We start from the raw sequence: 72,089 nt of genomic DNA on the forward strand, positions 1-72,089 counted from the left end.
TTTTAGAATGAGTGTGGAAGTGTTCCTCCCTCTGCTTTATTTTGGAAGAGTTTGAGAAGGATAGGTGTTAGCTCTTCTCTAAATGTTTGAATTCGCCTGTGAAGCCATCTGGTCCTGTGCTTTTGTTTGTTGGAAGATTTTAAATCACAGTTTCAATTTCAGTGCTTGTGATTGGTCTGTTTATATTTGCTATTTCTTCCTGGTTCAGTCTCGGAAGGCTGTGCTTTTCTAAGAATTTGTCCATTTCTTCCAGGTTGTCCATTTTATTGGCGTAGAGTTGCTTGTAGTAACTCTCATGATCGTTTGTATTTCTGCAGTGTCAGTTGTTACTTCTCCTTTTTCATTTCTAATTCTATTGATTTGAGTCTTCTCCCTTTTTTTCTTGATGAGTCTGCCTAATGGTTTATGAATTTTGTTTATCTTCTCAAAGAACCAGCTTTTAGTTTTATTGATCTTTGCTATCGTTTCCTTCATTTCTTTTTCATTTATTTCTGATTTGATCTTTATAATTTCTTTCCTTCTGCTAACTTTGGGGTTGTTTTGTTCTTCTTTCTCTAATTGCTTTAGGTGTAAGATTAGGTTGTTTATTTGAGATTTTTCTTGTTTCTTGAGGTAGGATTGTATTGCTATAAAATTCCCTCTTAGAACTAATTTTGCTGCACCCCATAGATTTTGGGCCGTCGTGTTTTCATTGTCATTTGTTTCTAGGTATTTTTTGATTTCTTCTTTGATTTCTTCAGTGATCTCTTGGTTATTTAGTAGTGTATTGTATAGCCTCCACGTGTTCGTATTTTTTACACTTTTTTTCCCGTAGTTGATATCTAGTCTCATAGTGTTGTGGTCGGAAAAGATACTTGATACGATTTCAATTTTCTTAAGTTTACCAAGGCTTGATTTGTGACCCAAGATATGATCTATCCTGGAGAATGTTCCATGAGCACTTGAGAAGAAAGTGTATTCATTCTGTTGTCTTTGGATGGAATGTCCTATAAATATCAATTAAGTACATCTTTTTTAATGTGTCATTTAAAGCTTGTATTTCCTTATTTATCTTCATTTTGGATGATCTGTCCATTGGTGAAAGTGGGGTGTTAAAGTCCCCTGCTATGATGGTGTTACTGTCAATTTGCCCTTCTATGGCTGTTAGCATTTGCCTTATGTATTGAGGTGCTCCTATGTTGGGTGCATAAATATTTACAATTGTTATATCTTCTTCTTGGATTGGTCCCTTGATCATTATGTAGTGTCCTTCTTTGTCTCTGGGAATAGTCTTTATTTTAAAGTCTATTCTGTCTGATATAAGAATTGCTACTCCATCTTTCTTTTGATTTCCATTTGCATGGAATAGCTTTTTCCATCTCCTCACTTTCAGTCTGTACATGTCCCTAGGTCTGAAGTGGGTCTCTTGTAGGCAGCATATACACAGGTCTTGTTTTTATATCCATTTAGCCCGTCTATGTCTTTTGGTTGGAGCATTTAATCCATTTACATTTAAGGTAATTATCGATATGTATGTTCCTATTACGATTTTCTTAATTGTTTTGGGTTTGTTATTGTAGGTCTTTTCCTTCTCTTGTGTTTCCTGCCTAGAGAAGTTCCTTTAACATTTGTTGTGAAGCTGGTTTGGTGGTTCTGAATTCTCTTAGCTTTTGCTTGTCTGTAAAGGTTTTAATTTCTCCATTGAATCTGAATGAGATCCTTGCTGGGTAGAGTAATCTTGTGTGTAGGTTTTTCCCTTTCATCGCTTTAAATATGTCCTGTAACACCCTTCTGGCTTGCAGAGTTTCTGCTGAAAGATCAGCTTTTAACCTTATGGGGATTCCCTTGTATGTTGTTTTTTTTCCCTTGCTGCTTTTAATATTTTTTCTTTGTATTTAATTTTTGATAGTTTGATTAATATGTGTCTTGGCATGTTTCTCCTTGGACTTATCCTGTATGGGACTCTCTGCGCTTCCTGGACTTGATTGACTATTTCCTTTCCCATGTTAGGGAAGTTTTCAACTATAATCTCTTCAAATATTTTCTCAGTCCCTTTCTTTTTCTCTTCTTCTTCTGGGACCCCTATAATTCAAATGTTGGTGCATTTAATGTTGTCCCAGAGGTCTCTAAGACTGTCCTCCATTCTTTTCATTCTTTTTTTCTTTTTTCTGCTCTGCGATAGTTATTTCCACTATTTTATCTTCCAGGTCACTTATCCGTTCTTCTGCCTCAGTTATTCTGCTATTGATTCCTTCTAGAAAATTTTAAATTTCATTTATTGTGTTGTTCATCATTGTTTGTTTGCTCTTTAGTTCTTCTAGGTCCTTGTTAAACATTTCTTATATTTTCTCCATTCTATTTCCAAGATTTTGGATCATCTTTATTATCATTACTCTGAATTTTTTTTCAGGTAGACTGCCTATTTCCTCTTCATTAGTTTGGGTTTTTACCTTGCTCCTTAATCTGCTGTGTATTTCCCTGTCTTCTCATTTTGCTTAACTTACTGTGTTTGGGGTCTCCTTTTCACAGGCTGCAGGTTCGTAGTTCCTGTTGTTTTTGGTGTCTGCCCCCAGTGGGTAAGGTTGGTTCAGTGGGTTGTGTAGGCTTCCTGGTGGAGATGACTGGTGCCTGTGTTCTGATGGATGAGGCTGGATTTTGTCTTTCTGGTGGGCAGGTCCACATCTGGTGGTGTGTTTTGGGGTGTCTGTGACCTTATTATGATTTTAGGCAGCCTCTCTGCTAATGGGTGGGGTTGTGTTCCTGTGTTGCTAGTTGTTTGGCATGGGGTGTCCAGCACTGGAGCTTGCTGGTCATTGAGTGGAGCTGGGTCTTAGCGTTGAGATGGAGATCTCTGGGAGAGCTCTCGCCGATTGGTATTACGAGGGGCCAGGAGGTCTCTGGTGGACCAATGTCCTGACCTCGGCTCTCCCACCTCAGAGGCTCAGGCCTGACAGCTGGCTGGAGCACCAAGACCCTGTCAGCCACACGACTGCTAGTGCTGGAGGGTCTCCTGCAGAGGTGGGGGGCAGCTGTGGCTCACCATGGGGACAAGGACATTGGCAGCAGAAGTTCTGGGAAGCACTCCTTGGCATGAGCCCTCCCGGAGTCCACCATTAGCCCCACTAAAGAGCCTGTAGCCTCCAGTGCTGGGTCGCCTTAGCAATAAAGCATTTTTTAATTAAAGTCTATACGTTGTTTTTTTTTGACTTAATATTATTGCACACTTAATAGACTACAGTATAGTGTAAACGTAACTTTTATATGCATTGGGAAACCAAAAAATTTGTGTGACTTGCTTTATTGCGATATTTGATTTTTTTGCGGTGGTCTGGAACTGAACCCACGATGTCTCCAAGGTATGACTGTTCCTTAAAGATTCAGTGTTGTCTTGAAACATGGAGTCTTTGAAGGGGACATTAGCTCTAACTTCTCCCAAAGTAAAAGAATCCTTTTTTCAATATCTCAGAAAAAAATAGTTGTTCAATATTTCCCCAGGCATCCCCAGTGATGGTAAGCAGGGGGAAATCATCCTAACTTTCTGTAGGCTCTCTGCCTTCCTCATCACCCAGGGCCCTGAGATTCTAGATGATGGAATAACAGTAGCAATCATGGTTTGCTAATAACAATGTTCATTACAGCAACCAATGTTTATTGAGCACTAAAATGCCTCATTTTATCCTCACATCAACCCAATAAAGTGGCATGATTATTTTCTTCACTTTATGGACAGGAAATTTGAGGCCCAGAGAAGTGAAATAATTTGCCCAAGGTCACAGAGCTAGTCAATTGCAGAGCTGGGATCAGAACCCGCATCCTGACTACCACACTCTGCCACCCAGTAGAAATGAGTGAATGACTTTTATGATGCCCAGGGTACCAGGTATTCTATTCGCCCTTTCCCAGACGTTAGCTCACCCACCAACATGGACCATCCTGTGACATACACAAGTGAAGGTCCCCATTTGACAGGTGAAGCGCCATGCCACCCCCTCCATAGGGTAAGTGCCACAAGCACCATAACTTGGCTAGGACCACACTGAAGATGCTGCTTTATACACACGGAGACCGTGGCTCAGAAAGTGCTTCTTTCTCACTATACAGAAATGCCGTTTCAACAAATTCGTTTGGGACCTGTTGATATACACCAAGAATGTCCAAGGAGTCTCTTTTCCTCTCTGGAGACCACAGCAGAACTCTGAGATCGTCTCCTGCTCTAGCAGAGGGTCCTATTTTTAGTTGAGGTTTAAGGAAGAAGAGAAGGGAAGACAGAGAGAGAGAGAGCAGGGAGGGGATGTAGTTGGTAGAATTACAGGAAGCATTTGGCTGCCAAATCCCCATATTTTAGAAATGGGCAGAGGAGAAGACCCTAGAAAGAGCAGTAAAAGAAAAAACAGGAGAAACTTATCAGAATCTCCTAAGTGATTCTAACCTATCAGAATCACCCCCCCAAGATTCTGTTCTTGATTCCAGCAGGCAAAACATGTTATTCAGAACACCCCTTCCCAGACACTCTAACACGAGCAGCTCTAGCTTAACTTCCAGGCAGCGGAGGGAACTGGTGGTGGACGTCAGGATCTCAAAACTTCACAAGTGATGGATGCCGGTCCCCGCCTCCCAGCCTCCCCACTCAGTGCTCCTTTCCAGCTGCCCTCAGAGAAGTTGTCCAAAGAACACCAGGTGGAGGTGAAGGGGGTGAGTCCCACTGACACACGGCCCTGTGGTTAGTGGAGGCTTGAAACTCGCCTGGAGAGCAGGTGGGGTCAGCCTCACCTGGCGCGGGTGCTGAGGTCCAGCCTTCTGCAGCCTCGACACCAACCAGGGGACCTGCTCGGAGTCACTCATGGTTTGGGCAACCTGCACAGCTCACCTCAGCACCACTGCTGGTTCAATGCAAGTTGTCGGGACCCCCTGTGTGCAGCAGCCCCGGGGGGACCAGGGCCAGGAGGCACGTGACATTAAGCCCCTCGGCTTCGGGCAAACTCAAGCTAAAACAAGAGGCAACCCTTACTCATTGCCCATTAGCGGAAGGCATGCACCCTCCCCTACAGGAAGGAGTGAGCAGGGGAGACACTGGGGCCCTCACCTCCCTAAAGAAGGAGGAAGATTACCTTTCAGCCCTTCCCTGGGCCAGCCTGGTCAGCTGGTGCAATCCACCATGTTCCCGAGGGTGACCTTGAACGCTCAAGGTCAGGCCGACCGGCCTGCCACACCCAGAACTGGAGCGCCAGCCATTCTGTGGGTTTGATGGGATGAGGCGACAAAGGGGAAAATGCCACGGCTCAGCTGCTCCCACTCGTCCTCAGGTGGGTCCTGAGGTGTAGACTCAGGGCAGGGGTGTGAGGAGGCCAGACTGCGGCCATAGGGCTAGGTGGTGCTCCACAAGCCCACCTCATCGGTAGGAAGGCCAAGGCTGGAATCTCCATCAGTCCCTCCTGCATCTGCTTCCCAACTGGCCCCAACTCAGGGAAACACAGGTGTGCGGGGACCACCCCTCAAACACGTTTGCTACTATTTCAGCATCGGGAAGAATGACCCGGCCTACATTTACACCCTACCCCCCAAACTCTAGTGCTCTCTCTGCCCAGGAGAGCCCAGGCTTAGGAGGCACGCCCTGCTCCTACATCAGGAGAAGGGACCCAGACAACAGACAGGTCACCCAACCTAGAAAGAGAGGGTTCCACGTCCAGCCTTTCCACTTCCCCTCTCAGCACGTCAGTCTGCTTAGCCGGAAAACAAGGGTGAAAATAGCAGGTTTGATGAAACATTTTGCAAATCATACTGTGAAGGATATTCCCCACCATCGGAGGAGGCCGGACCTGAGAGCACTGGGCCTGGCCCGGCCTTCCTCGGACGCCCCGCTGTGAACCCCAGAGGACGGGGTGGAGGCATTGCCTGACATCTAGGGGGGGCACTCGTGCATATGTGAAGGCCGAGTGCAGAGAGTATTTGATTTCATCTATGAACCAGCGGGTCTCACTGTGGCCACGTACCTCTAACACCTTTCAGCTGGACAAGGCTGGCCGAGATGTCTCAGAATTCAGTAGGTGCCAAGGTACAGGTGAGATGTCTAACCTACAAGGCAGGGGACCCTCATTTCCCATTTAGAAGAGCTGATGTGGAGAACGGAGAAGCCAACCAAGCTTCTTCAAAACTACAACTTCTCCCAGAGGAGAGAGTTCGCTGGGGCTGGAGAGGATGTAATCAGGGGCCAGGTGAGCGAGTATCAGAGCTGCTGCTGAGCCAGGAGAGGTTATAGAACAGAGGGTGGGGCTTGGAGGGGCAGGTGCGGGGCTCTGACTTTCAGAATCCATGATTGTCTGTTGCTCTTCTCCCCAACCCATGTGGCAGGCAGAGATAAATGAACGGCAATCAACAATGAAACTTCAACTTTCTAATGAACTCGGTGGCGTGCGCTTTCTATTTTTAACTGGCCCAATTTCTCGGTCACATCACATGACTCCTATTGTCTTGGCTGAGAATTATGAGAAGCCGAGAGAGAGAGAGAGAGAGAGAGAGAGAGAGAGAGAGAGAAGGGAGGGGAGAGAGAGAAAGAAATCGGGCCATATTTTCTAGATCAGGAATGAACTCTTTAGATGCACGCATATTTTCTATTTCATTTGAAATTGGTTAAGTAGCTTTAGAGAAAAATGACTTCTTACTACCTCATTGCTAAGGAGAAACAAAGAGCTATAAAATGACCTCACTGGGGTCACATAGGAAGTTCTGAGCTAAATAAGAAGTGGCCTTGGAGAACATGTCAGTGTCCTAGGTTCATCTAGCCTCAGGAGCCTCAGAAACTTTTGGTTTGGAGATGGGGTGAGTTCATCTTAATTTTTTACAATTCATATAAGATTTCACCTTATATTGGGCAGCCCTACAAGGCAGTGGAAACAACACTGCTTTAAGCTTGGAGAGAAGCGATGCTGGGCCTTTCTCCACCAGCATGGCCTGGCTTGGGCAAGTCTTGTCACATAGCTATGCACCCCTTCCCATATTATGCCATCCCCTCAGTCTCTATAGATGACATTTCCAGGGCAATTGTCAATGTCTTAAATGTAATATGTAACTCATAGCTCACCATCCTTGAGAGAAGGGGAAGAGATTGTTTCTCACCTGTTACACATGAAAGAAAGCCAAAGTGGTTCCCTAAAATTCATCAGTTTGGACAAATCAGCTAAACCACCCAGGACTCAGAACTACCCAAATTCAGTGTATCCTAAAAATCTGAAGTCTGAATGCTCTTGTCAGGAAGTTGAATATCTGCTAAGAAACTACACCTTTGGCCTATTAATCAGGCCCTAATTCTGGATCTACTATGTTGAAGCCCATGATTTCCAAACCATGGACTGAGGTACCCAAAGGCCCACAACAAAGTCTTAGGAGCAGGCTTCCCTGGTGGCGCAGTGGTTGAGAATCTGCCTGCCAATGCAGGGGACACAGGTTCGAGCCCTGGTCTGGGAAGATCCCACATGCCGCGGAGCAACTAGGCCTGTGAGCCACAACTACTGAGCCTGCGCAGCTGGAGCCTGTGCTCCGCAACAAGAGAGGCCGCGATAGTGAGAGGCCCGCGCACCGCAATGAAGAGTGGCTCCCGCTCACCGCAACTGGAGAAAGCCCTCGCACAGAAACGAAGACCCAGCACAGCCAAAAAATAATTAATTAATTAATTAATTAATTAAAAAAAAAGTCTTAGGAGCACGGAAGAGCATTTTACATTTTGGAGCAATTCCTGACATTCATCAGTCAACACACAAACCATGAGTTCGAGGTTGTTTGGTGTTTCTACATTAGATTGTGCTCCATTCCTTTCGAGGATGCCAAATCCTCGCTGGGATTGGGGTGGCTTCAGTGATAACAAGCACATGCAGTGAGAAGATCAATGTGGAACAGGACGTAAAGGTGATGGTGTCCAATCAGAGCCCAAGATCTGAGAAGTTGCATTGGTACCCCCCACATCCTGTTAGCTGTCATTATCTAAGAATGAAATTAACATAGTACTTTTCTTTCACTTGATGGGACTTATTCAAAGGGCAACTAATTTGTGAGGAGATAAATAATTATTAAGTCGTTGGATATAACTACTTCATAAACAGAACTGTTAGGTATTTCTTCTGGCCTAGGGGGTACCATGAACCAAATTGGTTTGGGAAACTTCTGGTTTAATTCTACAACCCTATCAGGTGATCTGTCAGCTTCTTACTAATAAAGTTATATTAGAGCACAGTGGTAATGATTATGAACATTGTGGCCAATGGCATTTCCCTCAAAAAAACCACAGCAATATTTCTGATCCCACGTGTTTTTCTGGAATCTTGCCTCTCTTCTCATCAAAAGGTCGAGTTTAATTTTCCGTCTCTTTGACCATGAATCAGGCTCAGTGACTTCCTTCTAACGAATGCTATGGGATACAGTGTGTACAAGAGATGCTGTGTGACTCTCAAGACCAGGTCAAAAAGGTGATGCAACTTCAGCCTGACTCTTGAAATGCTCATCCTTGGAACCCAGCCACCATGTTGTGAGGGAGCCCAAGCAGCCCACATGGAGAGTCCACATGGGGAAACCCACGTGGAGAGGAACTGAGCCCCCCCAGCCAACAGCCAGTATCAACTGCCCATCATATGATAAAACAAGCCTTCAGATGAGTCCAGCCCCAACCTTTGAGTCTGGCAGCCAAGGCCCCAGACATTGTGGAGCAAAAATAAGTCATCCCTTCTGTGCCCTGTTAGAATTCTTTACCCAGAGAATCAGTGAGCATAATAAACGGTTGTTTTAAACCTCTGACTGATGGGGTATTTTGTTATGCAGCTTTAGATAACCAGAGCAAGTGTGATGGATATTTTTGAGGTGCCTATCCAGCCCAGGAACTACCAGCTTCTCTACCTCTCCTCCTGAACTCCCTCTACATAACCATAGGGAGAAGGTCCCCCACATCTTGCTTGTACAAGGTAACTCCACCCCTCTGGCCACAGATAATGATTGGATTAGGAGTAATAACCTGACCAAGTTGGGCCAATCCAGGTCCTGTCTCAGGAATTTGGAATTGAGGGAGAAAAACAGAGAGAGCTGGATTCTCCTGCTGTGACTGGGTCCTGTGACTGTAAGTTCAGGAGCTTTGGGGCAGCCCTCTTCTACGCCATGGAGACTGGCAAACAGATCTTCCTCCTGAAAGAAGCAGATACCCAGGGGAGAGCAGAGGTAAAGGAATGAGAACACTATCCTGGTTTCACAAGGCCTTGCAGTTCCGGATTCCAATTCTTCCTGAGGCTTAAGAGAGCCCTCTCTTTAAAATAATTTCCCCATTTTGCTTAAGCTAGCTCGAGTTGGCTTTTGCAGCCCTAGGGGAATTGTTCACATCTACCCAGCACTTTACAGCCCACTGAGCCTGTTTACATGTGTGGTCTCATATGATCCTGACCATAACTCTTTAAGATGTATGTTATTACCCCCCTTATAAGGAAGAAAATATGGAGGTCCAGGGAAAGTGATACGGTCAAGGGTTCACAGGAAGAAGCAGAGGTTAAACTAGAACTTGAACTAGAACCGTCCGATGTCTCCAAATGCCAAGCTCTGTTTGGGAGACATTTCCTCCTGCTCTGTAGAAGTGGAGAGGTGATACCCAGTTTGTCCTCAAAAACCAATTACGTGTTCATAGCCTTTGCCTGTTGCTGGGTGGGACTCGGATGTCCAGGATTCAGGCCAGTCCCCAGGGAGACCAGACCTTTGGCCAAGGAAGGAGAGTGGCCAGCACCCAGGGAGCTCAGTCCCCTGGGAGAAACTTGCCCGGTCAGCACTATGGATGCTCCAGACAGGAGGGTCTGCAGGCCTGACATGGCAGAGAGAAGCTGCCCAAAAGAGATGGAGCCGAAAAGTTGAGATTTGGACAAGTACGAGGTGAGGGAGAGGGTGCTCTGAAACTGCTTCCAAGGATCTTCCCCTCAGATTCTTTGGGAACAAGAAATCTGACCTTTTCAATCCTCAAGTTTCACAGTTCTCCTGGAGAAAGTTTGCTGAAGAAAGCATCTGGTCCAGCCTCCATGGATGCATGACTCAACCTCCACGCATGAACCCCCTCTGCAGAATCCCAGCAATGCTCAAGGTGGGGTGGGGGGGAGGGCAGTGGGGGCAGTGGAAAGAGCAAGCATAAAAAATGACCTGGGTTCAAATCCTGATTCCGCCACGTATTCGCTTTGGTCCCCAAATCAGCCACTTAAGATTTCTAACCCTCCGTGTTCTTGTGTCTCACCTTCCATTGAGATGCTGTGGGGCTCAGAGAAATAGTAGATGAAGAGCCCGACGTGGGCCTGAAACCGACTGGATGCTTTATAAAGTCTAACAGATGATCTCATCTGACAGCCCGTCCCTCTCTGCTCAGTTCTAATTGTTAGAAACGCCTTCTTCCATGTGGACGAGCTGAATTCTGCCTGCCCAGAGTGCCCACCACTGACCCAGTCTTTCCCTCCAGAGCCCAGAGAAGGAGGACAGGCTCTCCTGCAGACCCCACTGCTTCCCGCCTCCACCCTCAGACAAGTCCCCTTCCTGCTCCCCACTGCGGGATTTCTGAGGCTGTTCCTCGGGAGACTGCACACATTGAAAGCCTTGTGTGCACGGTAGCTCCTCTTTGAGTCGGTTCAGCTGCTTCCGTCAATACAGCCCTCAGATAAGATGCTGGAACTCAGAATGTCTGGCTCGAGAGCAATCTGCTACAGCTGAATCATACGTCCGGCAGGGAACGTCCTCCAAAAGGCGACATTAAAGCTCCCCAGCCTGCCACACCCCTCCCCCGCCCAGGGCTGGCCTCACCACTGCACAAACAGAAGCCAGAGGGAAAGGTCCAATGATTCCATGGAGATTTAGCTACTGTATTGACAAAACTCAGCGTTAATTCCCAGAAAGCATTCGAGCCCCGAGGTGGGGCGGGGGCGGGGTGGGGGGGGAGGAAGGGAGGGCTCGCTGGATAACTGGGTGAGAATCATAGCCGCTTTTCAGCGGAATCTGACCTAGTTTAATGAAATCAGGTCATCTGTGAGCTCTTCATTACCCTCAGACTAAACAGGACCCAACAGAGCAGCCAATGTCCCTGGCCTTTCTGAATCCTGTTCATTCGTATTATGACATTTTGACGTTGGGTCTTCATACGTGTTGACTTAGTCGCTGGGCCCCTCCAAAGGTAGTAAACAGCCTGGGTGAAGGCAGGAAAGTAAACAAGAGGACTGATTTTAAAAGCACACAAACACAAAGGCCGTGTAAATACCCCAGGTCCCCAGCCTGCGTCCTCAGGGAAACCAGCAGACAAAAGGCGTCGTGAGGGTCTGTGACTATTACCGCTGACTGATGGATGGAACTCACCTATTATCCTGCCGCCTTCTCGGATGGAACTCGTGGTTTCAGCAGATCTTTGGGGCAGGGGGCGGGCTGGGAGGGAAATGAAATTGTCAGTTTAGGGATGGTATGCTGGATTCCAGGGCAAACGTCTCCCCGGCAGCAATTGTAGAGGACAGTTACCCCTCTTGAGACTGTCCTAGGGGCTGGTGATGGCTCTATTTCATCTGCATTTTCCTGAAACCAAAAGCCCGCGGCCTGAGGCTGGAAATGAGCCTTCTTCTTTCGGTGGATATTCATTAATTGAATGACTATTTACAGAAGAAAATGATACGTGGGAGTTCCCCGTCCTTATTAGAAGTGCCGCAGACTGTCAACCTCAGAAAGGGTAGAATGCTTTATCAAGAATAAACATACCAAAGGAGGCCCAAGAACTGAGTGTTTGGGGTGTGGTGGTATTTTTTTTTTTTTTTTAGAATTTTTTTTTTAAATTAATTAATTAATTTATTTATGGCTGTGTTGGGTCTTCGTTTCTGTGCGAGGGCTTTCTCCAGCTGTGGCAAGCGGGGGCCACTCCTCATCGCGGTGCGCGGGCCTCTCACCATCGCGGCCTCTCTTGCTGCAGAGCACAGGCTCCAGACGCGCAGGCTCAGTAATTGTGGCTCACGGGCCCAGTTGCTCCGCGGCATGTGGGATCCTCCCAGACCAGGGCTCGAACCCGTATTCCCTGCACTAGCAGGCAGACTCTCAACCACTGCGCCACTAGGGAAGCCCTGTGGTGGTATTTTTCACCAAGATAAACAACGATAGGCATAGACTGCGGTGGCCTGAGAGCCAGGGGAGACAGGAAGAAATTCCCACATACGTTGGATCCCCTCTGAAGTCCCTGGTCCTGTGTGAGGTCCAGAGTCTCACATGGTGATGAACTTGGCCTGGGTTTGGCTAATGGGGCACTGGCTTCTGCTTACTGGTAATGGCCCACAGTGGAAAAGTCCGGTCCCTTCACCATCCCTCCTCAAGGTCACCCCTCAAGAACACGTTCCTTGTCAGTTACCTCAGTTAAGTGCCTTGTTGCTGTTCAGAGATGCCTGAGGACTTGCAGATGTAGACTGGGAGAGATGAAGTATTGATTTGTGTGTGACCCTGGGCAAGGGGTGTCCCTTCTCTGGGCTTTAGTTTTCCCATGTATCCAATGCGAAGGTTCTATCACGTAATCTTGAAGGGCTATCTAGGAAGGACATTCTGATGTCCCCGAGTCCTAAAACCATTCTCTGGCTCAGCTCCCCAGGTACCCCAGGCTCTTTTGCGGAGCAGGTGTGCCGTGGAGAAGCCGCCCCTCTGGTCCTCTGGGATCCACCACTGACCTTGGCTCCCTTAAGCCCAGGCTATGACACACGTCTGCTCACTCCCAGCCCTGCCATTTGACAGTAGTGTTTGGCCTAGATCTACTGTTTCCTTTCATGGTTAGTAAACATTATTGAAAAGAGCAGAAAATATTTCCTTCCCAAAGGGGAGGGACCGTGACCCTCCAGAGCTGAGGGGATGGAAGGCGTTGGGTGCCTCTGCGCTCGGCCTGACAACCAGAGTTCAACCCTGTGAAGAGAAGCCAGATCCTGCCAGCAGAATGACGGCTGTGGTTCTGGCTTTAACCCGTCTGTACTATCTCATTGGGGAAATGGCAGGATCGAGTTTCCTGTTTTATTGGCATTCGATAATATATATTGAGTGACCATGTCTGCAGTGAGGCAATTGGTTTAAAAGGGGGTTATAAGGATTGACTTGTATTTAAGTGCTTAGAATTCCAGAATGGTAATTATCTCGATGTGCATCCTAATTTATAGGAACTCCAGCGAGCTCGACAGCATATAAATTTGAGCCTGTCTAAGGGAGGCCCTGAGAGAACATCTCTAATCAGAGAGGCAGAAAAGCCACAAGAAAACCTACAGAGGTTTGGCCTTGTGGTTCTCAAACATTTAGCCACAGAATCTTGTTTTTGCAGTAAAAGCTTCCATGAAAACAAATATAGAAAACAAATCCAAGGGGAACTGCTCACGTTGAAGTAGAGTGACGGCCCAGAGTCCTGCCTCGCCTTCCCTGTTTCAGCCCCCTCCCCAAGCCTCCAAGACCCAAGACCCCATGGAACTCCTAGGACTCAGAAGAATATAATCTGAAAAGCAATGAGTGACTCCAAGGTCTTCAGTTTGTAGATGAGGACGCCAAAGTCTAGAAAGATAAAATGACTTGCCAAAATCAGAGTGTAAGTCAGAGACAGAAGAGGAACTAAACTTTCACATCCCTGAGTGATGCTTGCTGACCATTACATTAAGTGCCCAGTTTTTAATGGTGCCCCAGCCAGTCTTCATTGTTCACTTCCATTCAGAAACTGATTTAAAACATTCCCTCTGGTAGAACTGAAACAACGTTTTAGCCATGATCTGAGGAAGCGGTCAGCTGCCTTTCCACATGGCGGTGGAAAGGCAGCTGACCGGAAGTAAGAGGTGGCGCTGCTACATTTTCTTGGACACGCGCTTTTCCTCTCTGGGAACCATCATCTTCCTCCTTAGAATTGGGGGTGGGACTGATGATGGGAGACACTAAACTCCGTGACTTCAGGGTTCATACAATTTGAAAGCTAGGTATTGTGGATTTGGAGGGAGGAATAAATTAGGAGCTAGGGATTAACAGATACACACTACTATAAATAAAATAGATAAACAACAGGGTCCTACTGTGTAACACAGAAAACTATATTCAATATCTTGTAATATACTATAATGGGGAAAAAATTATAATGGAAAAGAATCTGAAAATGAATATATGTATGTATATATATAAATCACTGTGCTGTACACCAGAAACTAACAAACGCAACATTGTAAATAGAAGGAAAAATAATATTGTGGATTTAGATCCCCAAAGTCATCTTCTCTATATTCTCCCATAAAATAGTCCTTTGAATAATTTTAGCTCAGCAAAAATAGAAAATTCAATAGAAAGATGAGAAAATAAAAATAAGGAACCTTCAAAATTTTCTTTAATAGGAAAGAGTTGGAAAATAGAACAGAAAAGGAGAAATGTCAGGCTCAATCCAGGATATTTAACATCTGACTAACACTATTTACAAAAAGAAAAAAGAGAGGGGAGAAAATTATTAAGGGAACTTAAAAATTATTTCCTTTAAAAAAAAAAAATTCCTAGGAGGAAAAGACATAAGCTCCAGGATTCAAAAAAGAAAAAAAAAGAATGAAAAAAGATCCAAAGTAAGTTACATCAGTGTAAAGTTCCAAAACATGGAGATAAGGAAAGATTTAAAGGCTTCCAAGGAAGAAAATTTAAATTGTATCTAAAGGAATGGCATCAGACTTTTCAATAGCAACACAGAATATCAGAAGACAAAGAGACAGTGCTTTCAATTTCAGGAAGAAAGTGATTTTCAACTTAAATCTCTATACCCGGCCAAACTAGATAAATAATGTGGGAATATAATAAAGAAAAAAATTTTTTATGCAAGAACTCAAAAATTTTACATCTTATACACCGTTTCTTAGGAAGCTAGCATGGGTTATGCTCCAACAAAATGAGAGGCTAAACAATTAAAAATAGATAGGTAGATAGAGTGGGTGGGTAGATAGATAGAGCAAACGAACAAGCAAACTAAGAACAGAACAACCAACATAGAAAAGCAGCAATGATAAGTCACATGTCCCAGACAAAATAGGCTAGGTTACATGCTGGGGCTTACAATTACAAAGGTTTACTTCTTGCTACACGACCATTGTGGGTTGGCTATGGCTCTGTCTCGTGTTGTCTTTACTCCAGATCTAACTTGATGGAGCATCTTTTATCTGAAATGTTGACAGCCATCATGGCAGCGGATAAAAGAAATCATGGCAAACCATACTCTGGCTCTAAAATTTCTTCTCAGAAGTGATACAGACACATGCCACTTCTACTCACATTTCATTGGCCAAAGCAAGTTACAAGACTAAGCCTGATATCGATGGGACTCAGAAATATAATCCTCATCCAGGAAGCGACAGGGAATATGTTTTAACATGAAGTTGACTACATCCCGGATGGCAGCTCTGTATCAGGCTTCAAAAGCAGTCCAGATTGAAGCAGAAGACACAGAGCCATGGGAAAGGGTTCTACAGGTGGGAAAATGCAACTGATGGATGAAAGCACTTGCAAAAAAACTCTTGATACAACTTAAAGATTAAAAAAAAATTAATATGTACAGAGTCCTATGTAAAGAATTATGAACTCCAGAAGAAACCAAAATGTTATATTAAAAAAGGAAAGTATTCTTAATACAGCACTTGTAAGTGAACAATATTTTCATAGTAAAAATGTAAATACTATTGATTTAAGTACAAATTGTGAAGTATCAATAATTAAATCGGGAGGATAGGAAGAGAGAATGTGAAGGATGTAGTTATAAGAGATTTAAATCCTTAAGACGACTAAAGTAACCTGAAGGTTAGAGATATTCTTTCCTGGATTCGGATTCTGTGATATCTTGTGCTCCATCTAGACAGTAGCACATGGTAATCAACCAGCGGTGCACCAGCAGTCAATATGCATAACGCCCAGCATTAATAAATTGAAAAATACCAGTACAAGCCACAGAAAATGGAAATAAATCATATAAAAACCAACTTAAAGTGCTGAAACTGGTTGCCTTTAAAGAGCAAACATCAGAAGGTGAATAGGGTAGAACAGGGGATTTTTGTTGTTGTTACCAAAACAATGTACGTTTTACTTTAACAAAAATACAAATAAAATATAAATATATATATATATATATATATATATATATATATATATATATGGCATGCTATTTCTGATTCATGTTTGAAGTAAGCAGGGTATAGATCATAAATAAATAACAGAATTCCTATATTTAAATGATTAATTTTCAAGGCATCCAGACATAATAAATTGAACCTGACATTATAACCATCCTGGTGGTAATGCAATCTTTCTTTGATGATTCAGAAAGCACTTTAAGGACCTGGCAATGACCTGAGGTCATTTCTCTGAACATCCTTCCTCATTCTTTCCTAATTTGTTAGTCTTGTAGAAATTGATTTCATGTTGTCCATTTTAAAATCTCAAAGAATCTTTCTCTTTGGTAAATGCAACCCCCCTTTGGGGGCTCTACTCATGATGCTGGAAATGTCCACGGCTTTCCCTTTGCTCCTCAGCAGACGGAAGTGCTGAGGGCTTCTGGTGCAGTCAGAGAGCCAAGTTGTGCAAACCAAGACGCAGAAATCAAGCTGAGAGGAGACATCCTCGTGTCCTCAGAGGCAGAGAGAATCAAATTAACGGAAGCCACTCTGGGAGTCTGGAAATGAAGGGTCCATCGTGCCCACATATCACCGTGTGGGAAGTATAGCCAAACTCTCTGAGCTAGAAATTTCTCTGAGGTTGTTTTGCCTGCCCTCAAAAGGTTGGGCTAATAAGCATGTCTTTAAACAGATTTTACCTGGAAAAAAAAAAAGCCAATCTTTCAGGTAAGTTCATCATGTGATATATCCATATGATAATTTATACAAATATTAACAATCACATTTACAGAAATATTCCTAGTGTCATGGTAAAATACTTATAATGTTAAAAAAGCAGAAAGAAACTGATATGTAATCTACAAATTGTATACATATATGTGTGTGCGTTTTGTATGTTAACAGTACCTATCTCTGGATGGTGAAACTGACCAATTTTTAGTGAATTTTATGAAAATCAAATGCCATTTAAATAGCAAAGAATTATGAAATTACTGTAGACAAAAAAGCAGGTAAAAGATATGGAATTTAGTCCTGGTTCACCAACCAATCAGCTGAGCAAATGTATTCACCTCTTTGGCCTCAGTGTCCCCATATGTGAAACGAAGCAGTTGAATAAGAAAAGTAGCATACACCCCTCCAGGAAGCCTGACAACAGTACCTGGGGGCTTCACATCCTCCAAACCAACTCTACCCTTTCATCTAAATATATAGTTACATGATCCCTAAAGTCACTACTGATCATGTTTTTATGTGATTTTGACATGGACAATCATGCAATTCGGCCAAGGTTTCTTGCCTTGGAATCAAGATGCTCAAGGCCAAAGGTGTTGCTCGCCTGCAGTTACTACGTTATCCCAATTACCTGTTACGTTTTTCTTTCTCCCCCGTCTAAGAGATTCACCTCTTTCCTTTGCTTTTTTATTTGTTAATGGTTTTGGTTCATTGACATGAATACTATAAGCACTCTCCAATATCTCTGGAAGATGCAGAGTTTTCATGAAAAGGTTTAACTGTCATTTGGGCCCAATTCAGAACTAACTCTCCAACCATCCCATCATGGAAGCTATTAAATGAGCAAAAATCTGGAAATAATCTGTGGAAAACAGGAATCTTTCATTTACTTGGTATCTAAATGTCTTATGAGATAAACAAGCAGAAATCCTTATAACATAGCTACCCCCCACTTAGGTCTATGTCATTTCTTTTTCTCAACCAAGAATAAAAGCAAACTCCTCTTCCAAGATTTAGAGACCATACATACAAGAGGATTTGCTCATTGATTTACTAAAGAATAGAAATAAAACTGGTTACCTGTCTTCACATCAGCAAGAAGGAGACCTCCTGAGTTAAAAGAAATTCTGTTGTATATGATCCTTGGATTCTGGTTCTGCAATGTCTCATGCTGGGTGAATTCCACCTAGAAGCAGCAGCAAACATCATCCACTGGATGTTCATAAATGTATATACCAGTCAGAGTAAAAAGAAAAAACACTGACCAGGGCATAGTGTCACCAGAAAGCAGAAATGGGCCCTATTCTTTCACCAAACTGGCTTGGCTTTAGTCTGGGCTGGAATCACGTGGAAAGGATTTACCATCCCCTGGTCTTCTAGGGCAGCTCTTCAGTGGGTCTCAAGGAGCTAGGACTGCAGACTGCTATCCTCAAGCACACCAATCTTGCTCATCCCAAGGCCAGCCAGAGTTCCTAAGTGGCATGGAAGTTTGCTGCCCAAGGGCTCATCACTCTACTGAATCCTGGCCTCTACCATCCACCATCCCATTGACACCGCCCTCATCCAGCTCACCTACTACCATATTGCCAAACCCAATGGGCTTTCTCAGGCATTTCCTTTCCAGACCTTCCTGCTACATTAGACACCCTGACTATCATCTCCTTCCTGAAAACGATTTTCTCTCATTGAGAGAAATTCCTCTTATCTCTGGATTCTCCTTTGCAGACACCTTCACGCATTGCCCTTCTCACCATCCCTTACGTGTGGATGCTCCTCAGGGTCTGTCCTCAACCCTCTTCTCTCACTGTGCATGCCCCTGGCTGATATTTCTTTCTGCAGCAACAACAATCAACCTAACCTCTGACCCTTCTTCAGCCCTCTCTCTGTATTTGCAGCCCTTCAACCCCAGCTGCCAACTGAACGTTTCTGCTTAGATGGCTTACCTGTCAAATCCACAAGTTCAAACCTGAACTCATCCTCTTTACCCACCAACCTCCCTCATCTCTTGTGTTCCCTCTGCTTGTGAATGGCGTCACCGTCCAGGCGGGCTGAGTCAGGAATCTTGGAGTCAGTCTACATCCTCCCTTTTCCACTCGCCTCCAGCCAATCACCGAGTCATGTCAGTTCTTGTACCAAAGTGTTTCTTACATCTTCCCTCTCTCATTCCCTGGCTACTGTCCCGCTTGTTGAAGCCCATGTCACCTCTCATGTGAATAGATGCATAAGTCTCCTCCTGGCCTCCTGCCCGTCTCTGCCCTGTGATCCTTGCACATTCTGTCAAGTGATCACATAATGGAAGGCTGACCATAGTCTTCTTAGCTGAAATGTATTCTTCCTTTATGATCAAGCTCAATCATCCCTTTTTCTAGGAAGCCTTCCTCAGTTCCTCTGAGGAAGAACTGAGCAAATGTACTCACCTCTTTGGCCTCAGTGTCCCCATATGTGAAATGAAGCAGTTGAATAAGAAAAGTAACATACACCCCTCCACGAAGCCTGACACCAGTACCTGGGGGCTTCACATCCTCCAAACCAACTCTACCCTCCCTCCTCTCTCTTCCCAAAGTACCTTGCATAAGTTTGCCTCTGTCACAGCATGCTCCGTACTCTCCTGAATTGTTTGTTTACTTGTCTCCTGAAAAGACTCTTAGCTCCTCTGGCTCAGGGTCTGGTTTTCTGTCTTTTTATTCCTTAGTGCCTAACACAGCACTTGGCCTGAGTGGTCCTCAGTACATCAATATGAGGGAAGGAGGGAGGCAGGGAGGGCCCATGGGTGCCTCCACCTGCCCTGCCATTAATCTACTATAAGACCTGGAGCGGGTCATTCTAATTCTTTGAGTCTCAGTTTACCTATCTGCCAAAGGAGCTCTTTCATTATTGAAGACGAGTATGGTTTGAGCACCTATTTTGATGCCAAAAACAATGCTCCGTGTGGTGCCTGTCATAAACGTAAATAATTCCTTTCCTTTTCTAGGACCTCGTGGTCAGAATCACATTTTCGTGGGTCTGTTCTGCAGCAGGAACAGATGGTTCACTTCGAATGCATTTGCCATAGCTCGTCCATTATTTATGTACCCCCCGCATACCTCTCCCGGCTCTCCTGAGCTCTGAGGAAAGTGTGTTTCTAATCCCCACTAGGTTCCCTTTCACACAGCATCACCAGGGATAGAAAGCTGGAGAGTGACACACTTTCCCAACACTCAGCTTTTCTAGAGATTCCCAGCCTGGTGGAAGACATCATATAGTTTTGGGGTCTGCAAGCCCCAAGCATCCTTTACCTGGATCCTTTCAGCCCCAAACTCCACATTTGCCACAATAAACTGAGAAATGGTTTCATCTTCCTTTGGCTTGGGGTGTCTGGGCTGCATATTCTGTCTCTTGCACCCTTTTCCTCATCCGTATCCAAAGTTGTGATGTAAGGGAGGAATGCAACGTTTCTGTCAACAGACGTTGGGTAGGGGGACGATCACAAAAGAAGTTAAATGTCCATCTTCTCTCGTGGGAAGCCAATAGAGGATTCCTGAAACTGTCACAGCAAGAAACAATATGTCACTGAAAGACGAGGAGGAAAACAACGTGAGTCAACCAAGAGAGTTAAAAGTCGTCACCTCTGGGGAAAGGAAACAGGGAGAGAGAGGTTGGGGGAAACTTGCTTTTCCTAAGAAACCTTGTGGAATTTCTCAAATTACACACATGTATACCTTTGATAAAAAATTGAAAACTGAATGAAAGAAAATGAAATCCTCACTGAACTCGAGTAACAGCCCATATACTGATGCCAATAATCTGAACCATTGGCCATGGCGGTATCTGAGGATGAAACTGCAGTTTTGATAATCCCTTCCTGTCCCACACCTCTATCGTCCCATTCCAGTGAGCCCACCCCTCCCCCTCTGCTCACACGCCCCTCCAGGATTCTGCAGCACCTACAGTGGGGTTCATCCTGAGAGACCCAGGTAACTTTCATCTTCAGCAACATTGCAGACCACAGGTGGGACCCGGATCAGCCCAGTTCAGACCCCACTCAAACCCTGAGCGCACTCTTGCAATGTTTCTCCGTGGAGTTACTTGCTAACTTTCTCAGTAGATCAGCCCCACCTCCTCATCAGCTTCCAGGAATCCAAACAATAAATGCCCCCACTGTTGGAAGCAGCGAATCTTCATTTATGGGTGAAATTGGCCAGACCCAATAGCAGAGAACAATTTCTCTCATGACACCAACTCCTCAAGCTCTGGCGGGTGGCAGCTGCTGCCCCATTAGGAACACATTTTCCACGGTGCAAACAACCCTGCCACCCGCCGGGCTACAGCCAACTTCGGAGCTGCCGCCGGAACAGCTGGAATGGGTCATTCAAATCCACGGACTGTGGCGCCCCGAGAAACATTCGTCCCCCAGATAGAGTATCTCCTTCTTCCCATGTGAACAGTAGACAGAGAAAGCAGCTCAGGTGATGTCGGTGGTTGTGTTGCAGTGATTGGAATCACTAAGCACACACACGCTCACATTCTCACATACACATGCACTCCCACACAAATACACACAGTCTGCATCCCCGAAGACGACCTGGAGGGCTCAGTGGGCCCCAGGTAGAATTGAAATCACTAGGCACTCACACACACTCACATTCTCACGTACACATGCGCTCACACACAAATACGCACAGCCTGCATCCCCGAAGACGATCTGGAGGGCTCAGTGGGCCCCAGGTAGAGCCCAACCTCTCGTCCTGATACGTCCAAGAAAAGGCAGTGCATTTAGCCACGATAGCCGTGGACCCGAGGGAAAACACACACACTGAGCCTGCCGTAGGTTCGTGCCTCACTTACTCATAAATGGGAAAAAGAATTTTTTTTTTTTTAAATTTCACGTCTAAGGTAAGGACGGAAGTGCGCTTCCTTTGGCTTCAGTGGGAAGATACGGAGGGCAGCATCGTCTTATTTCACAAATGCTCACCGTCTCCCTCCACTCTCACCAGCATCGTTCCTGGAAACCCTGCTGCTCCTAATAGTATCATCACTTGAATTTGGGTCAAAGATAATAAATATTTGATCTGAACACCCCAGTCGACTGATCCTCGCCCCGGCAGACTGCACACCAGACTCGGAGTGCTCAACTGCACTTTTAAAATCCCCCGGAAAGCTCCAGGCATTGTAAGCAGGTCCTGCTGACCAGGCTGATGTTTTACAGCCAAGCTCTCCAACAATGCCATTTACTGCACACGAAAGATCACAGCCAGCAGATGTGGGCGGCCTGGCTCTGGCCTCTTGAAACTGCATCTGTTTTGAAATGTGACTCGACTTCAATCCGAAGCTGACCATAACATCGACAGCACGGACGGGAGGTGTTTACTAGATAAGCTTTTGATATTTGATGTTTGTTAATCATATTAAAGGCTTGAAACAAAATCCCAGCTACAATAAATCCTCACAATTGTCCACATGAGGCAGGAAACGCCAAGGAGCTCTGCCTGGTGGGGGGGCGATCAGAGGCTGGGTGACACAGTGAGGGGAGCACAGGTCTGGAGGTCAAGGAAACAAAGACTTAGGGACTCAGTCTAATTCCTTCTGTGGCTAGCAGTGGACAAGTCACTTCCCCCGTCAGTTTCCCCATCTTAGAATCATGGCTCAGACTCGTGAGAGGGTGACTGGGGAGACAGAGAGATGAGGAGCCTTCATGAATATTCGTGGGGTAATGAATTCGACTTTGCAGCGGTTCCCAATTCTCTTTCCTCTGTCCCTCCTAACTCTGTGACAACCGAGGCTTTGGCATCCACAAGAGATCAGCCTCTCAGAAGCAGCCTCTCCATGGCAGAGGACGAAGCCTGCCTTTGCTGGTGGGCAGGACGGAAGGCTCCGGACCTGGACCACAGCTGTCACTCTCAAGAAGAGTCATCCCTGGATTCCTTCCCGGGAGTTGGACCCTAAGAAGGCAAAGTATTTGGGGCTGAAAGTGGCTCTGGAAGTCATCTCAGCCACACACACACACACACACACACACACACACACACACACACACACACTCACACACACACACACACACACACAAACAGACACCACTTCTTGGATGAACAGCTGGTGCCCTGCCCTCCATGCTTCATGCCTTCGTGCCTTCTATCTCCCTGACCCCATTCCATACCCCCCATCTCTCATTCGAGATGTCTTCCTTGATTCTCTCTCACCTTAACCATAATCTTGCTTTAGGCCTTAACTTACACGAAATTTAAAAGTGGGTGAAACCTAAAGCCCAGGGGATCGGAGAAGGCTGGTCTACAGTGCCTCCACTACTATTCTGCTATGTGGTTCCACTTTTGCCCAGCCCTACTTCTCAGAACCTAGCCAGCACCCTATCCTGATGTGTCCCTATTAACCTGACCTATCAGCAGTAACTAATAATGGCATAGGATCTGACCTCCCCAAGACAGTCTACCTTTGAAAAAGGGAAGCATGAAGACTGAGCATCCTTCTAGGCTCTGAGCAGTGGAGCTGTCGTGATGGAATGGCAGGTATTAATTAGGTTGTTCTTTCTAGACACAGCAGCCTCCCTCATAACCTCACGAATCCTCATCATCTAAGCCTCCAGATTATTGGGTCATCTTGGGGCTGCCAGAGCTTCTCAGAGCCATCTGGTCAGAAAATACGTATCATCGACCATTCTGAAATCCCCATTGGGCAATAATGGGGAGATTTTGCTTATGTCCAAGGAATAGAAAACCATTCACTAAACTGGTACCAGGCAGGTAGAAGACCAGAGCAGAAGGGCACAGAAGTTCGCCTTCCCAGGAGCCTTGCCAGCCTCCGTAAAAGCTGCTTTTGCTTCCAGTCTTCAGATCTCCTGAAACACTTGGCCAGTTGAGTGAAGTGATTGGCCGTCAGCTCTGTCTTGGGGGGAGGGGGACCTTCTCATTGGTGTCAGTGCTGGACATCAGTAAAGCAATTTCCTTTGTGGGACTAATTTAGTGCTTGCTCACACAATGAGGCCTGCCTGCTAGGTGATGTCATTAACCAAACTGGCCAATTTAAAAGCGGGATCATCACAGCAAGAGCTCACCACCAGACACACATTTCTCACCAACAAAGGAGGAAGCAGTGCAAGTCCGCTAAGAAGGAACTTACAAATGCGAGCCACTTTGGGCTGAGTCCCTTCTCTGAGTAGGGCACTTTGCTGATAGTACCTCACTGAAATCTCTCTGCCTACCTCCTTGGGGTCTCTGTTGTAATTCCCTCTTTGATGGATGAAAGCCAAGATCCCAGAAGGAATTAGAAGTAAGTAAAAGCAGGGGACTTCCCGGGTGGTCCAGTGGTTAAGACTCCACATTTCCACTGCAGGGCGCACAGGTTCAATCCCTGGTTGGGGAACTAAGATCCCATATGCCACACAGCGTGGCCAAAAAAGAAAAAAACAAAAAAAGTAGAAGCAGGTTTTGAGCCTGAATCTATGACCCAGAGTCTAGGCTCTGCTGTGAAAACTGTCAGCCTCCGCTGTTTCCCAAGAAGTTTAAAGACAGAAGGTAGGCCGTGTTAACAGTTCACAAAACCCTGGGGAGACAGACTTTCACGACTTTTTTCGGGACTCGCTGTTACCCCCGGGTGCCTCCTTCAGAGCCTCTGAGGAGTTGATTTCACTGAGAAACCTGCTTTTGGGGATGGGATCCAACACCCGCCAACCACCACTGTCTCAAGCACTTCCCCACTACCACCTGGCCCACCACTCTTCTGATGCCTGAAGCTGCCTTCTTCCAAGTCACGGATGCAACTAGTCCGGCCCTGGCACTAGAGTTTTTGTTGTTATTTTTATTGCCATTATTTGTATTTTCATTTTAAAAACGTATTTATAATGTTTATCTTTCCTATTAGAAGAGTGAAATTAATTTTTTAAGCCCCTAGAGTTCCATCAGTCAAAGAAGGCCACCATGAATGCTTCTTTCTAATTTTTTTCTGTGAGTAATTGTGTGTCTGTGGCTCTATGAGATTGTGTTTTCTCATAATCATGGCTAAATGCACAATTGTATTGTCCTCAATGTTATGACATAACCATTCACTCTGTTTTTATAGTCTTCATAAATATCCCTTCAATAACTGTAGAAAAACCTATTGTTTTTAGTATAAAAACAATATAAAATTTTTAAAAAGTATAAAAGAATTGTTTACGTAGTGAATCCCCTATTGTTGGATCTCTAGGTTATTCCCAATTTTTCTCCGTTATAAACAACGCTGTAATGAACATGCTTGTTTGTATGTTGCCTTTAGAAAGATGTCATGAAGTGATATCACTAGACCAAAGGGTATGAAGAAGTTAAGATCCTCAACAGATGTGTCCAAACAGCATTTAAAATATTTAAATATATTTAAACATTGACTCACAAAGTGTCAAAGTAGGAAAGAAACTTCAAAATCACCTGATTCAATCCCTTCCCCTCCCAGGTGAGAGATGGCAGATGGGTCTATGAGATCGTGGTCGGCAGTCACCCCTCACTCAACAAAATGGTGCCTACCCTTTATTTTGCTCACTTCCAGCAGCATTGTGCACTGGCCTTTGCTCTTTCCTTGGAATATCCTCACGTTGCCTCCTGGCCTGTTTCTCCTTGTGGAGAAAACCATGCAGACTTCAAGGCCTGTGGGCCCTCCTCTGTGGAGGTTTCCCTCTCTGTCAGTTGGTCATCATTGTACTGGGAGCAGGATGGGCCAAAGAGGAAAGGAAGGTCCACTGGTGAGACCCCCTTACACTGAGGACCACACCCCTGGTCCCACCCTCCCTGCCAGAGGTGTGACTACCTCTATCCCTACACTTAACCATGTACATTTTCCTCCTTTCCCTTTTTTTTTTTTTTTGGCTGTTCCGCACGGCTTGCAGGATCTTTGTTCCCTGACCAGGGATCAAACCCACACCCCCTGCAGTGGAAGTGTGGAGTCCTAACCACCGGACCGCCAGGGAAGTCCCAATGGCCCTCCTTTCGTGGCCTAGCCCCAGCCCAGCCCTCAACTCCAGCTCATAGCCAGCTGAGCCAGGCCACACTGAAAGCAAGTTCCTCCTGCCCTTCCTGGCCACACTGCCACTCTGTGCGGGGGCCCTCCCAACAGCCAAGTCAACGTCCAACAGTGAGGCCATCCTGGGGAAAAGGGCAAGCTTTCCAAGCAGAGACCCGGCTTCGAATCTCAACTCTAATTCATAGGCAGAGACCCCGAGCAAGTGACATGCCTCCCTGAGTGCTGTACTCTCGCCTGTGGAACCATCTATAACTCCCTTAGAGGGTTACTGTGAGGACCAAACATCTGTAAGCCTCCGCTCTCCACTTCCTATCACCCAGGCACCTAACTCGGTTTACTTGCCTTAAAGGGCCATCCGTCAGGGGCAGGCGACAGGGTGGGAAAGATAGAGAGAACCAGAAATGATCACCACCCCCCCTCCTTCAAATGGCTACAGGCTAACTGGGATGTCTTTGTCAGGAAGTGATGTGTACAAAGACATGAAGCCTAACTGTGTAATTATGCTGGGATTCCTTCTAGTAATTAGCTTTTCCTTATGAGAAAGGCAAATAATTATCTTTCTTCCTCAGATCCAGACAGCACGTGCAGAGGCATCTATCGCACATCCGATGGGCGGTAGGGGAGCGGTGGAGGGTGCCACCCAACAGAATACAGAACAGTTTGAAGCCAGTAAATGTTCTCAGAAATTACCTGTACAAACAACGCAACATTTTGGAAGACGGTGAGGCTTTTGCATGTTGCTCGGGTGTTTTACCAGTGACAGAGGTTAAGTTCTATGTGAAAGCAGCATACGCAGAGGTGGTACCCAGAGCGCGGCAGGCAACCTCTGTCAGGAGGTCGTGGCCAGAGCGGGATCCATCCCCAGGACACAGCGGGAGATTCCAGCAGAGGGACCACACTGATTGGAGTGCATACCTCCTGCGCTCGGGGCCTTTCAGAAACAAGGGCCATAGCCCACTCCGGGCTGCCCTGGGTTCCTGCTCCAAGCTCCTCGCTGTTTCCAGGGTCTTCCTCATTAACCCAACGTCCTTCTGGCCTCAAACGCAATCCTCCATCCCACCCCTTTTCCACACCTGGATATTTCCCTGGCCTTCAAGAGTTGTTCAAGTATAATCTCGTCTAGCAAAGCTTTGCTTGCCTTGAATACTCCCAGATAAGGTTCCCCTAATACACTGTGTTTCCCTCATTACAGCACTTCCTGGGTGGCATTGTAAGAGACCCTCACTAAAAGAATGTTCTTGGGGGCAGACATCACTGTGTATTCATTTTATATCTCCTGAACCTAATACAGGTCCAAGCACATAGTAAAGTACTTGTGGAATGAATAAATGAAAATGACTTGACTGACAAAGAAGAGATTATTGATTGGATAGGAATGAATGAATGGGTGTATTAATGAAAGAACCTAAGTTTACCTTCAGGACAGTTTTAAATCTGGGCTGAAAAGGAGTAGCTGATAGAATAACAACAGACTTCACCCCGCCGTGGAGGAAACTATAGGTAGATTCCTACACGGAGGAAGGGCAGTTGTGGCCGGCTGCCTATGGGCAGGCCCAGATTTCCTGAAGAGGCACAGAGACAAATGTCAGTGAAGGGCATCCGGCTGTCTGGAGGCAGACAGAAAAGGCTGTATTTAACTTGCTCTTTGATGCTTCAGTGTAGTTTCCTCAAAGCCATTAATTGGAATTTGAATTGAGATTCTTCACTTTGGAGGAAACAGATTAATTTTCCCAGGCTGTACAATATCGCCTGATAAATTTATTGTGAACATTTTTCATCTGTCTCAATAGGTTTTACCCTCCCTTTAAAGGTCAGCTCCTCCTGTCTCCACGCAGAATTCAACATGCGTGTGAGCCCACCTGTCATCACACCTCTGGCGGCCCATGCTGTCCTGCCTACCAGGCACCGCCTCATACCTGCTGCCACCGCCAGACTGGGAGCCGATCAAGGACGGGGACCGCGATTGTTTTCCTTTCTGCGTTCCCAGTGCTAACAGCAATTTAATGATTATCCAGAGAAGGTATTCAATTCCTGCTTGTAGGAATAAGTGAGCATATGATTTGATCCTTGTGATGTTTTAAAAAACTCACCAAAACCCTTCTGAAGTACGTTTACCACCTCTCAACCCCCTAGAACCTGATTCAGAAGACTTTGGTCCCTAAGCCATATTTATTCCTGTCTCTTCTATAAAGCTCCTTCTGAAATGATCAGAAGTCACTCCACACCTGGCTTGAAGCGCCTAAACGTTACCGGGTCACGGTCCCAGGCCCCTGCTGGAGGCATGCTGCGGGAAGAGGGATCTAACAAGGAAGAAAACGTGCATCCGCCTTCAAGGAGCTCAGTCATGGGGGGCCCAGTGGAAGGGGAAGGAGCTGCCACTGCCTGCGCTCCAGGGGTGGGAAGGGTTACATTAGTGCAGAGTCTGCAGAGAACTTGTGGAGGGTCCGGGAGGCCAGAACATTCCAGGGGATAGGAAGCAAATAGAGAATTCTGGGGAGTGTGCTGGGACCAAGGGTGGGAGATAGGACAGCCAAGCAGCAGGGATGGGACTGTGGAGGGCTAGAGGCTTTAGATAAAGCTCCTCTCGCCCCTTCCCAGAAGGAAGAAGCCCCCGGGCCCTCAGGCTTTTGCGTTCTGAGAAGAGAGGGCTTTGGTGATGAGAAAGACTGAAGTACCTCCCACGAGAATCCATTCCACGCTGGTGCCCAACTCCCGCCCCCTCTTCCCGTTAGCTAAGTGCCTCCGTGCCCGGGGCCCAGTCACCCGACGGGCACACCCTCTGGGTCGGGGGTCAGGCCCCTGGTGGCAGCTGAGGAGCCGGGCTCTAGGTAGGCAAGATCAAAAGTCCTGAATAACCTCTGGGGTCACAGTGACAAAATGCTTATGGGCTGGAAGAGGATGGAGCCATTAGAGTGCGGAAATGAACGCGGGCTTTTTCCCCCTGAGGACGCACAATGGGAGCCTATGGGGAGGGAACAAAGCTGGCCCACTTGGGTGGGAGGCTGGTGGTGAGGAGCCCTGTTCCCTGGCCCGGGAGTTAATGTCGGCCGGGGGAACAATGGGAGCGGTGACCCGGCTGCAGCTTTAGAGTGAGAACACTGCCGGGGTCAGAGCCGCCTGACCCCCAGCGAGGTTAACCAGATCAAAGCCTCCGCCGATGGCCCAGCCCACTGTGCCCCTAATGACTGTAAAATTGGAGTTTCCACCAGCACTGGCGTAGCCACCTCTTCAGGTAGCCGTAGAGCAGGGGTTAGGAACCACCGAGGTGGGGACCCCCCGCCATCACCTCACCCACTTGGTGACCTCACCCTTTTTCCTGAATTGTTCTGCTGGACCATCCCACCTCCAACCCACCCACCCTTCCCAAAGGCATCCATCACCCCTCCTGACTTCCCTGTTCTCTTTTAGGTAACAAAAATAACACTCAGCTTTTAACTTGTCAAAACATTGAGTCAGTAGGTAAAGAAGAACAATGATCATCCTTTACATGGCTTTTGTTTTGTGTATCATAAAAGAAAGGCTCACCCATTTTACAAAATGGAGAAAAGCAAAAAGGGGAAGATAACAACCGTCCCAGAGAGGAGTTCTGGCTGACATTCTTGGTGTATTTCTTGCCAGGCTTCTTCCTATGCCTTTGTTTTTACACAGTTAAGGTCATTTTGTGTTCACAATTTCATACCCTGAATGTTTCAACAGTATAGCCTAACAATATTCTCATGTGATTAAGAACTCCCCACAACCATGATGCTTAACATCTACAATAGGTTTATAAATTTATTTATTTATCTATTTATTTTTGGCTGCATTGGATCTTCATTGTTGCACGCGGACTTTCTCTAGTTGTGGCGAGCAGGGGTGACTCTTCGTTGCGGTGCGCGGGCTTCTCATTGCGGTGGCTTCTCTTGTTGCGGAGCACGGGCTCTAGGCACGCGGGCTTCAGTAGTTGTGGCTCGCGGGCTTCAGTAGTTGTGGCACACAGGCTTAGTTGCTCCGCAGCATGTGGGATCTTCCCAGACCAGGGCTCGAACCCATGTCCCCTGCATCGGCAGGCAGATTCTTAACCGCTGTGCCACCAGGGAATTCCTACAATAGGCTTAAAGGCAATCATACCCAGAATAGCACAGAATGGACCATGGTGTGATTAAACATTCACGTCTAGGTTGGTTCTTATGCTTTATTGATACGAATACTTCTATGATGAACATCTTTGGCAGAAAGCTGCATCCATATCCCTGATGATTTCTTTGCAGTAGATTCTCAGGGACACATAATGGAATTATCCAATCAAATGGTATAAATGTTTTGAAAGAAAATTTATTAGTTTTTTAAAATGATTAAAATCCAACCCATGTGGTGATCACTGAAGACACAGAGACCAGTGAGATGCAGTCTCCACCCTCTGAGAGCTCACATAACACGAGCACATGCACCACTCCAGTTCCCATGCAAAATGGGCTGCCATTCTCATTGTGCATGGGAACAGTTTAATAAAAAATACAAAAAAAAAAAAAAAACAACAACATTGAAGAGCTTGGGGTGGTGGGGCAGAATCTTCCCATAATCCTTGGCCTTCCCTATAACGCAGAACTTGAAAGTTCTTTTGCCATTTAAGAGTCATTTTCGGGAATTCCTTGGCAGTCCAATGGATAGGACTCGGTGCTCTCACTGCCAGGGGCCAGGGTTCAATCCCTGGTTGGGGAACTAAGAGCCCACAAGCCACACAGCATGGCCAAAGAAAAAAAAGAAAGACTCATTTTCATAGCATGCTTGATCTATGATCCCCACTCTTCTTGGAGTCAAGCCTATGGAAGATGAGTGACTTGAGACAACATGGGCACTGCCAACCCCTCTGCCAGGCTGGGTCCTGCCTCTGGGCCTTTGCTCATGTCATCCACTGCCTGGAAAGCCTCTTCCCCGAAAAGTCCTTAATCAGCCAGATTAAGGCCAGATCTAATCTCATCCCAGAAGTCTCCTGGGCCTCCCCAGTCCACACTGAATTCCTTTCCTACCCACTGTCATGAACACAAAGGTCAGCCTTTAATGAAACATGAGCTCCTTGAGGCCAGGAACCCTGTCTTATTCATCTCATGGCACTTGGCATATCATTGGAACTTAATAGATGTTTAATGAATCAATCAAAAGACATATGCCACTTGTTAAACAATAAACTGAGGCATATGACAATTTTTTAGTGTTTATTTGAGCAAAAACTGATTCCCGTCAGGCAGCACCAAACAAGAAGTGGACAGGAGCGGTCCATTGACAGGAGACAAGGGCAAGACTTTTATAAAGAAGACAAGGAAGCAAAGCAAGAAAATTATTTGATTGTCTATAACTTACCCAGTTGCCTTATTCAGGAGAGCCTAGTTGGCTATTTATGGTTGATTGTCTTTGGGTTTGGATTTCTTAACCTTGAGGCAATATAGGGTTAGGTTTGCTTTGCTTCCTAGGCTACTTAAGACATTAGAACCAACTCATTCGAATGACATCCTTGTTAAATTAATTTAACACACTCTTTGCTATTTACTAATTATTTCCTTTCTGTTCATCTTATCTCTTCAAATTGATTATGTGGTGTAATGGTTAAGAGTTTGGAATCCAAGTGAAGATCAAATCCCAACTCCGTCTTATGGCCTTGAGCAATTCTCAGTTTTATCATCTGTAAAATGCCAATAATAACAGTATCTATCTCTTCGGGATTTTTGTAAGGATGAAATAATGCTGTACCAGATAGCAAGGAAGCTCTCAAAGATTGCTGGGGTTGTGTCCAAAGGGTTACAGGAGCCAATGTGAAGGATTGTCCCTAACTAAAAAAGACACAATTTGAGGATGAAAAACAAAAATAACCAAAAGGAATGAAATTTGAAATCAATACGTATACAAAAATCTATGAGTTCATAAACATTTTTAAAATGTCGTTGTTCACCTTAGACATTGTTTGGGCACAAAGTCATTCCGAAAACTGATAAAAGGGAGGAATCTAGCATCTTAAAAGAGAATTAAATGATATAACACCATTATCTCATATGAATTTACTGGCGCACAGTAAGGGCTCAATAATGTGATGTTTTACTGGATGATGAGAATACGTTTCTTGAGAGGAGAAAATGAATCATCTTCTTTTTCTTTTTAAATTCCTTCTTTTGATTAATTATCTCTAGTTCTTCACTACCAGCTTAGGCTCAGGCTCTTAGTAGGTGTACAAGGAGGACTGATCAATTCCCATGTCAGAATCCACAAAAGTCTTTCATTATCACATTCCTCTGCCTTTGACTTTGTAAAAGGCAGGATGAGAAAGTCCCACTGCAGAAGGCGAGGGGGCTCCAGGAGGGCACACTTTGATGCAGGCAGGGACCCTCCCCTCCTCTCTCTGCGTCGCTTTAATAGGAGCCGAGGAAGGAATCTGCTTTAAGAAACCAGATCATTAGAGCTCAAAGAGACCCTTGAGAACACCCCATCCAACACCCTCATCTGCAGATGAAGGAACTGGGGCTCACGGAGGTTAAGTGACTCGCCCAAGATCACAAAGCCAGGCAGCCAGTCTCCAGCCCAGGGTTCTTTTCACTGTGCTGCTTCAAGGAAGTCTCTGGAAAAGAAATTCAAAGCTCAGCTTTAAGATTCCTGAGACGGATTTGCTGAGGCAACCGAGCTCAGCTCTGCTTCTGAAGAAAAGGAGGGAAAAAAAAAAAGGAATGGTTTAAACCACTCTGGACGATACGTGTTCCCACCTACTCTTCTGCACAGCATTTGGAATGTCATTTGTGGACATTTCATGGATGTTTGGAGGTGGGATCACAGTTTCTCCCAAATGTTCCTGGACCAAAGGACCACAGGACAGACTCTGAGTGGGCCTGGTATCCCCATATATCAGCACAGGAGCTAATAATCCTACCCCTCCTCCCAGCCCAGCCACGGGTACCAACCCCAAGACATCCAGACCACACTCTCCCTAAATATTCTTCCCACAGTCTTCCCCATCTAGGACGGGCACCATCCACTCAGATGCTCAGGTCCACCATCTGGGAGTCATTTTGATCGTGTTTTTTGCTGTATCCTCTATGTCCCATCCATCAGCAAGTCCCATTGTCTCTTTCCAAAAGTACCTCCGGGGAAGGGCAGTATAGGAGCGGGGGAGTTGGAGGTATAAACTGTTGGGTGTAAGGTGGGCTCAAGGATGAACTGTACAACACGGGGAATAGAGCCAATATTTTGTAATAACTGTAAATGGAAAGTAACCTTTAAAAATTGTATAAAAATTAAAAAATTTTTAAATAATTAAAAAAAAAGCACATCCAGAATCTGATGACTGACGTCTTTCTTCACGGCTATCCCCTCATCCAAACCGCAGGCATCTCCTGCTTGGGCTGCACCTGTAGCCTCCTAACTGTTCTCCCTACATTCACTCTTCACACTTAACCCTCCACACTCCACCCAGCAGGGATCATCTTTGAAATACGGAAATCAGATCACATCACTGCCCTGCATCGAAGCCTCCAGACGCTTCCTATGACGCTTCAAATAAAACCCAAAGAAAATCCTCCGCATCTCCAAAAGGCCCTGTTAGCCCAGGCCTCTGCCTCTCCAGGCTCCTGTCCGGGCTGCTGCTCTAGCTACTGTACACCAGCTTCATGGCCTTTCCAACCCTCGACACACAAAGCTGTGGTCTCCACCTGGAACGCTCTTCATAGTACCCACCCTACCATGTCATCTCTTTGGGCTCAACTCAATATCAACGTAGCAGAAAGCCCTCTGAACCCACCCCACCCCAGTCACTCTATACTGTTGCTCTTTTGTTTGTGGCACTTATCTCTATTCTTCTCAACATAATACTCATTCCTTTTTTTTTTTTTTTTTAATTTATTTGGCTGCATCGGGTCTTAGTTGCAGCATGCAGGATCTTTCGTTGTGGTGCGTGGGCTCAGTAGTTGCGGTGCGTGGGCTTAGTTGCCTCGCGGCATGTGGGATCTTAACTCCTTGACCCGGGATCGAACCTGTGTCCCTCGCGTTGGAAGGTGGATTCTTAACCACTGGACCACCAGGGATGTCCCAATACTCATTCTTTTACATGTATGTCCATCTCCACTTTCTAGGGTAAGCCCCAAGAGGACAGGACTTGGCTCAGCTTGCTCAGGGATGCATGCTCTGTGCCTTGTGCATCACAGGTGCCAATAACAATTTGTTGAAGGTATGAATTCAGCTTCTGAGGGGGGTTGGGCCGAGGGGACAGCCTCTAGGAGCCAACAAAAAAAACATCAACTTCAAGAAACCTTCCCTCGCCACTTCCAGGACCCTGCCAGAACCCTAATGATCTGTGTACTACTGGTTCTCCAACTTGACAGCACGTTGGAATCACAAGGAGAGTTTGGAAAAACACTAATGCCTGGATTTCATCCACAGCTCATCTGATTTGATTTGTCTAGGGTGTGCTTGGATTGAGAATATTTAAGGTTCCCCAATGATTCTGATGTTCTGTCAAGTTTGGGAGCCATGGTCTACACCACTTATGCAGCAGCAGGCAAATGCTCTTGGTGCTGTACTTTGAAAGGAAGGACAGGAGCAAAGAAAGAACATTTATTGAATGTCTTTCATATGAAAGGTCCTATACTGGGTAATGTATATGCTCTTTCATTTAACATTGAAAGCAGTACTGTGAGATGGGCATTATTTATTTCATTTATTTAACAAACCCTTAGTATTTACCATTTTTCAGACACTGTTCTAATCGCTTTACACTATTAACTAATTTAATCTTCAGAGCAAACTCGTGAAGCAGGAACTATTCATCCTCATTAGAAGTCCAGTGACGTGGCCAAGGTCTAGTAAGTGTCAGCGCCACCATCAGAACCCAGTCTGTTTCCAGTCCAAGTGCATAAACTTTATGTTATCCCGCCTCTATTACTATCTGTATTTGATAAACAACTTGCAGCTCAAAGATATAAAAGAACTTTCTCGAAGTCACACAGCAGATATTTAGAGCAGCTTCATTCATAACTGCCAAAACTTGGAAGCAACTAAGACATCTTCCAGTAGATGACCGGATAAATAAAATGTGGTACATCCAGACAATGGAATATTACCCAGTGCTGAACTATCAAGCCATGGAAAGACATGAAGGAAACTTAAATGTGTATTACTAAGTGAAAGGAACCAATCTAAAAAGGCTGCACACTGTACAGTTCCAACTATATGACATTCTGGAAAAGGCAAACTACGGAGGCATTAAAAGATGAGTGGTGGGCAGGGGCCGGGGGGAGGGAGGGATGAATAGGTGGGGCACAAAGTATTATAGGGCAGTGGAAATACTCTGTACAATGCTGTAATGATGGGCACGTGTCATTATCTATTTGTCCAAACCCGTGGAATGTCCAGCACCAGGAGTGAACCCTAATGTAAACTGTGGACTTCGGGCAATAATGATGTGTCAGTGCAGATTCATTGATTGTAACAAACACACTGTTGATCACAGGAGAGACTGTGCATGTTGGGGAATAGGGGGGTTGGTGGGAAATCTCTGTACCTTCCTCTCAGTTTTGCTGTGAACCTAAAACTGCTGTACAAAAAAAATAGCCTCTTTCAAAAAAGAAAAGAAAGGTGTATGTCATATCATCCAATTTCAAATCCCTTTAATTTTCATGTGGTGCATCTACTACCCTCGTTTAGACTCTAAGAGCTTTGAGATCAGGGACCCCATAGTTTACTGTTTCTTATTCTCCCAAAAAGCCACCCGTTGTGCTGAGGGTAGAGTAGATGCTTAATAAACAGTTTTTTGAAGTGGAAATTGTAGGAGTGTTCTAAGAAATGGAGTCAGATCAACTTCAAGGACGCGTGACTTTCGCATAGAGGCTCACTGTGTGCAGAGCAGAGGTCGTTCTTTAATACTAAGATTAGAATGAGCTGCAATTAACACGGCCAAGCACCAGCGGACAGTACCCAGCTCTCTGCTACTTAATGGACTTTCCTCCTTTATATATAAATGAGAGTCCTGCAGCTGGTAAAGTATTTTTGCAAATCGATAATCAATGGTAATAATGATTCTAATAATTTAATTAATATGATCATCATCAAAAGGATAACAAGAACAGTACGATAGAGCTGTTCCCTGACCAGTGAGAAAACCATGACTTTCAGATTCCACAGTGAGAGAGCCAGTTTCAGAATCTGACTTCCTTTTTTCTTTCATTCCATATTTAAATTCCATCTAAAATGTTTACCGATCGAATAACATAAGGACGACTTTAGAAACCAAACCTTACACGCAATCCGCGTTGCTTCAGTCTCCGGGACTATGTTGCGTAGCAGTTAGAGCCAGGCTCTCTACTCAGAGAACGCTTTCCTCACCTTTCCCCTCTCTCCATCTTCCGTACACCCAGCTTTCCTACCCCTTGAACACCTGAGCCCCAGCTGGGATGCCATTCTCCACATGCCTCCCCTGGTTTTATTATTCTAGCCCATTATTCTGTTGAATTTTCTAGAAGGTATAGTCACTGCCTGAAATTATCCTCATTTTACAGATGAAGAAACTGAGGTACAGAAGGATTAAGCAACTTACCCAAGTTCACAGGGCTTCTGATAGCAGAGCTGGGTTTGGAATCCAGGGAGAATGACCTTGCAAGGCCAAACCCTTGCCTGGGCATCACCCAGCCTCTATCATTGATATTCTGTTATCGTCAGTGTGATAGAGAGCAAATCCCAGCTCCACCAAATCCATCTCCAAGTCTCAGGTTTCTTAAGTGTAAAATAGGGATAAAAATAACTCCCAAGAAGGTTGTAGTGAAGACTAGTGAATTAATCACCATAGGGTAACTAACATGCCTGCCACATAGGAGGCGCTGAGATGTGCAACCCAGCTCTGCCATCTACTAGCTGTATGACCCACAGCAAGTAATTTAACCTCCCTGGGCCTCAATGTCCTCATCTGTAAAATGGGAATAATAATGTTACATTCCTCATGAGGATTTTATGACAATAAAGTGGAATGATATATTTGAAAAGCATAGAAAATCAGTAGACATATATAAACTCAATAGATATTAGCTGCTGGTGATATTATTATTATATTATTATTCCACTCTTACCCTTGTGTGCATTTTATGGTTTAATCAGACTGTGGAGACCATCTCAGTGCCTGCTGCTTTCATCAGTCTTATATCTTAAGTCATTTTTCCATGTTTTTTTTTTTTCTCTAGAGTTTTCTTAATTACCATTTTCACAGTGATAGAATAGGTTATCAAGGTGGTGACCCACTGGGTGATGGGTTTTCAATGCAACAAACATTTCCTGAACACTTGCTCTGTGTCAGTTCTGTGTTAGGGTCTTCAGAAGATACAAAGAAATACTTGTCAGGTATATTTCCTACCTTCACCCTGGAGAAAACCACAGCACAGTAGGATACCTGCTATAACTGAACTTAAATGTCCTTACTAGCCCAGGGGAAGAAGAAATCAATTCAATCCAAGGGGAGATTTGGATTTTGAAAATGAGCATGCTCATTCTAAAAAGGTCTTCTGGTGAATATAAACTAGAATTCTGAATGATTGGAATAGGCAGGGACCTCAAGATCTTCAGGTTTATAGATGGGGAAGGAGAGACCCAGAGGAGGCAGGAGAGTTGCCCAAGGCCACACAGCACTATGGTGACCTCATTGGGAAGAAAGCAAGCTGGTGTACACTGACTGCTCTTCCGGCCCACGGGAAGAAGAAAACAGGAACACAGAGTTTGGGATTCTGGAGAACTATTCTTTGGGCCAGCTACCATGGCTATAAGGACTTGGATGGTTACTAATCCTCCCTGGGCCTCAGCTGCCTACCCCACCTATTACATAGGCATTCGTAAAATATTACTAATTCAGGTTGGGGTCATTTAGAATTTGTTTTTTTAAAATGCCCAGTTTGTCAGCCTCTAAAAATTAGCCTAAGTAAATGAAAATATGATTAACCTTATATTCTGCAAAGTATTTTCATATTTATTATCTCATTTGAGCAAAGGCCTTTGAAGAAAACTAATAGTGATGAGGAAACTGAGGTCCAAAGAGACCAAACGACATATCTGAAGACATCCTGATGGAAAGAAAGCACGAATTCAAACTCACTTCTGCCAAGTCCATCCCTCTCCCTACTGTGCTTTGCAGAAGTGACTTTGGTTCTGTTATTGTTATTTTAACAGACACACAATATCCCCACGTTTCACATCCTTGCTGTGAATACTGGGAATATGAGCAAGTTGACTGAAATGTTCTCTTGGACATTTAGGAACATGTATAAGTCACTCGTTTATTTCATCCATTCATTATTAGTAACCGGAGAGACACCAAGAGATCCTTCTACACTCAGGGTACTTGGGAATCCTGCACAGGCCTCAGCTCCAGAAGATACCAGCACAGTTCCAATGTATTTCACAGTTAAAACTAACAAACATTTATTGCAAAACTGCTGTGTGCCAGTTACCGTCCTGGGCACTGTCTCTGCGCAGGAGGATAAGCCAGCCTGTTCTGAACACTTCCAAGGGTCAGGGGCAAAGGTGTCAGGAGCCTGAAGGCAAGTTTTCCAAACTCTTTACAGTGGCTGGAGTCCCTAGTTAGAGAGGATTGCTTTGAAAGGCTTTTGGGAAGGAGGCCCTGTGGGAAATGCCTGGAACTCTCTCAAATTGGCTCCATTTCAGACCCCCAGGACCAAGAAAGCATTCAAAGGGGAGTCCTGAAGGAACCATTTATATGGAGATCTTCTGGGGGGTGGTGTGGGCCAGGGTGGGGGCTGTTCAGGAGCTTGGATGCAGGCCATGGCTAACAGGGCTATTTCTGTTCCAACCAGAAGACGTCTAACTATCTCTGGCTTCTAACCAGTTATAATGGCTAAATACACCCACTTTAAAAAGAAAGAGAGATGGGAGGGGGAAGAAAGAAAAAAAGAAGGAAAGAGAGAAAGAGAGAATATCTAGTCAAGAAAGAAAAAAAAAGGAGCTATGTTTTCCCTTTAGTCTCATGGTACTATGAAGCGTTGCAGCTGGAAGGGACCTCCCATGTCAGTCCATCCAGATGTTTGAAGCTATAGGATCTTGATTTCCACCCAACAGCAATCCACCAAACAGTGAGAGATGGACGATGGTCTGAGTGGCCCATATTAGAAATCGCCACACACACTCCCTCCAGCTGAACTTCCAGGTCGATCCGGGAGCCCGGAGACACTACCCAGGGGACTCCCATCATAGACAAGGTCTCCCTCCCTCTTCTCCCCCTTCCTCCCCCTCCCCTAACCTGCAGAGGTTCAAAGGAGCAGAGTTGGGGAGTTGGAGAATGTTGTGTATAAATCCTAGCTCCACTGAGCCTCGGTTTTCTTTGTGGGTAAAATGGAAATGATAATATATACCTAGGAAGGTCCTTGTGAAGATGACATAAATCAATCACTATAAAACACCTAGAAAGTGCCAGCCACAGAGGAGGCACCCTCCGGGTATGCTAAACACCTTTCCCGGCTACACCAAGACTTTCCATGGGGTCCCATGGGGAATGTGAGTCCCTGAGCATTTTAAGGGGAAAAATTCCCATTCCAGCCCTCAGCATCCATGTGTACTCTTACCCCAAACTGACTGAGGGTCCCACTGAGATCAGTACACTGAGAAGGTGGCCGCTGAGCTAAGTCTTAAAGGATAAGGAGCCCACTGAGCATTAAATTGAGAAGAGAATGGTTTCCAAGCAATAGGAGCCCCTCGATGAAAGGTAAGAAAGCCTGAAAATGCCTGGGCAGACAATGGGCTCCACCTCTGATTTATCTGTAACAGTAAAAATGTCAGGGTGCCTCTAAGTGTGGTTAGTCCAGCCATCAATAAGTGCGGGTTGACCTAATGATTAACTAATTGATAACAAAGAGTTCCTAAGTGCTGTCTCCTCATTAGAAGCCTTTGTGATGTTGATTGAGCTCATTAGGATCTTTGAAAGGCCTTGGGCTCAGGTGAGACAGCTGTTCCGCCTGGATTTTCCCCAAGGAACACCTGAACAGCTGGTTCCAGGAGTGACGGGACCACAGGAGTTGAACCACGCAGTGACTGAACGCTGCCTACCACTCCCAACTTTTGCGGAGGCCTGACATATTCCAGCCTTTCTTTTTTTCTTTTTTTTTAAATTAATTTATTTATTTATTTTTGGCTGTGTTGGGTCTTTGTTTCTGTGCGAGGGCTTTCTCTAGTTGCGGCAAGCGGGGGCCACTCTTCATCGCGGTGCGCGGGCCTCTCACTATCGTGGCCTCTCTTGTTGCGGAGCACAGGCTCCAGACGCGCAGGCTCAGTAGTTGTGGCTCACGGGCCTAGTTGCTCTGTGGCATGTGGGATCTTCCCAGACCAGGGCTCGAACCCGTGTCTCCCGCATTGGCAGGCAGATTCTCAACCACTGCGTCACCAGGGAAGCCCTCCAGCCTTTCTTGAGTAACGACATTTCCTTTTTCTCCCCTTCCCTTACCGTCTGTAATTCTGACATTGTCCCAAGCAACCCCAAAGCACCGAAGGTGTGTGCAGGTCACACATCCCTTCTCCAGGATCACAGAACTCCTGATCCAGTGCTGGTTAATCTCCTTGCTCTCAACTTTTTCTCTTTAACACCAAGGCTTGTAGACCAAGGCTTTGCCAACTCTGATGTCTCTACGACTCACGGGTATTTTGTTACAATGCAGGCTCTGATGGGGCAGATGTGGGATGGGGTGTCTTGCACGTCTAACAAGCTCCCCGGTATAGCTGATGCTGCCGGCCCATCCGTGGTCCACACTTTGAGAGGCTACAGACTGGATGGCAATTCCTCCCCAGCTCATTATCGTGAAATCTCCTTGCAGGAGTAACACAAAACTCAGTAAGCTCAGTAATTGATGGGATTTCCTCCGGTGCCTTCCTTTTCGGGGAGCTGATAGCAATCTCTAAGCACTGGTACAGCAACTTACTGTTTACAGAGCCATTTCCTGTCTGTCTTGTCAGTTCTCTTCCACCCATCATGTGAAGTAGTTCAAGGAAGCATTTTCTCCCCATTTGTCAAAGGAAGAAAGTGAGGCTCGGGGAGGTCTTCATTCTCCAAGCACCTTGGTCTACAAGCCTTGGTGTTAAAGAGAAAAAGTTGAGAGCAAGGAAATTAACCAGCACTGGATCAGAAGTTCTGGTTACTGAACTCACCTCTCCCAGGCTTGTCATCACGACTGCTCTGGTGTTCTCCGGCCTGCAGCAGAAGGAAGAGGTGATGGAGCACGTCCCAGAGAGAGGACACCTTGCCACGCCCATTGGTGATGAACGCTGTCACCACCAGGGCTTCACTGTCCGTCATCCAGTGTTCTTAAGAGTCTCAGCCATCGCTCCACACTTTAAAGTAAGCTGCAATGATCTTGTGCCCTCAGTGCTAGCCATCTGTGCATGCACCTTTCCTCTCCTCTTTACAACAACCCTATGAGATAAGATGTGTTCTTCTTCTCCCTTTTACAGCTGAGGAAAGAAAAGCCTGAAGAAGCTACACAGATGTTCAAGGTCACAGGAAGTTACAGAGCAGGATTCAGAGTCAGGCGCATTGGATACCCAGCTCTGTTCCTATAGTAATCTGCTTACATCTCTTAAATGTATCACTTATGCTCTTCATCTCTAAGTTCCCCACATCGTAGTACCTTGCTCTTCTAGAAATGTCTGTTGTGTTCTAGAAACATCTACAGAATAGAATGAAATTGAATTGAACTGAACGATGCTTTCTAATACATTATATTTCAATAGCTTATTGCCTCCTGAAGTGACTGGGAAATAGGAACACAGTGTTTCACACTCTGAATAAAGTTAGTACAACTTTATGCCTCTGAAATTGCTACAGAGAAAATGTTACACATGGAAGTACAGTTATAAACAGGGCAGCTAAGGCAATATGATGATTTGTTTCTGCTTTCTAATTTCTTGTGGATAAAAGAGCCAATCTGTGCATAGATTTAGTTTACCTTTTAAAATTTTACTCTTAGCAATAATAAATTAATAATAATAATGGCTCTCTTTTTTTTTAGCAGCTGTTATTTGCCAGATACTGCATCAGATATACATTATGTCCCTTAATCCTTACAAAAAGCCTAGAAAGTAGATGTTAGTATCTTTGGAACTATGGAAAATGATGCTTAGCAAGCTTAAGTGCCTGGCCCTAAACCACAGCCCTAGCAACAGGGTTTCCAGAGCTCCTCTGACTTTGCCTCTCCTCTTCGTTTTTACCACAGTTATCTTTCCGGTAGTGATGCAGAGTTAGTTTGAAAATGAGACCAAGTAGTCTCCTGTGAACGCTTTGAAGTCACTACACCATTTAGGTTGTTTTCTCATATTTATGATTTTTCATTCTCCACTCCACTCTCCCCAACCTTGAAATAGATGTGCCAATTGCTAGGTTATGGAGGAATAAGCTGAAGCCCACAGAAGGGTGATCATTACCAAGAGGCACCCAGATTCAACTCCAAGAGAAACCATTTCACTTTGTGGTCTGTTCCCCGTGATGCTTATTTAGCTACAGCACATCTTTTCATTTCTGCTGAGACCGGCCTATATTCCTTTTGGCCAAAGTCCATGCAAGACTTGCAGGGAGGGATAAATTAGGAGGTTGGGATACACAAACTATCTGTACAAAGTAGATAACCAACAGGACTTACTGAGTATAGCACAGGGAACTATACTCAATGTTTTGTAATAATCTATAAGGGAAAAGAATCTGAATAGGAATATATATATATATATATATTTATATGCATAACTGAATCATTGTGCTGTACACCTGAAACTAACATGATGTTGTAAGTCAACTATACTTCAATAAAAAGAAAAAAAATACTTGCAGAGTGAAAAGAATAGGCACAGCATCATTCAGAGTCATCAAGAAGAGATATGTTTCCAAGCATGAAAATATTAACATTTCAGAGCTAATTTCATTTAAAAAAAAAACCAACACCCAAATACCTCACTTACAATCTCATTCATTCAACCTAAATACTTGTTGAAAGAATAAAATACAGCATCTAAAGTACATTTTGCTCTGACTTTTCAAGTGGTGAAAGGAAAAGAGAGATCATAAAAGCTATGTTCATGTCTGGCTCAAATTGGCAGTAATTTCCCTTTTATAGAATTGATCCTCCGTGAACGACTCCCCCTGAGTTCCTGGCATAGTTTCAGACATAAAAACACGATCAAAACATTGAAGAGGAGCCTTCAGTTCAGCGATGTGATAGTCTTGAGTTCATCGGTATCTGTCTCTGATATAAAAACAGGCATCGTGGGACTTCCCTGGTGGCGCAGTGGTTAAGAATCCGCCTGCCAATGCAGGGGACATGGGTTCGAGTCCTGGTCCGGGAAGATCCCACATGCTGCGGAGCAACTAAGCCCGTGAGCAGCAACTGCTGAGCTCGCATGCCACAAGTACTGAAGCCCGCGCACCTACAGCCTGTGTTCCACAACAAGAGAAGCCGCCGCAATAAGCAGCCCATGCACCGCAAGGAAGAGTAGCTCCCGCTCACCGCAACTAGAGAAAAGCCCACGCGCATCAGCGAAGACCCATGCAGCCAAATAAATTAATTAATTAATTAATTTTTAAAAAAAGAAAAAACAGGCATCGTCTGGAAACACGTGGCTAGAAACTACAGTCTCAGCTTGGGATGGGGAGATTTGGTACTTCTGTGTCCTCCTCTAGATGCCTTATGGTACCCAGGGAAAGGATGGAAGGAAGACAGAAGCGTTTCTCTCCAATCCTTTATCCTCAGCACCTGATGTTAGGTGTAGTGTTGGCAGCAATAACTTGTTTGTTGGTGGGGTGGAAGAAGGAAGGGAAGTGGGTAGGAGGAAGGAAGGAGCCTCCATCCTGCTCATCAGGATAGAAGAGGGCTTACCAAGAAGTGAAGCCCCTTGAGCAAAGAGGCAGGGGTGGGAAACAGCCTCGACTAGAATGGAATCTCCATGACCAGGGCAGGGCCCGGGAGGGGTAAGGGCTGCAGCAAGAGCAGGAACCCCGGGTTTCCACACCAAACGAAAGAGCTGGTCTTTATCCTCGAGAGGACGATCCTGGGCCAATGAGCAGTTTTAAGGAAAAGAGAGAGAAAACCGGAATTGCGTTTTAGAAACAGCATTGTGGCCACAGTTGGGGAAGATGGGTTGGTGGGGGGATGAGTAGCTTTAAGAGGTGCAGAAGGGAAGGTCTAGGTGCCTGCTTGGGTCCTGGGGGTATCATGGCTGACTCCCAGATTTCTCAGGCAGAGGTGACACAGGGGAGAAGCCGGTTTAAAATGTCCAGTGAAGAACATGAGAAATAGCCGTTCTCTGTTGCTTTTCTGTTTCCCTTTCATTTAGTTTGGACAAGAGAGGCAACAGGAGTTCAATGACGCCTTTCTTTCTTCAGCCCTATGGGTCATTCACTGAGGAGGTGGGGAGGGGAGCCGTGAGGAGGGCGAGGGCGAGGGGTATTAGCAAACACGGAGCGAAAGCCGCCGACGGGTTGCTAAACAGAGCTCGCCCAGTCGCCGGCCAGCACCTGCCGCGATTGGGACGCCCAGCGCCGCGGTGTCCCTGGGTCCCCGGGGGCGGCCGCTCACCCCGCAGGCCGTTTCCAAACAAGAAAGACAGCAAAGCCTGGGCCCCAGTGGCACCTTTAGGGACTCAGGGACTTGCTTTAGAGACGGTTCTGCCAGCTTAACCTTTAGAGTTTATTTTTTATTACAGGGATTTTTAAATTTTGTTTTTGGGCATGGGGGTTTTGCTGTTGTTTGTTTCAAAACAGCTGCAACCTGCCTGCACAATTTCAAAGTGCCGCTTCTCCCCCCGGGGCCCCTCCCTCCTTGCTTCCTGCACGTCTGAGATGACCAGGAGCAGGAGCAAGCTAACACCACGTCCCCGGGGGCGTCTCCACAGAGATCTCCCCGCATCCCTGGGGGCGCCTCAGTTCTTGAAGCCCCAGCTCCCTTCCCACTAAACTCTGTCCCTCGAAGAGAAATGGCTTTTTTCCTTCCTCCAAGGTCTCTGGCTCTCTCAGTCTCCCTGTCTCTGTCTCTCTCAATCTCTCTGTCTCTGTCTCTCTCAGTCTCTCTGTCTCTGTCTCTCTCAGTCTCCCTGTCTCTGTCTCTCTCAGTCTCTCTGTCTCTGTCTCTCTCAATCTCCCTGTCTCTGTCTCTCTCAATCTCTCTGTCTCTGTCTCTCTCAGTCTCCCTGTCTCTGTCTCTCTCAGTCTCTCTGTCTCTGTCTCTCTCAATCTCCCTGTCTCTGTCTCTCTCAATCTCTCTGTCTCTGTCTCTCTCAATCTCCCTGTCTCTGTCTCTCTCAATCTCTCTGTCTCTGTCTCTCTCAATCTCCCTGTCTCTGTCTCTCTGCTCCTCTCTCTCTCAATCTGTCTCAGTCTTTCTCTGTCTCTCTGTCTCTGTCTCTCCCAACCTCCGTCTGCCTCTCTTTCTTGATTTCTCTCTCTCTCTCTTTTCAAATTTCAAAGCATCCCCCTGAAAGGCTGACTATTCAGGGCGGGCAGAATGAGGCCTCTCTCGGGCTGGGCGGCCGTCAAGGCCGCGCGCACTTCTGAAGCGGCTGCCCCCGGTCCACCCTGGGCGGTGGCGGTGGCGGTGGCGGTGGCGGCGGGCGCCCCTGCGGCCCGACTGGCCATCTGTATGCAAATCTCCCTCCGCAGCCGCGGCAAACTCGCCGCAGCCCGGCCGGCCGGCGGGCCGTGCGCTCAGCAATTACCCGTGCACGTCGGGCCTTTGTGCCCGCGCGGGCTTTGTGGGTGCCGAGGCTGCCAGCACCTGCCCCGCGGAGGTGGCATATGGCGGGACTTGGCAGCAATATGGAAGTTCGCCTGAATGTGGCCGAGCCGCAAATGGACATCTTTTATTTCCTCCTGGGGGTGGGGAGCTGAAGAGAGGGGATTAGGGCTGGATTGCCATCCACTCACACACTGGGCAGATATTTATTGAGGGCCTACTATGTGCCCCTCACCCGGCGGTGTAAGGGGGAGCCCCACAGAGGGGGACACGGTGTGGGCGTTTTACTGGGAGGAAAGAGAAAAACAGGGAAGCGGCTACTGACATTCAAAATTGCTTCATGTGCAATTGGTTGAGCAAAGCCTCTTTTTCATTCCTGGGGCCTGTGGACGTGGTTGGCCCCCAGGGCTCCTCCCTCCCAGAGCCCCACCCCCAGAGCCCTCCCCCTGCCGCCCCACGTGCTCACGGTGGCGCACGGGGCTGAAAAGCCACGGAGTGCTTCCTACCCACAGGATCGTGTTGTCCTGAACCCCAGCTCTGAAGACAGAAAAGGGCTGTTTCTTTGTCCGCCGACCTGCCCTCAGAGTGGGGGGTCCACTGTAGAGACAGGCTGTGGCCACCCCCCTGCTGCGGGCAGGACCAGCCGGCTCCCCAAGGCGCCTGTGTCAGGTCCCCGTTCTGCTGAGTCCTGGGGCCTTTGCACAATCTCGAGTGCTTACTATCCGCAGTAGCTCAGGAGGTCCCTCAGCCGTTCTGCTAGTTGGTGTTATCTCCACTTGATGGATAAGGAAGCTGATTCAGAGACGGTTAGTGAAAACAGAGATCTTAGGGTGACCTGGGAGGGGAAGCCGGACTCAAGCCTGCGTCTCCTGGCCCCCAGTGTTGAGCTTTGGGGCTGGCAGGGCAGATGTCTCCTTCAGAGTGAGTTGACCTCTGCTTCCCAGAACAATTCCAATGCCGGGCTATTTAGAGAAAACATTTGGTCAGGGCCAAAACATCCATTTTTATTTACAAATAATGTATATACCTGGCACGGCACTCCACACATAAGCCTCACTTCGTCCCTGACCCTCCACCCATCTCTTACCCCCGCTGTCACTGCATGTGCCGTTCCTTCATTGGTTCCGAGCTCCTTGTTCCTTGCTTAGGTGTATTTGCCATGAGCTACCTCCTGTGGGAGCCCAGGGCTTTGGAGCCATACCTGCAAATCTCCTGCTCTAATTTATGGAACGAATTGTGTGAAAGCATAGATGAAAGCCCACTAGGAAAGCTGCTACAGTTCTTACATTTCCCATCCGTAAGAACAATGAGTAACATTCCTGCTGGTTAATGAAAACAGAACTACAAGGCAAATCCAAATACTATGTCAACACAGGCAAGGGATGAAGTCAAAGCTGGGATGAAATGAGAGCCAGGGATGGGCAAGGCGAGGCTGGGGTTGGGACCAGCAACTGAGGGAGGAAAGGACTGGGGCAGGGACAGAATGCCCGCATGGGGCAGAACTCACATGGTTCATGCAGTTAACTGGAAGACAGTCAAAACGTCCAGTGTGGTGTTTGGTGCTAGGACTGGCTTCTACCACATAGGAGTTGCAGACCCCTGGGAGCTAACCCCAAGGACAGGGTCCTTGCCTGTCCAACACTGACATCCAGAAATAGCTCCCGGCCCCGCGTGCCAGGGTTGGGGCTGCCTGTACTGCCCAGGGTTCCTGGAGGTGCCGGGATGTCTGGAAAACTGCCTTCTGCATACTTCCTGGAGGAAGGGACGTTTCGGGCACACTGGGAGCCGAATTCAATTTAACACATTTGTACTGTGAAGAGAAGCCAACTTCAGTGGAAGGAGTCATTTTCAATGGGGTGAAAAAAGACCCAGAAATGGGAAGAATGCAGGGGTACTCGGGGAATAGGGGGTACCCTAATTTAACTAAAATAAAAGGTAGTGAGAACAAAGTCTCAGGTCTGTGTCCTAGCTTGCTAGGACTGGACTAGTCAGAGAAGTGAGTAGGGCAGGGAGATGGGCGAAGCAAAGGGAGACGGCATTTTAAAGATAAGGAGATGTTTCTTCCTTGATATAAGATGAGGCACACTGGAATGGGGTAAGAGGAGAAGAATTTTGTCGCCTGGAGTCAAATTTACCTTATCTGTATATTTAGGATATGATTACCTACCTAACAGAATTGCTGTAATTAAACAAGGAATGTGTGGGAATATGCCGGACACATGGTAGGGACTCAATAGCTATTTGATAAGTGAGTGGATCAGTGAGTGAAAGAAAGAATGGAAGGATGGATGGACAGGCGAACGGATGGTAGATGGATGGAGGGAGGGAGGAGGGGGGTACAAATGCCAGTTGCTGAGTCTGTTCTTCCAGATCCTGTTTAAATGCTGCCTCCTCCAAGAAGCCTCCCAGGACCTCCACCTATCCTAATCCCCACCCCCCATGTGACCCTTCTTACTACTCCCCGAATAACAAAACTATTTCTTCCCCTCTTAAGCTGCTACGGAGGACAGACCTTGACCTTCTCAGTGGCCACTGACTCATGCGACAGAGGTTGGAAATAAGCATGAGGGAATACTGTCCAACATTCTAGAGGAGTCCTTGGGTTCCTTGTGTGGATACTGTTTTTTGGTTTGGGTTTGGGTTTGGGTTCTAAACCACATCTTTTCCTGGAAAGTTCCACCGACTCAATGTTGGAACTAGAAACTTAGACACAGAAGAAATCGTCAGGTCCAATCTCTCTCCTAGTGCAAGAAGACACCCCTGCCACACACACGCACACGCACGCCCCTTTCCCACCTCGTCTCCTGAACCTGTCGGCAGCGGAGAGATCCCTGCCCCCCAAGCTCTCTGCAGCCCTGCTGGACAGTTCTGAACATTACAGAGTTCTGCCTCTGGTCAAACCCCGTCACACATCCAGTGGGAGCCTGCTGACCCCAGGGGATCTTTCTACTGAATTTCCTGGCAGTGAAACTCATTTGGACCCTGAAAAGGGTGACCACTCTGTTAACTGACTTTCCACGTGTCAATGTAGCTCCTCCTCTGATCTAGACAGTGGGCTCTTAGAGGGAGGGGCTGTACCTCATTCCCCTCCATCCCCCACTGTCCTTGCCCAGTGCCTGGCAAGGAGGAAGTGCTTCTTCACTCTCTGAGCGAAAGCTTACTGAATTCCTACTATGTATCAGGCACCAGGGACACAAAGATGAATAAAGCGCTATGACTTTCTTCTAGAAGCTCTATGTAGCCCCAAAACATTTGTTGATGGAGTGATTAAGTTAAAATCCATAAGACTACCTTCCCTGGGGGTGCTTCCAGCTGCTGGAATGGTGACAGAGAGACACAAGACCCCCTCCACCTGCGCTGAGCCCCTCAAAAAGCACAAAAGGACCCCACAGGATGGCAGTGTCCTGGCGGGTGCCTGCGAGACCAGAGAGACCGGAGGTGACATCAGGAGGGTGCAGCCCTGTTTGTCTTTCACTGTGAAGAAGCCCATCTGACGTCTCTAGAAGCCCTGCTTCTGGTCATGAGGAGGGAAACTAGGGTTGTTTCAATGGAGATACAGGGACCTGGGCTTAACATCTGCGGGCAGATCATTTAATGTCTCTGAGCCTCAGTTTCCTGACTTCGAAAGAGGGATACATCACCGCCCTGTACGGACTGTTGCGAGGATCAAATGAGACAACATGTGCCCCACGCTGACCTCATCATACGTGCTCAAAACACAGCAGTGGTTAGGAGCCTCGTGGGCAGAACCTGCGATCAAAGAAGCAGTTGAAAAGACGGCTCCTGTTTCCCAGAAAGATGCAGTTGTCTGCGTGGGCATCGCCTCGGGGACATTCTGAGGCCCAGACAGGAGGCAGGAAGATTGTGCTGGGCCTCGTGAAACCCTCCAGGGCCACAGCTGAGCTGCCCCCCGGGAAACTCAGGCACCATTGCACATCAAGTCCACGCTCCTGTGCCTGCAAAGCAAGGGAACCCCTCGTTTTACCAGAAAACTGACCTTTGGATATAAATGGCGTATATGTTTAGAGTATGGAGACAAGAAGGACTCCGGACACCTAGGGGACAGCCAGGCCAGGGCTGCCATGAAACCCAGCACGTCTGCTCCCCAGAGCGGGGCAGGCCTCGTGCCCCAGGGAACCTGACCCATCGCTCCTCATGATTCCTTTCTTCTGAGAAAGTCCAGAGGGCAAAGCGACAGCGCACACACTTCAGTGGCAAGAGTCATGGGGCACACAGAGAAGGAAAGAAAGGACTGCATCGGGCAATGTGATTCCTGAACAGATGTCATTTTTTGAAAAACAGAAAACAGCATGGTTGTGTGTGTGTGTGCACGCACACACACACGTGCACGTGCATGTGAATAAAAGGAGAGAATGGCACTGGGAACCGAAAGACAAGTTCTGGATTCAGATCTGCCAGGAACCAGCCATGCTGGCACAAGTCAGTCATGCCCTCTGGGCCACATCTGAACATATGAGGTAGTGGACCAGATGCTTTCTACGCTTCTGTGGTTGCCTACGAGCAGAATCAAACGGATGCTGGACGCTAACACACTCGCCGACGCAGGGATGTACACACGTGCCTCCTCATCGGCCCGCCTGCTCCTCCCGAAGTCTCTGTGCTTTCCCACATGATGGAGCCGTGAACTTGTCCAGCATCCCCTCAAAGAGAGAGCTTACTGTACCTGTCACCTGTGGACGGTTGATTTTCTTTTCTTTTTTTCTTTTCTTTTTTTTTTTTTTGAGGATTGATTTTCAAACAACCAAAAGGCAAAGAAAGCAGAGGAGGAGGGAGTGGAGGAGACAAGGAACCCATTTCAGAGCACACCCTAGGCTTCAAGTCTTGGACACGGAAGTTTCACATGTGACTTCATTTAATCAGAACAACAACCCAGAAAGAGAGGTGGGCACTATTTTCATTCTTTTTGTAGATAAAGTAATTGTGGTTCATATATGACTTTCCTGAGGTCCCACGGCTAGGAAGCGGTAAAATCAGAATTCAGTCCTAAGTCCTGCTGGATCCAAAGCCTGCGCCCTCTCCTGCACCCGTCAGGAGAGGCTCACACCAAGGGGACCCTTCAGAGGGCGAGGCCCGCCCTTCCGACCGGAAACATCCTTTGACCTGGGTCACAATTCAAAGTCTGCCAACGGGAGCACAGTTCCCATTCATGGGCCGATCCCCAGGGAAGGGAATACTCTTTTCAAAGCAAAGACTAAGTTCTCAAAACACCCAACTAAAGCCCCTTTCCCACCTCCCTAGATAACCCAGCTGAAGCAGAAGGTGATGGAGGAATGGGCCACGAGCACCATGAGAGGAGGGCGGGAATTTGGAAACAAACAAAAACACGCAGGGGGTCCCTGAGACCAAAGCATGCTGACTTCACACCTCTTTGAGAGCCCTGTAGGTAAGCTAAGAGCAGCCCAAGGTACCAGCGTGCCACCAACTCACTGGATGATTATAACACTAGTTCTTTCACTCTTTCTGGCCTTGGTTTCCCCACAAGTTCAAGGAACCCTTGTTGACCAAACACTGTGTTACCTGGTGCCTGGGGATCGGTGCTGGGATGAAATGCTGAAGAAGAGCCGTGTCCCCAGTGTCTCCCAGTCTGGCGGGGACGACAGAGACCTAAGCAGACAAAGCCAACTAGCCCCGGGCTGTGTATTGGCCACAGCCTTCTGTAACTTCTCAAAACCTAGGCACTCCCCACCTCAGCACCATACCCACACACAACACACACTCATAGACACACCACACTCACTCACACTTCATGAGCACATCCACACAAAAGACAACACCCAGACACACTCACACGCACCACACACACTCACAAGTAAAATACACACACTCACATGCGCATCTAGAGTGCCTACAATCCTACCTTCTCCGTCTTCAAGTCCTTTCGTTTCTTGAAGGCTGCATCTGTTTACCTCCTCCAAGAAGCCTTGGCCAGTCCCCCTGCTGGCAGTGCCCTCTCTCTGCAACTTCTTCAGCACTTTTTTTCACTCTTATGCCCCTGGCACTTAAGCCCTATGATGTGACCCCCAACTGCGTTGTTGGCTCCTGGCAGGAGGCGTCATGTACCCATCTTGGGGATCAACTCAGTGCCAATCAGTCTGCTTTGCAAGTTCCACTCCGGTCTAGCTGTTGAAAGCATAAGTGAATGAAGAGGCGAAGGTGTTTATCATTGAGCACTCTGCTTTCATCCCCACCCCGACTAGCTCCCCAAACGAAAACAGCCAAAGGATTTCAGTTGGTGCCTTTTACTCAATTCCTGGAAAGATTGTGTTCTGCAAATACATCGTCAATTTTCTATTTGCAGTCGATCCCAACTATTTGGGATTTTGTATTTGCGAATTCACCTACTCACTGAAATTTATTTCTGACCCCCAAGTCAATCCTTATGGTGTCTTTACAGCCATTCCTGGATGTGGCAAAGTGGTGAAAACTTGGAGTCACCTGATACACCTGTTCCCGGCTGAGGCTGAACAGGGGGAGTCCCAGTTCTCGTTACTGTATACAGGGTCCTTTCCTCAGTCTACCCAGTGCTGTGGTTTTCACACTGTTGTGCTTTTTGGGGTGATTTTATTGTTTAAAATGGCCCCCAAGTGTAGCGCTGAAGTGCTATCTAGTGTTCCTAAGTGTGAGGCTGTGATGTGCCTTACGGACAAAATAACGTGTGTTACGTAAGATTCACTCAGGCGTGAGTTACAGGGCTGTTGACCCTGAGTTCAGTGTTAATGAATCCACAATATATATTAAATAAGGTGTCTTTAAACAGAAACACAGATGAAACAAGTCTATGTATTGACTAATTGACAAAAATGTCATGACCAGAAGTTCACAGGAACCTAGCCCTGTATTTCCCCCAGGAGCAATGGCTCGGTGTTCACTGACTCAGTGTTTGCAGAGACTTTATAGAGTACAACTATCGCAAATAACTTATAGATCTTAACTTATAGATCTTTTTCGGATCTGTATGAATATATGTGTGTGTGTATGTCCAGAGATTATATATATATATGTATATACATATGGAATATATATAGTTCCCTTCCTATCAATAACAAGCATCATTTTAAATCACTTACAAACATTTAGAAAGCTACTTTATCTTTTCTTTGTGAGTTATCAAAAAGAAAATGGTGACTACATCTGAAGACCCATCTCTTAACTTTTGAGTTTTACAATCTCCTTTGAAGTTGAGTAGCACTGAGCCAGCTCTGAAACAAAGAAAGCCTGGGCCTGCCCTCCTGAATCTGAAATCCCCTGTGTGGGAGACCCCAGGACAAGGCGTTCTCGACAGAGTTCTTGCGTGGTCTGCTTAGGGCTGCCAGCTCCGAAGAAGCGGAATCGGTTCCCTTCCTTAGAAAACGCTTCAGGTACCAATTGATGTCAGTGCTAGGAAACATTCCTAGTCAGGGAATGGCAGAAAAATTCCATGGAGAAGCCCGCCAAAGCCACCTAATTCAGGTCCCAGAAGAACTCCAGTCTACCCCATTCTGAAAACATGAGTGTGAAGTAAGAAAAATTAGAGTCAAAGCCATTTTCTGACTACTCCTAAATAATCCTTTGTAGATGACCAGCCCCACCCCCAGAATTCTCCCAAGGACGGCTCACCTTAGTCTTTGCTGCTACAATTTCATCCCCTTCCTGCCTAATCCGTTCTCAGCCCACAAAGACAAAGCATGGCTCCCTTCTGAATGACACCCATTCACGTCCCCCAACACTGTGATTAGACCCCCCTTGGGAGGCCTTCTTTGGTTAAATGATCCTCATTCATTGAACTTTTCCTCCTCTGACCTATATTGCTGCCCTTATATCAATTTCCTGGCTCCTTTTTGGACTCTAGGTGAAGAATGTGAAAAATGCTTCCCCTCGGCTAGGGTCTTATAACATCTCTCTCTTTTCATTCCATCCTGGGAAGTCAGGCATATGCCAGACCCTCTTTTTAGAAAAGAAACCATCGCCCAGTTCATTTTCTTAATTTGGCTTCACCACGCTTAATTCATGGTATGTTCTAAGATCCGGAAGAATCTCTGTTGTTGCTGTTGAGCATGTATGGAAGTTATATTAGGATAATGTATTCAATTCTAGAAAACCCAGGTAAAGGGAGTGCTAACGATTATCCACATTATTCCTATTTTTAAGACATAGGCGCTCAGAAACTGTCACAATAAAGGGGGGACTACGCTATTTTCTGTTCCTAATTCGTGTATTAAATACTACCTTTCCCTGTCTCCATCTCTCTCCTCCACTTCCAAGACACACGTACGGGTGCTGAGTTCTCTTCGATTAATTCATGGCACTTGGAAACATCGTTGTTCTCTCTTCCAGGTGTAATTTACTGTAATCACCTTGGAAAATGAAAGCCATTTTCCTGAAGCCAGGGAGTAGGCAGATACTCATTTGCATCCCATATTTCAAGCCCGAAATTACTCTCTGGTTCCCCAGAGGTCAAGCTAGAGCAGCGGTCGTCATTGCTTCTGTTTCCTGCCAGCTCCCTCGGCTCGCTGGTGGCTGTCCTTGCAAAGGAAGCATGTGGTCCTAGCTTTCTTCCCAGGCCCCAGGGTTATTGAAAACGTCCGTGGTGCGGCCACAGTCTGACAAATAAAAGTCAACATCATAAGTACCTTATGTGTATTATCACTGAGATAGACCACAGTATGGCAAAGTGACCAAAATCTGGCACGGGGGGCAAAAATAGTTGAAGATCTGGGCTGTTTTGTCTGGAGAAGAGAACATTCAGGGCGGCATGAAAACTGCCTTCACACGCCTGGGGGCTCTCATGTGGAAGAGGTATTAGTCTTAGGCTGTGTGGTCTCCAGGGGAAGGACAAGAAAGCCATGAGTGGAAGCAGAGAGAAAAAGATTTCAGCACCACATAGCACAGACTTTCCAAAGTGGATGGAAAGTGCATGTGTAGCTAGCACTTGCTGGATTCCTACTATGTGTCGGGTGTCCTGCTGGTCACTAGGCATGTTATTTCCCTTCATCCTCGCGAGAACTCAGAAAGGCAAATGTGACGATGCACATTTCCTAGTTCCAGAAACTGAGGCTCCCAGGGGTAGGGGGTCCTGCGCCCGGAAGAAGGAAGGTCAAGATGGGAATCCAGCCAGATCTACCTGACTCCGAAGCTCTGTGTTAGAGGAGGGGATTCAGCAGCTGACGTGGTCCTGCCTTGAAAGGTATGCAAGAAATTCGTGGCCATGCTGCAGGGGAATCCAACAGGGATAGGTGTGAGAACCCATCTCTTTGAGGGACACTTCCTGCTCTGAGCCTAGCACTCAGATGCCACCGAGTGCAAATCAAAAAAGAAAGTATATGGGGCTTTTCTGTGTGTGTATATTGAAATCATAATGTTAGCAACTATGTCTGAGCCGTTTGTGTGTCTGCAGTATGCTGGACAGCGTGGTAGACATTTAACAACATTGCTCCCATTTCTCAGTCCTCACACGATTCTGCCACGTGGTTCAAATAAACATACTTGGCTCAAAGAGGCCAAGTGACTTGGCAAGGCCACACACGGCTCGGCACTGGCAGAAGAGCTCCAAATCCACCAGAATTCTGAGAAATGGCCTGCATCTCTGAGCAGAAGTGAATATTTACACCAGGGGAGGCAGAATAGTGTTCTAAGTAAGTGGTTAGACTCTGGAGCAAGACCTATGTTCTAACCATTCCCTGCTGTGTGACCTTTGGGAACTTACTTGACCTCTCTGTGCCTCAGCTTCCTCATCTGTGAGATGGAGATGGTTGTAAGAATGAACTGAATTAAAGCATTTAGATCTCTGACTTATCTTGGACTGATGGTAAGTGCTATACAAGTGTTGGTGATTATAATTCTTTTTTATCTGGGTGGATTAAACTGCTCAGAAATAATCACGGAGAGTGTGATGAGAGGGGCCCCCTGACTCCCCAGTTTGTTCACCAGGGTTGACCATCATTTGTCCCACCTCTGCTGGAGATGGAACCAAAAGGCTGCTCTGCAGCCAGAGAAAGGGAACTCTCCTCAGCAACTGAGTGCCCCATAAATTTGCCTATGCTGGAACTTCTCAGAGCATAACTGCCCATCCATCACATAAGTTTTCACAAGCAGCTGGCAGGTCCCTACTGAACCACTCACTGAAATGAAGAGGCAACTGGGCTTTCTCCGCAAAAGGGGCCCCTCTAGGTATGAAAGCAGGCAAGGCTTCACCTCCTTAGTGCCAAGTGGGAGGGGTAGATCAGCCACCCAGTTTAGGAGAGAGATCGTCACAGCAGAAAGAATACGATGAGTTAAAAATAGATGACATCGTTCACTAAAAATACTAAGCAAGCACTGACCATCTCTCGAGTTTTGCTCAATCCTGAGTATTCTTGCACTTGACTGGGGCAAATGGCAAGATTCAGGAAGAAGGTTCGAGCATAGCATCAGATTAGGAGGGAGCAAATGCTAACGGAGCCCTGCTCTGTGCTGGACGGTCAGCCCACATCATCCTCCACTGTCTCCTCAGGATGGAGATGAGGACCAATCAGATCAGATGGGCTGAGTCACACCCTCTACATCACACAGACCCTAGATGGGGCGACCAGCGCTTGCATCCACATCTGTTCAGCTTCCAATCCCGCCCTCATCTCACCCACTCCACTGCAGGCCCCCAAGAATCTCCTTTTTCATACGGGCCTGTTTTGGGGCCACCAAAAGCAGTTTTGGGCTCATAACAGGCTTCCAATGATGTAAAGCCCTGAGTGCTCTTTCACACACACTGCCGTGGAGCTTGGGCGTGACTGTGCCAGGGTCAGCTCCCTCCCAGAGCCAGCTGACTTCAGGAGAGCGCTGAGGTCCACCAGGACCACCGGCTTGGAGGGAAGAAGAGCGAAGGGCCCCACCTCAGCTCCTCCTCCTGTGTCCTGGGGGCTCCAGCTGACTCTCCAAAGCAGGCAGCCACTTCAGCTGGGCCCATAGCTGCAAACAGCTGTGCCGAGGAAAGGCAGCGCCCCAATCCCCATCCTGAGGAGAATAGAGCGAGGCCTATACTGTAATGCACCGCTCCGCAGAAACCAATCATTCCTCCTCATTAGCGAGCAAAGAAATGCCTCTCAGGGCTCTTTTTCCTCCTCACAAACAAAACAAAACAAATCTTTCCTATGGATTTCATTTGCTATTTAATGCAACCTAATGATTTCCAATTGGAACCATATTTGTATCTGTATTGACTTATTAATAGCACATCCATTTTCCACGCAATAAAGCCTGAACATGAACTGATGACTTTGACCGAAATGCATTAGGTAGCATTAAAGATTAAATAAACACTGTTTCTATGAATAATGTTTAACGTCTTCTATTTGTCAGTCTATTGAAAATGGATCTCTGGGTATTTCAAGCCGGGGTTCCAAGGAGTGCATTTTGAACATATTATGAGTAATGAGTACGCATTAGGATGTGGAATGGTTTCCAGGCGATCGCTAGAGCCTGTTACAATCCAGTGTATTTTGGTTCATTGGCACAAATCATCCTGTTGTTGATGGCAAAAGCGAAGCACCATGAGGACCAAACTGAAACACATGGCTGATTCCAGAAAGCAGCTTAGAAACGACTTAAAAGAGAACTGAGGAAACTATTCCTTTTCCCTCCCTCTGGGGACACTAGTCACATCTGTCCGCTTTAGTCATCGTTGATCTTTGCTGTTTCTCCTTATATGTGGGTAGACTGAGTTCTACACTGGAGCTTGGACATGAGCTCCCTGCTGGCTCTGCCACTAGAGAAGGGGTGACCCTGAGTGGAGGTGGTCCTAGCCAATCCTCTCTGGGTCCCAAGTCTCTACCTAGAAGAGGACACAGTCGGGTTAGATGATGACCTGAGGGCTCTGAATGCTCTGACCTTTCCTTGACTCCGTGATTTCACTGAGTATAAATGTTCTCTTTGCCTTGGTGTCCCCAGGGTCCAGGACAGGGTCTGACACCCAAGGTCTGCAGAAAGGAAGGCCAGACTTTCAGAAACTTGGGCCAAGTTTAGAAGTCAGATTTTCCTGGCAGACCTGACTTCAATAGGCCAATAATAATAATAATAATTAGAATAATAGAACTATGATTAGTTATGTAATGATATAACTACTACTCCATATATTATATATAGTTACATAGCACCTACTGTGGGCAGGCAGGCAGCCGGGTAGGTTATGTACATCACCTCTAATTGCCTCAATAATCTGCCAAAGACGTTACCACCATTGCATACCTTGGATGATTTCCTTCATTTGTAATGACTGACATTATCCCCAAGATTATTATTAGGTGGTACAATGTTTTCACATCACTCTCTTTTGGATCCTGACTATGGAGCTGTTAGGCAGGAAGGTTTTGTACCCATTTCACAGATGTGAAAGTAGGGCCCAGGCAAGCAAAATGACAGATGTGTTCCTCCCTGGTCGCTTCTTTGTCTCTTTCTTTCCTGGCCTCTCTCCTTCTCTTCCTTCCTTGCCCTCAGGTTTTCTGTCTTCCAGGCTCCCTCCTGCAGTTTCCCAGCAACCCTCTCCACCCCACCCCCAATCTCTTTCACTTTCTCTCACTTTGTTCCTCTTGCTTCTGTGACAGTAGGGAGGGGTCTTCAGAAGCTGGTATTAGCAAGAGATCTTTTGGCCAAAGTTTTAAAAGTAAGCCAGCTGTCGAATGTGGAAGTCATCTGTCTTCAAATCTTAGCATGGTGGATCTGGAAAGGCCTTCAGCCTTGAGCCAGCCTAATTCCTAAATTTTAGAGATGAGGAAACAGAGGCACGGGGGAAATGATCCTCCTCGGACCCCTCTGCCATGTGTCCCCCGTTCCTCATGGTCAGCTTTTTTCACGTAAGCAAGGTGGAGACATCTCCTGTTGCCATCAGTTCCGTTTGCATCTGTCTGTCCTCCAGCCTGGACCACAGGGCAAATAGGGTTGGTTCTGCCTGCCACAGCGCTTCCACCATAGTGCAGAACCGGCTGTCACACGGCAGGGGTGGTGGCTTCCCAGACGAACAATCGCCAGATTGTTGGTTACAGTTGTGCACAGACAGCTGTATTAGCATCCCTTGTGCCATATGGCTGGGGAAGGAGCGGCTCCGAGCGTGGTCCGGGAGAGCCTGCGCTTCACCTGTTCCCTGCCTCTCAGGAACGGCTCTGCCCTCCCCCAGGAATCCCCCTGGAGAAGCCTCTTATAAGGCCAGCCTCAGTCTAACCATTCCAGCTGCCACTAAGTGGTCCTGCACAGAGACTGGGGCTTTGCCTCTGAAGTTGGAGTGATTATTTCCACTTTAGGTTGAAAAAAAGCCCTGAGATTCAGGTGGAACTGCTTAAGATCACATAGCGGGTGAGTGTCAGGGCTGAGATTCAAACACAGAGCAGGCTAATTCCACCGCTGAGGCTGAGCCTGTGTCTCTCTCCCCAGGCGGTTGGGGACTCCGGGTCCTGGCTTCATTCCAGGCCGCTCTCGGCTCTTCTGACCTGTGCTGAACACTTACTCCACACCACGCATGACAGGGACTAAAAGAGAATGAGCAAGACGCAGCCTCCACCCTCCAAGCACTTACGATCTAATAAAAACAATAACCATTAACCACGCACCATGTGAATACCATGGATCAGGAGCTGACATGATTCTGTTATGATTTCCATAACCACCTTTGTACTTCGTTACTGCGAGCCTCGTTTTATAAACGAGGAAACTGAGGCACAGATATGTTGGAGTAAGTGGTCCATGGTCACAGAACTTTTAAGTAAAAAAGCCAGCCTTCAAAACTGTGGCCATTTCCCTCCCACCACAAGACAAGGAGAAAGGCAACATGCACGTGAGCCACGTGAACGCCTGGCGGGTGGGATGAGGTGAGCAAGGGCGTCTGAGCCCGATCCAAGGCTTCAGGAGACAAATGTGGCATCTGAGTCAGGGGAAGTGACAAGACCTGGAGCAGGGGCCCAGCGAGGGCAGGAGGTGCGGAGAACAGTAAGACCCAGTGTGACGGCAGTGGAGGGGGGCGAGGCGGCCCCGAACATTTGTTTCACACCCACGTGCCAGGCTGGGTTGCAAACATTGTCTAATTCCATCCTTTCAGATGCAGCCCCCTAAGGAAGACCTTCCCTCTTCATTTCTCAGATGAAGAATAGAGGATCATAGAGGTTAAGTGACTCCCCCGGATCGCCCAGAGCCAAACCATGGGCCCCTTCTGACATCTCTTTAAGTCTCCCAAGATGCTATGTGCTAAGCAAAAATCAGTCCCTTGGACCGAAGGTCCCCAAGATCATGCCCTTAGCCCTAAGTGGCTTTGAATCCTCGGTGGGCCTGGCTCAGGCTGGGCTCACGGGAGGCCCTGGCACAAGGCGTTGACTTCTGTGTGGATTTCATCACAGCCTCGGCTTTTGTCCACAAAGTCCGTGGAGCATCTGTTTATCATGTGGAAACCAGGAGGACCAGGTTAACTGGTCCTCTCCCACCAGCATTCTCAGGGGGACGACAGGTCTCTATCTATAAGTCACAGGCATGGTGTTAAAGGCAAGATAGCAGGTCTAGGGGCTGGGAGTTCAGCCCTCGCTCTGCACACACAGCTGGGGGACCTTGGAGAAGTCATTTCACCTGTCTGGTTTTCCATCTGGAAATTGGGATTTTTAAAAAAGATTTTAGGGGGAATTCCCTGGCCGTCCAGTGGTTAGGACTCGGCAATTTCACTGCCGGGGCCGGGGTTCGATTCCTGGTCAGGGAACTAAGATCCCGCAAGTGTTGCGGCACGGCCAAAAATAAATACGTAAATAAAGTTAGGCTAACATGAAAAAAAAAAATTCTTAAAAAAAAAAGATATCAGGGAAATGACATCTGCATGTTGATAGGGGCTAAAGTGACAAAACGTCCGGTCCTAAGAAGAGATGAAGAGGAACCGCGTGAGACCATAGGAAGCCACGGAAGACTACGGAAGACGGTCACTTGCCAGCTTTTGCCCAGGTGCACGCTGAAACCAGAGCATATCTGCAGCTCAAAGCATAAAGAAGGGGACGTTTGCCTCCCACCCAGTTTTCCCTTCACACAGCCATTCCCATGCTCCTGGTCCGCGCCAGCCCCGTCCCACTCAGGGTCTCCCCAGCCTGTCCTTCTGGCCTGTGGCATCCCCAGAAAACCGTCTGTCTCATCCCGACTCAGTGACACCCAAGCCCTGGGCTCTCTTTCCCCAAGGAACTTGCACTCTAAGCCTCGTCTCTGATGAGGGAAGCTGGGCCTTTGTCTTCAGTGGAAGATGACAGGTACCGTCCACTATCAGCTTTGTCCAGCAGAGGCAAGACAGTGCCCTACGCCAGGTGTCGGTGCCCTGGGTCCAGTCCCAGCTCTGGCTCTCCCTGTTCCTCATTTATAAATCAAGGCTTGGATGATTTCTAAGTCTCTTTCCAGTTCACAAGTTCTTGTTGCCACTAGCATGAAGCTCGGAGAACCTGCTGGAATTGGTTGTTAGTGCAAGAGTCTTCGGAGAATGTGGCTCAACCGGTATCGTGGGCTCGTTCAGACCCTCCCGAGCCTCCAAAACCAGAAAAGTCCTTGGTGAACTTTCCTCGAAGAATTCCTGCCCAATGCTTCCTGGGCACAAGAATCAGGCCCACAGAGATCTCCCTACGAAACCTACAGCTACTTTACTAAACATGGTCTCTTTATAATTTCAAGTTCACATATACACCTGATTAGAAGGGAAGAAAATGATTCGTTGTATATAAACTTTTTTTTCGTTTAAAAAAAAAAATCCTATTTTCTTCCTTTTGTGTTTCAAGGAAAAGTATTTGCAAGGCACAAGAAAGTTTTTTTTTCCAAAAGATTTTACTTCAAGGTTAGTTAAACAGCATTTTCCCATAAATAAGCATAAAAGTTGCATCCCCTGGGCTGATTTCTTTTAGTTTACACACTGACTATGACACCCAATTCTACACAGGATGCCAGTTCTCTTTGAACAATAACAGCTAAAATATATAATACCAGTGCTTTAAAATGCACACATGCACGCACAGAGAATTGGGTAAGCCTAGCCCTGCACTATTACAGTATTTTGAAATGAATGTCAACATTTCTTGATTTCACACATCTTTGTCAAAATTATAGGTTACTGTCAAGCTGTATTATTCTGTTGATCATTTTGGTTTGTATCAGAGTGCAAATTATTTGTTTTAATTTAATCTTTTTTTCTATTGAAAACGTACCAGTTATGCCTCTAGCATTTCAGTCACAGTGGGGATGAATTATGAGTTCCGAGAGAGATGCTAACACTTTTACATACAGAAGGGCTTTTAGAGAAGACCTAGACCAGTCAGAAGAGGAAACTGAGAGGTAAGTGGTTTGTCTGAGGTCACCAGCCAAATGGTGACAAAGGTAGACTAGACAACTCTGATATCCTATCTTCCACGGGAATGCTATTTCTTCTACAGAAGCCTTCTCAAATTTTTAATCAAAAAATACCAAATACCCTATGAATCTTCTCTCAAGAGACCATTTGCCCAAGTCCTTACAAAGCCTTTCTTTCTTAAGTGAATATTTGAAGCCTTTTTCAAATTATCATTGCCTCCTGTTTCCAGACCTTAAGAGTTGTTTCATTGAAGTCACCAGTGTCGAAAGCCAAAGACTTCCTGCTCTGACCCTTGCTTTGCCCAATCGTGGGGACAGAAATGGTCCTTGGCACTTGAAATGGAACAAAAACCGCAGCCTCTTGGTTAGGGACATCTGGTATACCACACGTTTCAATTTGTAAGTGTCCTTCATAACCGTGAGGCAAGTTGGTCAGTACTTCTAGCAAGAAACTGAACAGACTCACTTTAGTCGTCACTTCTTATCAGACACCCTCCCAAACTACCTCTCCTCCACCCCACCCTTGTAAAGCCCCCCTTCTGTGAACACAACCACTGCCATGATGCCTTTTTGTGAAAGGCACGACAAGGGGAGCAAGGTGGAAAGGAGGGTTCTCATACAGAAAACAGTGATATAAACCTGAAGGCCAAGCAAAGACAGTAAACGGAGGTCCATTTGGCTGAAGCATAGACTGTGTCCAGTCATGGTGAGACGGGAAGCAGGAGAAGCAGACAGGAAGGGAGCAGGAAGGGAGAAGACAGCAGGAAGGGAGACAGATTATGAAAAGCCTTGCAAACATGTCAAGTTTGGACGGTATCCCAGGAGCAATGGGGAGCGATTGAAGGATTTTATGTAACAAGGACCTAATCAGATTTTGGTCTTCTAAAAATTATTTAGCATTTCTTAACTTGCTAAAGTAATGTATGTGTGAGTGTGTGTGTTGTAACAAGTGAAACAGTAGAAAAATAAATTAAGAAAAAGTTTATTTTTTGTCTCCAACCCTCCCTCCATTCCTCCCCAACTTCAGATAACTGCCATTAATGGACTGGTATATACAGCCTTCCATGCTTTTCCTTTTTACCTTCAACATTTACAACATAAACACACACACATGGGAGATGGTCGACTTTTTCAGTTGAAAAAGAATCATGTTATGCATATTAGCAACTTAGTTTACCGAACTGAATTATCATGGCATTCCATGACAATACACATAGAATTAAATCTCTCTCTCTCTCTCTCTTTGGACATTAATGTACTTACATAGATAATTTCACATAAGTGTGGGTCATAGTAAACATGCTGGGTTGTTATTATTTTTAATGTTTTCTTCTTTCTTTTCTTTTTTTTTTTTTTAAGAATTTGCATTTTAGAATTTTCCTTCTGGCAGTTACATAAGAAATAAACTAGAGGCAGGCAAACATGGAGTCGTGGAGACAGGAGGCTGCTATTGGGTTCCAGGAGAAAGATGGGGAGCCCTGACTAAGGGAGTGGCTGTAGGGTAGAGCTACTGAGGGCACCTCATTGGGTTCTACAGTGGCAAACTTGTCCTGGGATGCTGATTTAGAAGAGATGCCCACCGATCTTGTGAAGCAGGATGATTCAGGAAAGAGAGCTGAGTTTTTCAGTGGAGTAGAGCTGGGGTCTGATCCACAGCTGGGTTTCCTGGGCGAGTTTCACTTAAACTATCTGAGCTTCATTTTCCTTTCTACAAAACGGGGGTTGGGGGGGGGTGGGAAATTCTCTGGCGGTCCAGTGGTTAGGACACCATGCTTCCAGTGCAGGGGACAAGGGTTCAATCCCTGGTCGGGGAACTAAGATCCCGCAAGCAGTGTGGCACAGCCAAACACACAACACACACAAAACTGGGTTGATCATTTCTACTGCATAGGATCTGTGTGAGGATTAAAAGAAAGGGCATGTGTGGAAGGCACTGAATCCCAGGCCTAGGGTGCAGTAGACAGTGACCAAATGGTGACCACACAAGCACTGCTGCCCGCCCCAAAGTAGCCGGTTCCTCTCCACCTGGACCCCTTCTCCATCTCCCACACCCCAGCCAGTGATGCCCATAGTAGGGACCCATCTGCACCCGCCAACACAACAGAGCCGAGCCCAGGTCTGCATCAGGGCCAGCCTCAAGCAGAGTGTGGACAGCCAGGCAGGAGCCTGCAAATCCTCCAAAGAAAATTTGCCTGTATGTTTGCAGAGGCCCGAGATCCTTTTCCTCAGAACACAGGCAACCTCTAATTCCACAGCTGAGATCAGATGTGGGGTACAAACCTCCAAGAGAGAGAGGGCACAGCTCCTTTCATTCTTTCACTGCTGCCTGCAAGTTCAGGTCTTTTCCTAACTGAGGGGGAAGAAGGATGGAATGTGCACCTTAAGAGCCTGAAGGAAAAAGCCAGAGTTCAGCACAGACAGGGGCAGGGGGCAGAACTCAGCCAGGAAACAGGCTGAACTGTAGACAAAGACGTCTTGGCCAGGCTGGGCCGTCACAGCCTATATCCAGATTCCTGTTACCTGCCCTGGAACAGGTATGACATAGATGCCTGTTGAGTGAATAGGGGACCAGAAGTGAGTTGACCCATAACTCAGATTTGCATTCACCAGGCATTCCTAAGGGAATAATGGTGAGACACCAGGCAGTGTGGCCCGCACACTGAGGGGAGATGTGTTTAGCTGGAGGGCTGTGGGCTCTCGGGGAAGCACTTAGGGACAGAGGTCTCCTCCGAATTGTGTGAGGAATCCGGGCTGGTAGAGGAGCCTGGGGATGTGGTGTGGGAGAGAAGCCGGCTGAAGGTCAAGGCCTTCTGGCCCTTGGCTCTGATGTTTCAGACTCAGTTTTTGGTAACTTGTTAATCAGCGGCCTCACCCTGGGCTGAATGCTGAGGGGAAGAAGAGAGGAGAAACATCCTTCACTCCCCAAAGGCCACACACATACATACACACCCACAGACAGGCTCATGGCACACAGAGCCCAGGCTTCTCTAGAGAACCAGCAAGAGGGCAAGAGGGAGACAGAGAGATGATGAAAGGGAGAGAGTAAGGAGGAAAAGAAGGGTGAAGGGGAGGGGAGGAGGAAAGGGCCCACCGCTTCAGGAAACTCAGGCCAAGGCCAAGGCCAAGGCCAATCTTGAGAAGGGCCAAAGAGAAAAGCATGCTGCCAGGGTACGGCCTGGGCAGGTGGACGTCCTTGTACCCCCATGATTCGCTCTGTGATTTTAGCAAGTCTTCCCGCCGCCCGCAGCTCCCACCCCCGCCCTCTTTTTCTCCATCTGTACATTGGGACCACTGCACTAAGGCGTCTCCGAGGTCGCCTCCAGCTCTGTAGTTCTTGATGTCCTTGACTGCTTTGGTCATTCATGGCTCCAAGAGTCAAGGCGGTGACAAGCCCTCTAAGAGCAGAGCGATCAGGGAAGCCTTCCGGTAAACTTGGGATTGAGGGGGCACAAAGGCCAGGAATGTTCTGGAGGTTCTGGGAAGCCACTGTAGGCCGGGCATGAGAGACTTCAGAGGGGGCCTTGCCGGGGCCTCTTCCCCTCCAGTGCCTGCCTGCGGCTGTGCAGTGAGGCCGGGAGCCCTGGCCTGGGCGCTGGCAGGCCAGGGCAGCCGCCGGCCAGGGAGAGTTTTCCCTCGACTGCAGACAGGCTGGCTCCAGGCCCAGCTCCCAGTAGCCTCGGCCTGACATCTTCTGGGCAGAGCCGCGGTACCCAGGGGGCCGTGTGGATGGTGTTAGTAAACACGCTTTCTTGCGCCCAGGCTGGCAGGGCCTGTGGGCAGCGGGAGGGCGAAGAGCTGGCAGCTCCCACGGCTGGGCAGGAGGACGGGCGGGCAGACAGGCGGGCGGGCCGCCTCGCTCAGCCAAGCCGAGGCCCAGAATGGAGCAGCTGCTCCCGTCGCCATGGAGACGGGGACTGAACAACGAGCACACAGAAATGCAGCATGGCCGCCTCGCACGGGAGCCCCACGCTCCCACCCGGCCTCGACACCGACGCACACACACACGCACACACACATACACACACATGCACACACGCCTATGCACTCATACACGCGGCCTAGGCCTCCCAGCTGGAGAAGCGGCCGAAAGTGAGGACACGGAGGGAGGAAGGCGAGGAGGAACCAACGGCAGAGGTGAAGAGGAAAACAGCTCCATGGTTGCAAAGTTGAGCAATGGTCTCACCCTTTGATTCCAGCTAAAAATACATTTTACAAAACTAGCCAGTTTTTCAGAGGGTCATGGGGTGCCCTGGACTCTTGTGTAACAGAACTAACTAAAGGGGGTTTCTAATTAGCCAAAGGCATCTGGAACCAAATCACCTTAGACTTAGAGATGGCTCGCTGAGATCCCGATGCAGCTGTTAAGTCCCAGGAAATTAGAAGTGTGCTTTCTTCAGTGGACCTAAATCCCATGTAATTTCTCCTTGAGATAACGTGAAGGGGAAGCCAAAAGGTTTGGCCACAGTCGGGAAAGGGGAACCCGAGAAAGTTCCTGTCTAGTCCCTCAGGAAGGCAGAGGGAAGCTGCGTCCAGAGGCCTGAGGGTCGCGAGGGGATGCAGGGGGCACGGGAAGACATGGGAGCCGGTGCAAGGCTCTGGCTGCAGTGCTCACGGGGTGTCCCTGGGCACCTCTTCGGAACACACAGGTGAAGAGGAGTGAACCAGTCAACCCCTGTCTTCCAAGAGCTCCTGGGACCCCTGGGGAAGACGGCGGGGGTCCACAATGAGTCATCTCCATCTTCTCCACCGAGAGCGCACTTCCCTGTGTACACAGCCTCTCCGCTCACCAACCGGCCACTAGAACCTCCTTCACCCCCCCCATCTTGTTTCTACAATGAAAACCCAGGACTGGGAGCATCTGAGCCTTCCTGGACCACTGCCCAAGGACTGGCGATTCCATCAGGGTCCTGACCTCCCAGGAGGCCACTTGATTTCTGGTGGCTTTGCCTGATTCTGAGCAGATGGGGACCTGCTAGATCCCTATTAAAAAAAAAAATGACAGGACCACTTGCTAGTTGGTATGATCAAGTGTGAGAGCTGAAAGGGACATTTTAGAGGATGGGGTCCCCCACCAAGCTCAAGTCAGAAAGGACACACTTTAAAGATCACAGCAAGTGAATGCTAGAGCTGGGAGGGGACACTCATCCCTTCAGATATGCCAGCAGTGCAAGGAGAGCAGCAGAGTCTGGGGAGGGGCACAGGAGAAAGGGGGATAAGGCCGTGACCCCTCCTCTGGGGACACAGTTTAAAAAGTGATATGGATTGAGGAGGCAAGAGAAACAGAACACCTTGGAAAGGGGGAAGGGAGCTTGGAAAGAAAAGGGAAGCCTGGGTGGGAAGAGGTGCCTCCCGGTCATAAATCTCATCAGTGGAGTCAGGTTCTAGCAGGTTCCAGTAACTGCTTTAAAGCCCAGCTGAGAAATCCTGAAGGACCCACCCTTGTCTTCCGGCATCTAAAACTAGAGGCACCACCAAAGAGAAAATGCAGCAAACAGTCAAAGGAGGGAGTGATCACTAGGACCAAGCCAGACCCCCTCCTGGCTCCCCACTGCCCCCTCCCCTCGCAGGAAGGTTCTGGGAGCTCTAGAAAGCCATCTGCGTTGGCTCAGAAGTGGTGGAGGGGGAATTAAAACCACGAAAGGAAGGATCAGAGAGAAACGCTCTCCCCCTCAAGAGCCACTTTAATAGATGAAAAAAGCCAGGCGATTTTTAATCATCACAAATTGTTTGAGCCTCTGATTCCATCCTCTGAAACCAGGGCAGCGTCCCCTGGTCACTCAGTGAGGCTCCTGGGTCGGTCAGTGGTGGTCCGAGCTTTCCCACCAGCCGGGAGCCCACCTACATCTCCCTCCCCACTTCCTGGGACCCTAGGCTTGTCCTCCCGTCAAGACCCAGTGAGGCCGGGCAAGCTAACCCCTGCTTATCTAAGGAGATCTGACAAGACTCCGGCCCTCAGGGGTATGGCCGCTGGCAAAACATATGGTACATCGTAAATAGGACTTCCTTTTAGGAAATGAGCCGCTGTAATTAAATCCTCATTCATTTTTTGTAACATACACACAGAGACAAATAGATCTTTATCCTTTGTAGGCACAGAAGAGAAATGGCTTGTAGGGAACAGAGATTCTCTGGTGTCAACTCTCATAAAAGGCTTCCTAGAACCAGGTGGAAGGAGAACGTGGAATTCTGAAACCCAGACACTGGCCCAAGTGGGTGAGCGGCTCTCTTTTCTGCCTCTGGGACAAGTGAGGGGCCATCTGGGAATGGAAGAAGATATTTGCCTCGAATTTGGGTGGAGGAAGTGATCTCTCTTCCCATCCTGCAGTTGTACAGCCGAGTAAACTGGGGAACAAAGGTTAAATTAGATTTATTTCAATTGGGTTTAATTTGATTCTGTTCCACCCAAATGAACACCGGCTGTGAGCTGCGCCCTGGGCGAGGCCCCAGGGAGGGATACGAAGAGGAAAAACCACGGGGCTCAGGTCCACCAGGAGGGATTGGATGGTGAGGGCGGTGGTTTGTTCTGAGGTGTCTGGTAAGGTAGGATTTTCTTCCCAGAAACTGGAGTGAGAGCGCTTCCCAGGGAGAAAGACAGGAGTGGAGGCAGGAAAGGAAACGACATGCTAAGATCTGTCCACTGTTAGAGCCGCAAGATTCATGGGGCGTAAGGCTGCAAAAAAAAAAAAGAAACTGGATACCCCTCCTATCCTTTGGAACCAACAAGACTCAACATTGGATTTCCTCAGAAATGAAATTTGCTCTCACGAAGTCATCAAACATCTGTAGTCTTGCACACATTAGCCCCCCAAAATAAATAAATAAACCAAAAACCTGAACTGGACTAAACTGATCTCTCAAACTGAAAGGTGTGTGAAAGGCAAGGAGCTCGGATGTGCAGGATTCCCAGGGGTCAGCCCCGAGTCATTTGCAAGCGCTCAAAATTGCAAATACCATGGGGCCCTTCCCTGTAGTGACAGCTTTGAAACTGGTAGAAAACCACAAAGCTTCTTTGAGATGCAAATATCACGCGGTGGGCTGGGCTCTGCACCGTTCTGACCACTATCTTCGCCTCTGCTCCAGTCCGTGCGGCCTGGCTTTCTGTGGGGCTTCTGGCTAGTTGACCCCAAGGAGGCTAAATCCCAAATACCAAAGCATAATACGAGATGGAAAGTGCTAAGGGCCATTTGAAAATGACACACAAAGTGCCAGGGAAAAAGCATCTTGAAGTCCCAGGAGGAAGAGAGGCTATATCCCATAGGGCCCCAAACCCCTGGCTTGCCTTGTTGGAATCCTGACTCCAAAGCATAATTGCTGTGTGACTTTTAGCCAAGTACCTCACCTCTCTGTGCTCTGGTTCCCGCTCTGTAACATAGAGATTATAACAATGCAATATCCCTTCTTAGGGTTGTTGTGACATTCACTTGAACTAGTAAAATAAAACACCTGAGATAGTGCAGGATAGGTAATAAGTACCTTAAGTGTTGTTATTGTTATTGAATGAACAGTTTAAGTAGATAAACAGGGACTCTGAGGTAGGGTTATAAGGAAACCGTTTTAGATGAAGAAAATTCTGTTAATTCTTGGCATCCGGACAGATTTCAAAAATAAAAATAAGTTTTCCTTGTAGTCCTTGTTGTTCAAAGATGAAATGGACCATCTCGGGAACGTGCATCCATGTTTTGATTGACAGGGACACCACCGAAGGGTGCCGGGCACACTGGTGATTGGACTAGATGACCTCTGAGGTCCCTTCTAGCCCTGAAATTCTGCAGTGTTCCTTCTGTCACATGCAGAGGTGTCTTCTCCCAATGTTCCCCAAGCCATGAAAAGAGAAGTAAAAGTACAGTGGCTGAGATGCTCCCTGACACATCCTGCCAGAGGGGTCCTCCAGGGCACCCCATAACCCTCCTGGGATAACACTGCCTATCACTCAGAGGCTCTGGACCTTGCGATGTAGCCTTGCGCTTTAATAAGGAAGGGGTCAAAAATAGTTAGGAAGTTTTCGTTTCTCTCTCTCAACATCATCTTTTCATGCACCTTCACTTAAAGATTAGGAAACTGAGGCCTGGTACCTTGCCCCACACCATATACAACTAGTCACCGACAGAGCCGCAGAGAAACCCGGTCCCCGTCCTCCCTGACCTCGGTCACCTCCGTGAGCTGCTCCACAGTTTGCAATGGGCTTTTAAGTAGATGATTCTGATCTGCCCCAGAGCAGGTATCACTGGACTCACTTCACAAAGGAGTAAACCAAGGTACAGACAGAGGTGAAGTGCCCGGGCCACAGATGTGCAGGCAGCACGCGGTAGAACTGGGATCCAATGCTCTTCTCAGTGCACCCCCCCCATCCAGCACTCTCTCTCGCTCACCCCATGCACACAGCTCACCTCTGATCCCATCCTCCTTGTCATTGCTGTTCCCTTTCGCCAAGCATCTCAGTTCCAGGGTGTCTGCTCTCAGACAATCCTTCTATCTCCAGGATGAGTTCCATCTCGAAGAAACTGCTCTGTCTATAAATGGAATTCTTCCTTCAGAGGCACTTCTTCACACTTTCCACCATTCTTCCCTGTTTTACTTTGAACCAAACAGCAGTTTTCACATGGATAATTACACTTTGCATTCGCTTAGCACTTTCAGCTCCCCACAGCACTTTCCCATCTATTATCTTGTTTTATCCCAATAAACCCATGAGACTGACAACTTTCTCCCTATGCACAAATGCAGATAAGGGGGCACAGGGAAACGAGTGTCTGCTTCTGGGTCACCCAGGAATGGACAGCACGATGAGGACAGAACCTAGTAAGTTTCCAGCTCTACACGCTTTCACTCAACATTCCCAAATACATTCCTTTCTTGCCATGAATTGTGTTTTCCTTAAATGTGTATTGTGAATCACTTTAAAGAAGGAGAAGATCTTTTGAGCTTCAGAGATGTCAAATCAGCCGACTGTCACAGGAGGAAAAAATGGTGACCACGGGTCACGAGTGGACACTCTCAGCTTTGCTCGTTACTCCGTGTGTGACCCTGGGCAAGCCCCTTCCCACCAAGCCTCGCTTTCTTCACTGCAAAATGATGGGGTTGGACCGCATACTTTGGAGGCCCCTCGCAGGTTCCAGAGTCTATGTTCCTAAATTCAGAACTGGCTAGTAGAAAGTGTGCAATTTTCCTTGACTCTCCACCTTGAAGTGACACAAAAAAGAACAGAGATGCAGAGAAAGAGGACTTGGAGGAAACGAAAGTCTTTCCCTAATCTTCTAGTTTTCGGTGAAATGGTCTCAACTGGAATGCCAGGTAAATGATTAAAACGTGAGTGGCATTGTTCTGGCTTTTTTCATGATGCAGTCATTTAATCCCAACACCGCTGTGTGCTGTGTGAAACGTATTCCTGTTTGCATGGGGGAGGCCCGTAGGTTTTTAATTCTTCGGTGGGAGACAAAGGCCCTCATTCACTAAACAGTAACTCAAGAGGGTCGTTTCTGCTCTTACCAGTCAAAAAATGTTGTCTGTCCACGAGATCTCATCATTGAACTCAAGAGGCAAAAGAAAGCTCTTTTTACACGGGGTCCCTTTCATACGTGGTTAAAGCCCGTGTTTGCATTTTCCCCTTTATGAATAAGGTCTCAGGTTTATTTTATAGAGAAATACATCAAGCCAGAGGTTTTAATGACAAGATAATGAGCAGAAGACGACTCTATTTGCTGTGAAAGGATTTGTGTTACAGAAAACAAAGTGACTCTGCCATTTGTTTTAGGAAGAAAGACTCGGCAGCTCCCTTCAATGGCTAGCTGAGAAGTGATCTCACACGTCCATAGGACAAATTTCGGTCTCATTTACAAAACTTCCCAGAGAACACTGCCTTCGTTCCCAGAGGAAGACACAGAAGACATCTAATTTATGGCCCAAGAGTTGTGATACAAATTTATTCATGGAAGACAAATATGTCATTTTCTAATGGCTCCTGAAATATATACGATAGAATTACATTCCCAGCGAGGACCATAACACAGAAGGCCGTCTGTCTTCCTGTCTCATCCATTCATTCAGAGACACCTATCTGGTTAGGGCTGATTAGTTTGCAAAGCTCCGAGGGGGACCCGTGGGGGGTAGGGAGGGACCAGCACACCCAGATCCATGATCCTTCCACCAAAACTTCAACCCTGCCCTCCACCGGCTTGCAATTTTGTCAAGAAATCAACTGCTACCTATTTGCCTGAAATACAATGAAGAATTTGATAAAACCTTGAAAGAGGTCAAGACAAATAAC

This window comes from Balaenoptera borealis (assembly GCF_965194805.1).
Source record: "Balaenoptera borealis genome assembly, chromosome: 15".
Classification (NCBI taxonomy): domain Eukaryota; kingdom Metazoa; phylum Chordata; class Mammalia; order Artiodactyla; family Balaenopteridae; genus Balaenoptera; species Balaenoptera borealis.